General features: G+C 62.7%; 1 protein-coding gene across 4 annotated transcripts; it reads right to left on the bottom strand.

Moving 5' to 3' along the window:
* Positions 1-10,324: 10,324 nt before the first annotated feature.
* Positions 10,325-34,840, bottom strand: LOC136308912 (solute carrier organic anion transporter family member 4A1-like). 4 transcript variants are annotated; one of them, XM_066236797.1, is made up of 13 exons: positions 33,870-33,934; positions 28,928-29,070; positions 23,089-23,955; positions 22,220-22,310; positions 20,635-20,756; positions 20,124-20,235; positions 16,638-16,792; positions 15,181-15,376; positions 14,006-14,183; positions 13,733-13,902; positions 13,449-13,513; positions 12,927-13,075; positions 10,325-10,795 (listed from the first exon to the last, which is right to left on the bottom strand). In XM_066236797.1, exons 3-13 carry the CDS (start codon positions 23,906-23,908, stop codon positions 10,640-10,642), a joined length of 2,214 nt encoding a protein of 737 aa, XP_066092894.1. In that variant the 5' UTR covers positions 23,909-23,955; positions 28,928-29,070; positions 33,870-33,934; the 3' UTR covers positions 10,325-10,639. The 4 variants fall into 4 exon arrangements, with proteins under 4 accessions (XP_066092894.1, XP_066092893.1, XP_066092895.1 ...); XM_066236796.1 differs by lacking the exon at positions 28,928-29,070 and having other exon boundaries at positions 33,870-34,840; XM_066236798.1 differs by lacking the exons at positions 10,325-10,795; positions 28,928-29,070 and having other exon boundaries at positions 12,947-13,075; positions 13,733-13,762; positions 33,870-34,840.
* Positions 34,841-68,375: the final 33,535 nt, after the last annotated feature.

The following is a 68,375-nucleotide window of genomic DNA, read 5'->3' as shown; positions in this document are numbered from 1 at the left end:
TGTTTAACAGGCCGGCCTCTGGATGGGAGCTCCTCTCCTTCGTGAGTCTGCTCAGCGGGACGCCCCGCTCAGCCGGCCAGGAGCGGCTGGCGCTGGCCCTGAGGGGGCCTCTGTTGGTTTTGCTCGTCCAGACCCAAAGCGAAGGCACACCCCGTGCCCAAACCCCACCTGCCCCAGGCAGGCCTGTTTCTTCTGCTGGGTCATGGGGTCTCGCTCCTGAGGGTCCAGCCTCGTGGTCTGGGGAGGGCTGGCCTCACCTCTCCTGCCCCTGACACACGGAGCTGTCATTCCCACAGCCCAGGGTCAGGTCAGGGGGATGAATGTACCACCCAAGGTGGACACTCAGAGTCCTTCCTGCTGGTTGGGAAGGGTCCGTCCTGTCCTGGTTGCTAAGCTGGCTCCAGGCTGAGCCCTGATCACATCACTCGCCCCCTTGATCCAGCCGTACCTGACACGTGCCCACTCGCTCACACCACTTTTCCTCAAGCTGGTTTGGAGTGAGCTCCCATCAAGGCGGCACCCAAGCGCTGTGACCGGGGGCCCTTCAGACGTCACTGTGGGGGCTAGTGCCACTCGACTCCCAAGTCCTTTGTCCGTGAAGACGGAGGAAGGGCGGAACAGCGTGGAGAGGAAGCCCATGGCTCCGTTTTTCTATAAATGGCTGGAAAGCGATGCCGGTGTCATGTAAACAGGCTCCTGTCGGCTCTGAAAGTTCAAGGCTCTGGGGTGAAGACGTCAGCTCCTGAGATGCTCCCGTCTCCCGTCTGTACGAAGATAATCTGCTTCTTCCCATGACGGCCCATGACGAGGAGCTTCAGAACAGCACGCGGCTGATTTGCCGGCAGGCCGAGTGACTTAGACGGAAAAGCAACACATGTATTTATTTTTAAGAAAACGATTCTCAGGCCTCAGTGCCGCTTCTCTGGGAACACCGCAGACCCGGCAGCCTGCAAGGTCGGGGTCCCTGGGCAGTTCCTGCTCGGTTTCTTCCCTGTTTGGGACCCACGGGGCGGGGGCTGGCAGCTCTCCTGTGTCCTGGGAGAGGAGCTGACCCCAACATGTCAGTCCATCTTCAACTCACTGATGGATCGATGGTGAGTTTTTGACTTTTTCAAGTAATATTTGTGTGTGTGTGTGTAACAGAGATAGTGACAGAGAGAGACAGAGGGACAGATAGGGACAGACAGACAGAAAGGGAGAGAGATGAGAAGCATCAATTCTTTGTTGTTCATTGATTGCTTTCTTATTTGTGCCTTGACTCGGGGGTGGGGGGCTCCAGCTGAGCCAGTGACCCCTTGCTCAAGCCAGCGACCTTGGGCTTCAAGCCAGTGACCTTTGGGCTCAAGCCAGTGACCATGGGGTCATGTCTATGATCCTACACTCAAGCCAGCGACCCTGCGCTCAAGCTGGTGAGCCCGACCTCAAGCCGGCGACCTCGGGGTTTCGAACCCGGGTCCTCCGCATCCCAGTTCAATGCTCTATCCACTGCGTCACCGCCTGGTCAGGCTCAAATAACATTTAAAAATAATTTGGGGGGGGGATGGGGAGGCTGAGTGGACCTGCGAATGGAATCGGATGGTCTGTGGTGGGGTGCTGTGGGAACAGGTGAGGGGGTCAGGGGTCAGGGGTGAGGGTACCCGTCTCCGGCCGTCTGTGCATGCTGACGGTTCCTGCAACAACGTGAACAGAACAGAGAGTGTGTGTGTGTGTGGGGGGGATAGAAACGTGTTTATCGAAGCGCCTTCTCTCCCGTGAAGTCGCTGAATTGCAAACCAGCGGGGGTGTCCTTTCCATCGTCAGGAACTAAATTTCGGAATCAGTCATGGGGTGTCTGCCACAGGCCTAAGTGACATTCACTTCCTGCCGGTTTCTCTCACAGTGAAAAGAGGGGAGTCGCTGAACCCGAAGTTATGACACCCAGTAAGAGGAGCAGGGGACCCCTGAGCATCCTGGGTGGCCGGCTAGGGTGGAGGGAACACAGCTTACTTCCCTGGGTGGGGGGTTCTCGCTGCTTCCTGAAAAACCTCCCCTGAGTGGAGGAGGGGACGAGACGCAGGTGGCCTGCTACTGAGCGCTGGCTCTGCCCAGTGGACCCTAGAGCAGGGGTCTCCAAACTACGGCCCGCGGGCCACATGCGGCCCCCTGAGGCCATTTATCCGGCCCCCGCAGCACTTCCGGAAGGGGCACCTCTTTCATTGGTGGTCAGTGAGAGGAGCATAGTTCCCATTGAAATACTGGTCAGTTTGTTGATTTAAATTTGCTTGTTCTTTATTTTAAATATTGTATTTGTTCCTGTTTTGTTTTTTTACTTTAAAATAAGATATGTGCAGTGTGCATAGGGATTTGTTCATAGTTTTTTTTTTATAGTCCGGCCCTCCAACGGTCTGAGGGTCAGTGAACTGGCCCCCTGTGTAAAAAGTTTGGGGACCCCTGCTCTAGAGCATGGGCAGGCAGCACCCTCCGCTGAGCTCTGTCCCCCTGTGGACCTGCCACCCAGGGCCGCGGTGGGCGCTGCTGGACCCCGGAATGTCCGGGAGGCTGAGCTGTTGCTGTCTGTCTCCCTGGGGTCCCTCCAGACAGACGCGGGACAGGATGTGTCCCCCGTAGGCCCCGCACCGGGAGGAGGTCTGCACACAGTGCTGGGGGCGGATTGGCATGGCCGGGCAGGAGACAGCTGGTGAGACAGATGCTGGGTCTGAGACCACCAGGACGTCATCGGCAGGGACCCAGCCCCTCGGGGGGAGGGGAGAGTGTGGGGCAGGACCAACGACAAGAGGGAGGTCTGAGGCGTTTTGATGGGAAGTTAATTTTTTAAAGACCTTTTTGTGACGAATCCAGTTTTCCGAACTCCCACTCAATGGGCTTTCGTGCCGGTAGGGTGCTTTGAGTTATTCGAAGGAATTCACGGGCTTTTCAGAAAATGACAGGCTTCTCTCTCTGCCAGCCTGGAGCCCCCGGCCCCCAAGGCCCTGGAAGTCACCTCTCCCCTTCCATTTGGAACCCTGGGTCCCAGCTGCCGGTATTGTGTTGGGGGGTCCTTCCCGGTGGTGGCTCTGGCCCAGGGTGAGTGGTCACCTGCCAGGTTCTGGCTTCCCAGCGGCTCGCGGAGGGCTCTCTCTGCACGCAGGAGGATGAGGGTCCGACGTGGTGCAGGGAGGCGGGCGTGTCCTTCTGTGCAGGCACCCTCCCAGCGGCGTGTGGCCTCCGATGTGGCTGAGCCTCCCCAGGCCAGCCTTTGGGGGTACAGAGTCTGGCTGGAGAGGTGGAACACCCCCAGGGTCTCCGAGAGAGGGGGGGCGGGAAGGGCTCCTTTCTTCAGGGTGCCCGTGGCTCCTATGGGGCAGAGTAAGTACTCTATCGGGGAACAGTGGACAGTGCCACCGGGCCTCCACCGCCCAGTGTCCCCAGTGCCTTACACGGTCATCGTTGTGCCGTTTGTCTTGCCCCCGCCCCTGCTTCTTCCCCAGGTCTCTGCTCAGACTTCACTTCCTCCACCAGCCCTGCCCACTCTGTGGGCATCTCCACACACCCCTGTGTAGCTCGAGGACCCCCGGGGGTCTGGGGGCTTCCTTGTGTTATTCAGGGCTCTGTCCTAGGCGGCAGCACCCGGCCGGGCTTCTAGAAGATGCTCGGCATGCGTTTGTTGACTGACCACAGGCACGATGCGCCTTGCGTCTCGGGTGGCTGTCTGGCTTTCGGCGTCTTCAGGGCGCTCCGCAGCGTCGTGACGTTGAGCCAGAGGCTGGTTCAAAATTGGGAGGGGGACCCTTGCCACCTGCCTTTCTTCTGTGGCCCGAGATGCGCTGACACCTTCTCCCTTCCTCCTGCACCCAAATCTGCCCTTGCTAATTCAGGCTAAAGGGTCAATGACTGCCAAGACTTAATAGGATCCCCTTTTCTTTATGCCTTGTAGCAAAAGATTTAAAAGAGAGAGAGCCTGACCTGTGGTGGCGCAGTGGATAAAACGTCGACCTGGAAATGCTGAGGTCGCCGGTTCGAAGCCCTGGGCTTGCCTGGTCAAGGCACATATGGGAGTTGATGCTTCCAGCTCCTCCCCCCTTCTCTCTCTCTGTCTCTCCTCTCTGTCTCTCCCTCTCCTCTCTAAAATGAATAAATAAAAAAAAAATTAAAAAAAAAGAGAGAGAGAGAGAAACATCTGACTGAGGCGTGACGGCTGGCTGTCAGGGAGGTGTGCTGGGGGTGGAGCCCCCGGATGGAGCCCCCACCTCCGCCCCCTTCCAGCTGAACTGCCTTCATTCTAAAGCTGTGGAACATGACGTCCCTGTCACAACTGGGACATTAGCTGAGTAGGAAACGCTGAGTCTCCGCTGTTGTCCTTGGTAAACACAGGGGGGCGGCTGCCGGCTCCTCAGCTGCGTGGCTGCGTGGTGGGGGGTTAGGGTCCCTGGAGGGAGTGTTGCGTCCCTGTGGAGAGCGAGCTATTCAGGTGGAGCTTGTCATCCTGAGTGGGAAGCTCCTCCCGGGGCCAGATCCACACGGAGACACAGCTCAGCTCCCTGTGGGGCGCCCCGCTCCCCACACACAGCACACAGAGATCGCTCGGCCCAGACACGGGCACTGGGGGTACCACCCGGCCCCCAGAGCCTGGACGCCCACCCACCCGGGCACGGGGCGCCGTCCGCACACAGGACTGTTTGTGAGGCCCAGGCTGGGTCTCGGGCTTTCTGGGTTTTACTCTGTTTCTCCTTAAGACCACCCCACCCCACCCCCGCCCTGGGCGGGCATCCCTTTCTGTGCCAAGCGGGCCATCTGTGTTTAATGCCGTTGCTAAGACGAAGGCCGGTTACCCACAGCCCGACCTCGTGTGCCCTGGCCTGGCCATCTGCAGACCCTGTCACTGCGGGCCTCTCCCTGGACGTCCGGGGCTGCAGGACTCACGGTGTCACTGCCGTGCTGCCCGCGGAGACCTCCTGGGAAGAGAGGCACCTGCCTGTGTGGAGTTGCCACTCTCGTCCTGGCTGAGCAGACGCAGTCCTCAGCTGCGGAGCCGATTGGCACTGGGCCTTTTGGGTGAGGGGTGGGGGACTGGGGGCTAATTAGGCTGCTAATTAGTGACTTCCAGGTGCGTGATTGCCGGGCCCGCTGGGCTGCGCGCGGTTAATTGGGCTCCTGCTTTACTCTCATTGTTGCTCTCTGGAAATGGGTGACTCCAGGGAGGCACTGACATCGTGGATGGGGGAGGGGCCTGGGTGGCCTGTGTGCTCAGGACATTTGAAGGTTTTGGGGGACAAAACGGTGGACAGGAGCTTAAAGGTGATAATGACCGGCTGCCTGGGGTGCTCCTTTGGAAGGCAGGGGGCAGAAACCCGCCCACCCCCAGATTCTAAACCGGGGTGAGTGCAGCAAACTCTTCCTGAAGAGCAGGTTCTCACACGGTTCTGGGGGCAATGTGGGGTCCCCACACGGTTCTGGGGGCTATGTGGGGTCCCCACACGGTTCTGGGGGCTATGTGGGGCCCCAGAGCTCGGGAAACACCGGCACAGTGGGCGGACCTTCCGGAGAGACCCGAGAGTCCCCCAAGAGGCAGTGTATACACTCCCGGTGGGAGTACATGATGGTTGTTTTATGGGTCCACCTGCCAGACCATGGGGGGGCCCCAGATTAGGCGTTATTCTGGGGGTACCTGGGAGGCTGGCATTTGGGTCGGTGGGCTCAGTGAAGCAGATGGCCCTCCCCAGGGTGGTGGGTCTCGTGCACCTCGCTGACGGCCCCGGATAAGAAGCAGCGGAGAAAGGAAGATCGTCCCGTCTGTCCACCTGCGCTGGTTCCTCCGTCTTCTGCCCTCAGCTTGGGGCTCATAGTCCCGCTCCCCTGACCTGCAGCTGATAGACGGCAGATTGTGGGACTTCTCAGCCTCCATGATCACAGACCAGTTCATCACACTCTCCCCTACACACACACACACACACACACACACACACACACCCCTGGTTCCGTTTCTCTGGAGAACCCTGCCTGATCTGGGCTGGTTGTTCAGCTCTTCGTGCCTCAGTTTCCTGACTTGTCAAGCAAGGATGATGATGACTTTAGTGATTTCATAAACACGTATGCTGCATTGACTGTTGTCCAGAGGATGCCTCTAGTCTTCATAAACCCCCGTAAAATCGACACGGTGACATCTCCTCATTATGGAGGTGGGGAAACTGAGGCACAGACCGGTGTAAGCAAAACACCCAGGACCATGCACACAGCTGGACTCATGGGGTTGCCCCAACCCCACCCCAAGCCTGTGAGACACACTGTGCTGGCAGCCGCGGGGGCACAGGTCACCCTGCTGAGTTATTAGGTTATAGTAACAATGTAGCTGATGTTTCAGTAACAATGTATCCGCTTTTCTGTCCCCATGCTCATCACCGTTCCCACTGCCTGCTGGGAGTCCCCACGAGCAGGGCGAGCACCATGGGATGTCCAGCCTCGCCCCCCTCCGCCCCTCCTGCCCCCGCCCCCCACCCCACCGCCGCGTACAGCCGGAGCAGAGAGCCTGGCTCCTTTGGTGGTGGTTCCCTCAGTACCACTCAGAATAAACGATTGAGTTACGAATTCAACAGCCCAATGTAATTACCGGGGGAGCCAGCTGAGAATAAAATGCGCAATCCATATAACAGTCATTAAACGGTTCTCACATGTGCCTCTCTAATGTGCAGCTGATTAAAATAAACCCAGCGCCCCTTACTTATCATCGGGGGGCCCTCACTCACCACCGCTCATCCCCGTGCCCCGAGGAGGAGCCGGCACACTGAGGAAGCACCTCGAGTTCCGGCGGTCTCACTCATCAGCACAGACCCTCCGTGAGGGACCACTGGCCTCCAGCCTCAGACCGGTGAGGGGCCAGCCACCTCGGGGTCCTGGGACCACCAGGTGGTGGCAGGTGAGCCCCGCCGTGCCCAGGGTCGTCCTCGGGGCTGTGCCCAGGCGAATCCTCACCTGCACGGACACCCGTGACCACGTGGGGGGGCCTCAAATGTGATGCCCAGTGAGCACAGCCCGGTCCAACGGCCACAGGCTGTGTGGTTCCGTGTATAGGAACTCCCAGCGCAGGCACCGCCTGGCGCCAAGGGTGGACTCATGGTGGCCGCGGGCTGGGGGGCGTGGCAGCGTCTTTGTGCTGTCAGGAGCACGTTCTAGCTGACCGCAATACCAGCTGCACGGCTTGGTGAGTACGCTGATGCCCACTGACCTGCATACATCGTACGGTTTACGTTTCTCTAATTAGTGCCTCTCTTTAAAATGTGAGCTTTCAACAGTCTCCAGCCCGGCCAGGACCCCATTCAAGGACAAAGGCGGAGTGAGTGAATCTAGAAGTTTGGATTTCTGCCAGGTCCCACCCCATGAGAGGGACCGGGGCAGGGTGGTCCTGCATCAGGGAGAAGAGGTCAGGGAGCTGAGAGGGTCCCAGGTCCTACTTGGGGGTCCATCCCAGGTCTCTGCCACCCTCCGGCCAGGCCTGGGTTCCCTTTCGCCCAGCACGGGGCCTGGCCCAGAGCAGGCTTTCCAGTGTGGCCCTCAAGCCAGGGTCCTCTGAGCTTTGTTGCTCACTGCTCCACCCCACACCCTGCCCAGGTCCGGGCCAATGGAGGCGGCTGCGTGAGGATTTGGGGAAGGCTGGTGTCCAGCCCACGGTAGCAGAAGCGTCTCCCAGGGGAGTGGAAGGAGGAGAGACCCTGGGGCGGCTTGCCTTCGTGGGGGGAGGACACCAGCTGAGCATGGGGACTTGGGTCCGGCTGCTCTGGCCCATAGCCTTGTGGCCTCCAGGGAGCCTGACCCCTGAGACGTGTCTGTGCTGCCCCCCGGTGTCCAGTGGCTGCAACTGCAGATCCCCACTGCCCCCTCTGGGAGGGGAGGGAGCCGGGCTGCTAAGCTCAGAGCTCACACCCAGGGGTGTCCCGGGGTGGTGCCAGGGGGGGTGTCGGGGGGGTGTGTGTGCCAGGGGGGGTGTCGGGGTGTGTGTGTGTGTGCCAGGGGATCCCAGGTCCCAGCAGAGTCAGAAAACACCCAGCTCGCTCAGCCCTGTACTGGGAAGGCAGGGAGCGTTCCGGGAGAAGAGAGGTGCAATGAGATGGGAAGGAGTTTGCTCAGGGCACCAGCCGGGCCCCTGAGTGCCTGCGGCATCACTGCCACGACCTCGGGCACCGCCGACGCCTGGAGGCACCTCTGCTGGCAGCACCACAAGCCAGGTGTTTCTGCTTTGCTTCCTCCAAGAAACGGCGCTGAGAACTCTGGCGGCTACGTCCTGACCCGTCAGGAGATGGAGCCCACGGGGTCCATCCGGGAGCCACAGGTGAGGGGACCCAGGAAAGCTGGGTCCACGTGGGGCGTGTGGAGGGGTCACCCTCAAAGACTGACTCTGCCCGGGTCCCCGGAGGACAGAGGACAGAGGGCACGGCGAGGTCAGGGGTCCTTGGGACCCAGCATTCCTGGTGGTGGGGGGGGTGAATGTGAGGAACCAAGGGGCTGGTGTCTCACTAGGGGGGACCCCAGAGCGTCCTGGCGAAGTGAGAGACAGGAGGGGGGACAGGAGGGGGGACAGGAGGAGGGACAGGAGGAGGGACCGCGGGGGGAGGGTCAGCGGGAGCAGTGTGGGGGCAGCTCGACCACCTAGGCAGGTTGCTGGACCCAGGAGTCTTCCCAGAGCCGGAGGGGAGAAGTGATTACAGGGAAGTGTGGGGTAACACCAAGGGGAACAAGGATGTGCCCCCAGGGGCGAGGTGCAGAGGTGTCAGTGAGCAGGATGAGGAGGCACAGGGGTGAGGGGGGTGGTCCTGGAGGCTGGGGTGGGCTCAGTGGCACCCTGGAGCCTGGGGCAGCCCAGCCACAGGGTATGGGTGAGACCATGGGGAGCACAGGATGCTGGGATGTGAGGCCAGGACGGAGCTCTGGGGACCCCAACACTATGGACTTTCACCTGCTAAGCCCCAGTCCGAGGTGACCCCTGCCTGCATGGGGGTGGTGCAGCGAGGAGCAGAAAGCCACCTCCTGCATCCGTGCCTCTGAATGACGTGTTAACAGCATCATATGTATAGTGACCCAGATATAGACACAGTGGGCCTGTCAGCCAGCCGGTCACTGCCCAGCCTGGCCACCGCTCTGCCAGAATTGGACGTTTAGGGACAAAGTAACCCAGTGTTGGGGCTTATTGCATCTTGTTTTGAACCACACGTATGCACACGTGCACACATACACACACTCTTCCTGCGCCAGTGGCAGTGACAGGATGTGGGACCCCGGGCTAAGGATCCAGGTGGGTGCTGGACCCTGGAGGGCGGGGAGTCCTGCTCACAATGGGGGAGGGGCCCGGCAGGGGCGGGGGTGGGGGTGGGGGGCTCCTGGCCAAGAGAGGGCTCTCTGGGCAGCCCCCCGGCAGACTCACAGAAACCCACCCAAGGGGTGTGCAAACCACCAAACTCTGCAAATTCATAGAAAGAAAGCATACGGACAGGAACACACGTTTTAAATACTAAAATATATTTATACACACACGATTTTGACGGAGGACACCAGGGAACACACGTGCGTGGTAGCCCGACGCCCTCCCACACGCAGGTAAGAAACAGGTTCCAGAAATAAGTGTTTATGCAAAATATGGGTCTGTAACTATATGCTTTGTATATAACAGATACATGATGAGGCGCTCCCGACCCCGCTGCACTGTGTGGTGAGGACAGAGAACAGGGCAGGACCCCAGCGGTGAACAAGCAGCAGGCTCCCTCCTGGGTATTGCACCGGGAGGCGGCCTCCCACCCTCAGCCAGACACAGGAAGTGGGGGCGTGCCATGGGCGTGGTCAGAGGCACACCTGGCCGCCAGGGCCACGTGGGGCCGGCGCTTCCCCACTTCCCTCCACGGGGCCCCAGCAGCGTCTCCTTCAGAACAGCAGGTCCCGCGTGCACACCAAAGGTCCAGCCGTCACAACCCGTGAACTGGGGGCAGCCGCCAGCTTCACACGTCAGCCGCGGCTCAGCTCAGTCCGCGGGTGGTCCTGCGTGTTTTATAACACCTGCCTGAGTCCAGACGGCACCGTCGGGGTCCCTGGCTGGGTGGGTCAGTCGGTTAGAGAGTCATTCCGGTAGGCCAAGGTTGCAGGTTCAATCTCCGGTCAGGACAGGGACAGGAATCCACCAATGAAGGCATAAATAAGTGGAACAACAAATCAATGTTTCTCTCTCTCTGTCTCTCTCTCTTTCTCCCTCTCTCTCTAAAAATCAATAAATAAAAAAATATCTTTTAAATTAAAAATAAAAGACGGCACAGTCTGTTTTAAAAGCTCAGCTGTTCACGTGTCCAGGAGTTCCTGAGGCCTACATCAACGCTGTCCGCTGACCGGCTGTGTCCACTGGGGAAAGGCCACAGGATGTGAAATGGCCAGAAGAGGGAAGGGGTGGTGCTTCCTCCAGCCCCTCCCCAGACGCAGAGAAGGTCGTTGGGCACCTCCTCCACCACCTGCAGGCTGATCCCGACTGGGTCCCTCCAGGCTCCAACGCATGCAGCCCCCCAGCACCGAATGGGAGATTTCTGAAGGGTCCTCAGCGCTGGGTGAGCGGTGGGCGAGGGCCCGTCCCGTCCAGGGAGACGCTGGCTGGTGTTTGCCGGGCGGGTCCAGGGCCTGAGCGGGTGGGTGGGCCTCAGACGCTGCTCTGTCGCTGGAGGTCTGCGGGGTTGTCTGAGGGGTTGTCCGAGGCGGAGGACTGGCTGGGCAGAGAAGCTTCCAGGCCGTGGGGGGACGCCAGTGGGGGCTTGTACAGGAAGTACGCGGTGGCGAAGAAGAGGAGACCCAGGGCCTGGGGAGAAAGGAGTTGCTGTACCTCCCGCCCCGGGGCCACCCCTGCTCGTCCCCCGGCTCCTCTAAGGAACCCCCTTCCCGCACTCGTCCCCGGCTCCTCTGACGAACCCCCTTCCTGCACTGCCAGCCCTGGGGCCACCCCCGCTCGTCCCCCAGCTCCTCCGAGGAACCCCCTTCCTGCACTTATCCCCCGGGGCCACCCCGCTCGTCCCCCAGCTCCTCTGACGAACCCCCTTCCTGCACTGCCCGCCCCCCGGCATGGACAGCAACACCATCAGTGAAGGAATGAAAATGCCGTTTGGGGAAAAGCAGAGGCACCAGATAAGGGGAGGGGGGAGGCCGCATGGTGTTCCCCCAAAGATACAGCCAAGTCCTGACCCCCGGAACCTGTGGACGGGACCTTGATTTGTCCACAGGGTCTCCTTTAGATGTAATTGAGCAGCCTGAGATGAGGGCGTACAGGATGGGTGGGCCCCCCAGTCCAAAGACTGGTGTCCCTTACAAGAGAGGAGATGAGTTTGATACAAACACACAGAGGGGCCCCCCGTGGACATGGGGGCAGAGACGCAGCGATGGGTCTGCAAGCCAGGGGTTGCCGGCAGCCCCTGAGAGCTGGGGGGGCCCTCCCCCAGAGCCCCTCCCTCAGAGCCCCTCCCCCAAAGCCCCTCCCTCAGAGCCCCTCCCCAGAGCCCCTCCCTCAGAGCCCCTCCCCAAAGCCCCTCCCTCAGAGCCCCTCCCCCAGAGCCCCTCCCTCAGAGCCCCTTCCCCAGAGCCCTTCCCTCCCTCAGAGCCCCTCCCTCCCTCAGAGCCCCTCCCTCCCCCAGAGCCCCTCCCTCAGAGCCCCTCCCCCAGAGCCCCTCCCCCAGAGCCCCTCCCTCCCTCAGAGCCCCTCCCTCAGAGCCCCTCCCCCAGAGCCCCCGGAAGGAACTGACCCTGTGACACTCTGACCATGGATTCTGTTCCCCAGAACTGAGACAGTGGTTTCCCACTGTGGTAAGCAGCCCGGTTTGCGGGCCTTTGTCACGGGGAGGGGACCCCAGGGACCTAGCTCGGAGCTGGTCAGCAGAGTGCCCTGACCTCGCGGGACTGACGGGCAGCCTGGGGAAGGAAGGACTGAGCCCGTGCGCCCGCCTCTGTGCACACCTGCGAACCTTGAACTCGTAAACGCGGCTTCAGCGGAGATGCCCACGGTGCTTTGTGGGGAAGTGATTGCGTGCGTGGTGTTTAGGGGTACAGCTGCCTGCCCCCTGGACCACCCCCTTGCTAAAATCGGCACGTGCTTTGCCAGCCAATCTAACCACTGTGCTCAGGCTGGCTGTGCAGAGGTCACAGGGTCAGCACCCGGGCAGACAGGTGTTCCGGTGCCAGCTGGCTGCTCTGGGCAGGGGGACCATACAACACACACGGAAAGAGAAAGGCCGGGGCCAGCTCCCTGGAGGGGGTCTGTCTCTTTAAAACCAGTCTGGTGCTCTCCTCCAGAAATCCCAGCCCCACAAATCCCAGGTCACACGTGGCTACTTTCACACTCATCCGCAGGGAGATATAAACCGGGGTTATAGCTGAGGCCCTTCAGAAAAGACTGGCCCCACGATGCCGTTTTCTCTGCATGGGCCTGTGCCTCCTCCCCCAACAGGGGGACGTTCAAACACCACGGGGGGCGCTCACCCCCCCCCCCCAGGAGCCTGTGCTAAGAGCTACGGCAGGGAGTTTGTGCGGGTGGCGTGAGGCACAGGGCCAGGCTAAGAACTTAGGGAGGCGCATTGAAGTCATGCTGCTCATGAACCCGTCATTCGGGCCTGACCGTGCCCAGGGCTGCTGGTTTGATTCCTCCAAAGCCTCAGGGCACACCCCCGGGGAAGGTGGCACACCCCCGGGGGAAGGTGGTTTGTGGCACGGGCCTGGTCTTCCCCGGTCACCACACTGCGGGGAGGGGGTGTCCCAATGACAGCTCTAAACGGGGAAGAATGAGCTTCTGCCAATCCGGCTGCAGGAGGGACGTCCTCAGACGCTGGGTTTAACAGTCGGGAGGTGCCGGTGGAGTGCCCGGACCCCCTCACTCCTAGAAGATTCCGGGGCTCCCTGCCTCCCTCGGCCCCCCCGGGGAGCGGACGGGGACCCCACTGGCTCACCTTGTATACCAGCCCTGCAATGAGCATGTACCGGCTCATGGCCGCGTTCTGGTACAGGAAGCAGGAGCCCTGCTGGCCGCACTGGTCCTGCCAGAGCAGGCACGCCTTGTCAATCACCCAGCCAAAGGCGATGGGCCCCGGGATGCCCCCTGCGGAGAGAGGTCCACTCAGTGCCCCGCCACGGCCAGGCTCTCAGAGAGTGGACCTCGGCTGCCGGTGGACTCAGGGGGTGCAAAGGGGACCTGAATGTTTCTTCTCTGGGGACTGGGTTTCAGGTGGGACATTCCCCAGGACCTCCACGTGTGTCCATGTGTCGTGTCGTCCCCCCCCCACCCCTCCCGCAGAGCCTTTGTGTTCGTGAGGACAAGGCGTCCTAAGCAGAAGGTGACCCTGGGTCCCTCTAGTGGACGGTTCGGGAATGGCGCCCTGCCCCAGGGTGGGCGCAGCCCCCTAGCTGGGTGCCCCGTGAGCAGGGAGCCCCCTGCCAGGCTGTACACGTGGCATCCTCACACTGCGCAGTACCTAGAGTTCTAACCACGATCCACTGGATTCCCAGGGCAAAGGACCTCTGTTGGTCGCAGACACACCTGGAAAGGAAAGACCCGGCGTCAAGGCCCAGGGAAATGGGGCCTCGGCTGAGTCACACCCCCAAGCCCGAGGCCGGGCCCCAGGCCGCAGGCCGGCGGCCTCCCCAGGTCGGGGTGCGGGGGGCCCCTGGCAGGGACCCCCGCGGGCTCTGCAGAGCTCCACCCGAGCGCGCTGCAAGGGAAGGTTCCGGATTGACGTGAAACCCGGGCCGTGCTTACCGTAGCGTGGCCGTCAGCGCAGGAATGCTGCTGAGGAATGTAAAGATAATTACAACGAATATGAAAACCAGAAGGAGGGGCTTGCTCTGACAAGTTGAAGTGCATTTCCCTGCAGTAGCGTGGCCAAAACCAGAGGAAAAGTTCTGGACACACCTACAGTCTCGGTACACCTGAGGACCGCAACAACAGCGCCGGTTACAGGAGGAACGGACAGGGGCCCTCCCAGGGTCCAGGGCGCGGCCGGACGGGGGCGTGGGCCGCGGCCGCACTCACCTTCTGGCCGCCGGGGCCGGGCACGGCTGCTTCCGGGCACCCTGCGTGGCAGGGGGAGTAGTGCACGAGGCCGTCGGAGCCGCACACGGGGCTGTAGTGCTCGGGGCGGCAGGCGCAGGCGGCGTTGCAGGCGGCCGTCAGCCCCAAGAGGCCCTCCAGGTGGCCCTCGGGCACGAGGCTGCGAGGTAGGAGATGCAGGAGGTGGGGCGGAGGCCAGAGCCAGGAGGAGGGGCGTCCCACGGCCACAGGGACGCGGTCTCGACCCCACGGCCCACGTCTGCGGGTCTACAGCCCACTACGGGGTGCTCTGCCCACAGGTTAGCGCCTCCGACCTCGCCTGTTGATCACGGGGGAGCCTTGGAGACTCTCACACCAGAGCGAGCCCAGCCCCGAATCCATCCAGCCACGGGGCCATGCACGAGCCCAATGGCTTGCTTTTCACACAGGGGTGGATGCACGGTTCAGCGTGAGAAGTCACGAGTGTCAGGCGCGAAGGCCCCAGGACGCGGGCCTCCTCCGCGCATCCCGCACGCCCACACGGCTCGTTGATCCGCGCCCACATCGGGGACCACAGACGCCCTTGCCCTTTGTCACGCACACCGAGCGCCCTGCACGCGTGGCTCCGCCCTCCCTCCCGCTCTGTCCCCCGTCCCGCTCTGCCCCGCCCCCTCCCACTCTGCCCCCCCCCGTCCCGCTCTGCCCCCCGTCCCGCTCTGCCCCACCCCCCGTCCTGCCCCACCCCACGCTGCACCTCGGAGGTGACCCAGGCTCCAGCGTCCCCGCCCTTTGGTGGTGCTGAGCCCTCCGTGCAGGGAAGGTGGTTCCGCCAGTCCACTCTCCACCGTCTCGTGGGTCCTCCCGCCATGGCGCTGGGCAGAGCCTGCCCTCTCCGCAGGGGGGTCCCGGGGCAGGTCCCCTGTGTCTGTCTGAGATTTTCCCAAATCGCCGCCCGACAGCTGTGTTCCCTCATGTTCCCAAGACACAGCGACACCCAAGCCTCAGCCGTTTCCCGCGTCCACACGCAGAGACAGGCCGGGCCGCGGCCCCATCGTACAGGCCAGAAAGCTGAGGCTCAGAGCCAGGCGGGGACCCGGGGACCGCCGGTGACGATCGTCCCCTGGGGTGTTCGTGGCGACCTCGCTCCCACGAAGCCTGACAGGCGGGCGGGGCCTCACCTGCCGTTGTAGTGGGCCGTCACGCCCGCCACGGGCACATTGGGGCAGTGGGTGAAGAAGACCAGGGTGGCCAGCAGGCTGGTCAGGGAGCAGACCAGGCAGAACTTGATGATGCTCGAGCCACGCAGCTTCAGCTTGTTCACAAAGAAGCCGCCCAGGAAGGTGCCGCCACCGCCCGCTGGCACCACCAGGTACCCTGTGGGGGAGGGCGGGGCTCCGTCAGGGGCTCGGGGGACCCCTCTGCAGCTGGTTGTCCCCGCTGCACAGATGGGGAAACCGAGGCACAGAGCCAGCCCCGTCTGGGTGGCGGCACCGGGCTCACAGTGTGCCAGAGCTCACTGCCCGGAGCTCTCCGCTGCTGCCCTGCCCCTGGGGGAGGAGCAGAGGCCCACGGCACCCTGCCCGTTCCAGCTGTGGGGGGACATCTGAAGCCGGAAGCCTTGGCTATTTAATATGAACTTGAGATCAGTTGGGCATGGGCTCCCCAGGTGGGTCTGGGGGCCCCGAGGGCATGGCAACCGGACAGCCCGGGGACCCAGTGGGCCCACCACCCAAATCCAGCTGAGCAAACCCAGCTCTGGGTGTGGGCGCGGGGACCCCACAGGACATGGACGTTCTAAGAGGGGGACATCGGCTCAAGGAGAGGGGGCCGCTGGAGGAAGGGAGGAGGTTGTGGGTGGAGGTTTGGTCGGGAAGAGTGTCTGGGGCATTAGTCAGAGACGGGGGGGGGTGTCTCCCTGACGGCCCCCTTGGCGTGCTGGGAATGGAGCCCTGAGGGGTGCACACGGCCAGGTGGCCTGGGTGCTGCTCCGATGCGCCCCGCAGGGCTCACACGGCATTGACCTCCTGCCCTGGGATGACCCCTCCCCTGCCCGGCGCTGTCTCAGTGAGTCCAGCTGCCCTCACAGCACAGAACTTCCCCGTGAGGGTTCGGAAGAGGGTTCCCCCTTTCCCGGGAAGGCCGGCCTGTTCTGGCCACAGAATGCTGCAGCCGGGCAGGTCCAGGGGCTCCAGCCACATGGTCCTCTGAGACGCTGGGACCTGGGACGCCTGGCTCCGGGCGGGGGACAGGGGACGATGCAGGATTAGCTCCTAGCTGGCCAGGGAGAGGTGCAGGCAGGCTGGACTCCACACCGCCCCCCCCCAGCTGGACTAAGCTTCCACCAGGAGGGCAGCGTGGCTCCACGGGGCCCTCAGAGAGACCAGTCAGCACACCATGCATGCTGGTCAGTGCGCCCAAAACCCCTCAAGAAGAACGGATTTCCGTGAGCGACACCGCCTCGTCCAAAAGCCCCAGACACTCGCTCTGGGACCCCACCCCCACCCCCAGCGTGGGCTGGGCCACACGGGGAGCAGCGCTGTCTGGGCCTTCTAGAAGGTACTCTCAAAGGCCCCTTGATTGTCTGAGAACTACCGAAAAAGCTGAGGAACCCCCAAGATGCAGAGGCTTCTCTCACCAAACAAGGTGGCGGCGTCCGAGGCGCTCAGGCTGAACTGGGACTCGAGGAACTTGGGGCCGAATGTGGACATGCCAGCAATGAGCGTGGCCTCGGTGGCCCCGGCCAGGCAGAGCAGGAGGAACGTGGGGTTCCTCAGGAGGAGCCAGACGGAGCTGGGCAGGCGGAGAGGAGAGACAGAGGGTCAGAGCGGGCCAGAGCCAGGCTGTGCGGAAGCCACAGTTCCCGAGGCCGGGGCCCTTCCCCCGAGTGCATCGCCCAGTTCCATAAGGAACACAGTGGGTTCCCAACGAGCTGGGAGGCACTCCACGTTCATTCCAGAGAAACCGAGAGGGAGTGTGAGGCCGGGTGTGGCTGGCAGTGGATCGGCCCCAGGACTCTGACCCTGCGGCTTGTTGTAAAAGCCGCTGTCACCTCATTAGGCTTCGGTGTGAGGTGCGGGCAGGAGTGACCCCTGTCCCTGCTGAATCACCTCTGGGGGCAGCTGTCACCAAGCCCTGGACTGGATGGGCCCCCAGAAGTGGGGAACCAGGCACTGAGGGGTGGGGCCCCTTCTCAACCAGCAGCCCTTGGGAAGGGGGACAGGAAGCCCTGCTGATCTGGACCAGTGGGCCCCTTCCAGGATCTGCCCGGGTGGGTGTGACTGTTCCCCAGTTCTGCTTGGTGTGCGCTCAGAGGGCTGATGCCAGGGGCCCGAGGAAGGACGTTGGCGTTGGTTCCACTGGACCTGACCTGCTGACTCCCTGGTGGACTCGCATGGACCCCTTTTTAAGGACTGAGCAGACTCAGGGCCCCACACAGCCTGGGGAGGGGGCACTTGGCCTCAGACCCAGCAGTGGGGTCGAGGGAGGGGCCACAGCCAACTCTGCAGAATGGGTCTCAGGAGTGTCGGACGTGGCTGTGAGCCGGGGGTGCCGAGGTCACACCCTGAAACTTCCTGGTGGAGGCGTCCCCATGTCACAGTGTTGGGGCTCAGTGCCAGGCCAGGCTCGGTGCGACCCTGCTTCCGCGAGGGGCTGGGGCTGGCTGTGCACATGCCCCAGCACCCTGGTCACACGTGTAAGACGCTCAGGGACTGCGGTGCCGTGAGGGGCACTGAGCAGAGCCCTCCGGGATGGGACACACGGAAGTTACCACCCTGAGGGGCTTGACCCCTGCGGGCAGCCAGCGGCCCCAGGGCAGGTGGCTTCACTGCACCCTGGGTTTCTCACTCTCCTGGCCCCTTAGCCCAGCACAGCAGTGCTGGTCGATGGGACTGTGCCCCTGTCCCCAGAAGTGAGGGACCTGGGTTGGGGGTGGGACAGGCTCACGGTTGCATATGCACAACAAAGTGGATCCCGTGATACGTGAGTGACTAAGGTGTGACAGGCTGAATGGTTCTGAAACAGCTCATGTTCTCAGCGTCCCCGCCCTGGGCTCTCCCGGGCTGCCGGTGAGGGCGTGGCTGTCCTTGTGGGTCACCCGCCCTGAGACACCCCCCACCACGGTCACCCCGACACCAGCGGCGGACTGCCCAGCGCTTGTCAAAGCCACGTGGAACACTGTGACTCTCAAATGGTCATCATGCTGAGGACGCAGGCCAGCCCGGCTCGGGGTTCTGAGATGCAGGCCTGGGCGGGGTCGCCGTGATTATTAGCCTGGGCACCCCGATCTCCACAGCCAGCAGCCGGGAGGGGGGACCGACTAGTGAAGGACACCCCCCCTCGTCCTGTCAGACAGGAGTGACCCGCCTAGCTTCTCTGCAGAGCAACCCACACCAGACCTCCTCGTCCCCGTGGGTGGGAGCTCGGTTCCTGCAGAACGGGCTTTCTGACCGAGTGTGGGAAAGGCTGTGGACAAAACGCCGTCAGAGTGGGGTGGAGGCGTCCCCATGTCACAGTGTTGGGGCTCAGTGCCAGGCCAGGCTCGGTGCGAGTCCCCAGGGCTCGGGCGGGCTCCAGGCAGCGGGACCCCACCCCCAGACCTCCTCCACCAGGAAAGGTCCGGGTCCTGGGGGGTGTGTGTGTGTTGGGAGGGACCCCCGGGTGCGGCCGGTCCTCCCCCTTCTCCCGCCTTGTTCAGACCCGCCCACCCTGCGGGCCGCGGCTGGGCAGGAGAAACTTCCTCATTTCCCCCCTTCGTCCTGCAGGTCGCTCAGTTGCAATGCTCGTGCTGAATTGGGTCAGAGAACGTCACGACCAAAACGGAAGGTGCCCGGTCTACGATGTTTATCTGCTGCCTACCAGCGACCGGTTTGGGGAACCGGACCCGGACATGAGCTTCCGGCATTCAGCCCGCAGTCCCTGGCCCGCGCCCCACATGCTGGGGACCGCCAGGACATGGACGGGTCAGTGCCCAGTGCTGGGCGAAGGGGAACTGGCAGCCCCCGTCCCAGCGCGGAGCGGATGTTAGGAGACGTCGCCCCTGCCCCCCCCCGGCCAGCCTGGGTCCTGGGCCGGCTCCTCTGCACGGGGGACACACACACACACACCCTCCTGAGTGGGCGGCCCTTTCGGGGGTCTGACAGGAAGTGGGAAGGGGAGAACAAAGCACTCAATGGGGTGGAGACGGCTGGTCCTCCCGTCCTGTTTCCCTGGAGGCGCCCTGGGCCCTGCGGCTCCCCCCCCCCAGTTAAAGACGGGACCAGGTCCATTCCCGCCGCTAACGGCCCCCCCAGCCCCCTCTGGCCAGTTAGGGGATGACAAAGCAAGACCACGCTTCCTCCCCGACAGAGAGTGAGGGAGACTGTGGACAGGAGGCTGGCACCGCCAGGAGGAGGGGCAGGCGCCAGGTGGCGAGGGCAGGCACCAGGAGGAGGGGCAGGGGCCAGGAGGAGGGGCAGGCGCCAGGAGGAGGGGCAGGTGCCAGGCGGCGAGAGCAGGGGCCAGGAGGAGGGGCAGGCGCCAGGAGGAGGGGCAGGTGCCAGGCGGCAAGGGCAGGCGCCAGGAGGAGGGGCAGGTGCCAGGAGGAGGGGCAGGCGCCAGGAGGAGGGGCAGGTGCCAGGCGGCGAGAGCAGGGGCCAGGAGGAGGGGCAGGCACCAGGAGGAGGGGCAGGTGCCAGGCGGCGAGGGCAGGCGCCAGGAGGAGGGGCAGGCGCCAGGAGGAGGGGCAGGTGCCAGGAGGAGGGGCAGGCGCCAGGCGGCGAGGGCAGGGGCCCCCGGAGAGCCCGCGGCAGGAAGGGCGGCACCGGCCAGAGCTCGTGGCCACGCGCAGGAGACGCCTAATGAAATGGTTGAAGGACGCCGCAGAGGGAGGGGCTGGGGCCAGTCAGGGGGTGACCCTTGAGGAATGGTCTGAGAGGGTCCGGTGTGCCTCCCTGGGGACCAGGACCCATGAAGGTGGCTTGGGGGCCGTGTGCTCACCATGTGGATGTGGCCCCGGAGGGTCGCTCGGACACTCCTAGTTTCAGGCCAAGACTCAGGGTGTGGGATCCCCCCCCCAGGGTCTCCAGGACACACGGGCACAGGACAGGGACCCCCACCCCCGCCTCTGCCCCTAGCTCCTTACAGAGGCAGGTCTCCGATGGTTTTCCCGAAGTTGGGGCTGCTGGCCACCTTCTGGCTGCTGTCCTTCAACTGGCGCGTCTCAGAGGCTCTCATGACCACGTAGCGCTGGGAGCCTGGAAGGACAGAGAGGTCAGCGAGGGGGCGGAGCCCAAGGCTGGCCTGGAGGCCCCGCCCCTGCGGGTCTGGGGACATCTGTGGGACAGAGGGCGCGAGCATGCACTAGGGGGACAGTGCCAGCAGCACAGCCTGGGACCAGAGGGGAGAGAAAGGGTGTTCCTCACCCCTCACGGAAACAAACCCGGGGGGAGGGGAGGGGTCCACAGCTGGCCGGCCCCGCCCTGTGGGATGGCAGCCCCCCTCCCCCAGACATGAGTATCTGGACTCTCCTGTGCTCCTCAGCAGCCCTCAGAGCCAGGAGGGGCTTGCACCCGCGTGTGTGCGCCTGTGTGCGTGCGCCTGTGCATGTGTGCGCCCGTGTGTGTGTGCGCGCGCCTGTGTGTGGGGGCACCCACCTGGCAGCTGCCGCGGGTAGCCGAGGATAGGGACCGCGATGAGGAGGGCGGCGGCCCCGGCGCCCAGGAAGCCCACCCACCAGGCACCGACCCACAGCGGGCTCTCGGCGGTCAGCGTGGTCCTGCGGGAAGAAGCAGAGGGCTCAGCGTCCAGGGCACGTGAGCCGGGCGCCCCTCGGCTGGCCGGTCCACGCAGGCCAGGGGGAGGGTGTAGAGGGTGAGTGAGGGACACGGCCCCACCTACCTCCGGCACCGCACAGAACGTGCACATGTGACGCCTCAGGTTAGTCAACCCAAGACCACAGGTGGCGTTTGTACCAGGGCAGAGCACTAGACACTCTCGACCAGAGAGGCCCACCATCTGCAGAGAGAACCCAGGGGTAACCAGCCTTGCCCACCATGCGTCTCAGGAGCGAGCTAGGAAACCACCCAGGCGTGGGTGACAGACCACCTTGGAGGTTGGGGCCACCTCCAGAGCCCCACTTGGTCAGGAGGACACACCTCCTTCCTCTCCCCATTGTCTCTGTCTCTCCATCTCTCTCTCTGTCTCTGTCTCTCCATCTCTCTCTCTCTCTCTCTCTCTAATTTACAAACACTAGTATCACAAACAAAACACACAAGGAAATAAAGGCAGCGTATTAGGGACACACACGAGAAGCACAGGGTCGGTCCCTGCCCCGGTTCCTGGCACAGAGCTCCTAATGCTTTGCCACCTCCTGGGCGCCAGCAGCGTCTTTTGAACCCCCTCTTGGCGGATCCCTTTTCAGAGCTTTGGGGCAGGGGGAGAGGGGACAGGGGCAGGTCACCAGAAAGACCAACCATGAGGTCAGCGCGTTGGAACTTCCAGACCCAAGCCCAGCCTCGGGGGAGTCTGTTGACCCCGATGGTCAGTGAGTTGGCCGACCACACCTACGAAGGGCGGTGGACGTCCAGGGTCTTGGAGGGTGGCACCCGAGGACAGCACGGAGCTCCATCCCTTCCCACACCGCACCCCATGCCCTCTGCCGTCTGCCTGTTCCCCAGCGGTGTCCTCCGGCAGGTAATGGGCCTTCCTGAGGTCTCCACGCCACTCGAGCAAATTAGTGAGTTGAGGAAGGGGCTGTGGGAACCCTTGTGCTGTGCTCAAGTTGGATGGAGCTTGTGGGTAGGCAGCCGGGTGTTCTTGCTTGGGGTGGCCTCGTGGGATGGAGCCCTTCACCTGCCAGGGTCAGGACACGGCTGACTCTGGGACACCCAGCCAGTGTCTGGGGAATGGCTTGGTGTGGGAAAACCCCGCAGAAGAGAATCTCACGCCGGCAGCAGGAAAACCTACTCTCGGTTCCTTACAAAGGGCATCAGAGAAACTGCGGCCTGCTCTGGCGTGGTTCTGGGGAGCCATCTGGCCACACTGTCCTCCCCAATTCCCCTACACCTCCCCCCACCCCGGCCTGTTTTCAAAGTCACGCACAGACCAGCAGGTCGGCCACAGCGAGGCCAGGGGCTTGCACCATGTGCCACCTCACTCCCTGCCCCGTGGGCACCGAGTCCTCCTGCTTGGACAGCGTGGCGATTTCTGTGCCGGCAAGAGAGAGCCCAGGTCACTCACCGTTGGCCGATTTCCGTGTAAATGTTCAGCAGGGTGCCTCCAATCAGGTAGCCAGCCGCGGGTCCCAGGATGGCCGCAGTGTAAAAGATAGCTGCAAGGGAGGCGGAGCGGTTGGGCGGTGGACACACCCGGTCTCCGCGGGGCTCACCAGCGGGTGGCGCTCAGAAGCCACACGGGCCCACCTGGGAGAAGCCCCGCCCCACACCTGCTCTTCAGCCTCTGTCTGTCTGTCTGTCTGTCCCCCAGCCCAGGACTGGACCCTTTTATTTATTTATTTTTGTATTTTCCCAAAGTCAGAAGCGGGGAGGCAGTCAGATTCCCACATGTGCCCGACCGGGATCCACCCGGCACGCCCACCAGGGGGTGATGCTCTGCCCATCTGGGGCGTCGCTCTGTTGCAACCAGAGCCATTCTAGCGCCTGAGGCAGAGGCCACAGAGCCATCCCCAGCGCCCGGGCCATCTTTGGGAGGGGAAGAGAGAGACAGAGAGGAAGGAGAGGGGGAGGGGTGGAGAAGCAGATGGGCGCTTCTCCTGTATGCCCTGGCCGGGAATCGAATCCGGGACATCTGCACGCCAGGCTGACACTCTACCACTGAGCCAACCGGCCAGGGCCCAGGCCTGGACCCTTTTAAATCAGGGTTTTCATTTCTGCAGTGTCCACTGCATCTGAAACTGGCCAGGGTCAACTTTTTAAGGGGATTTAAAAAACTTTCTCTCAAAGCCAACGAGCCCCGGATGCCACCAGTGAGGACTCTTTCTCCCTCACCTAGCAGCACCCGGGGCCGCCGGTGACAACGTGTGGCCAGCGGGGAAGTGCACCAAAGGGGCCATCGTCACGCTGCCCCGCCCCCTCCCCGGCCTCACTCACCGATGTAGACGGGCGAGTAGCTGGACTTGACGTTCTCGTCCAGGTAGGTGACCCCCAGCGTGTAGAGCGGCGTGGCGCCCACACCGTGCAGGAACTGGCCCAGCATGAAGACCAGCTGGTAGCCGGACAGGCCGGAGGCGCCGCCCCCGCACGCCGCCGCCTCTGCCGCCGCCTGCGCGCTGCGGTTGGCCCGGCACAGCCCCCGGCCCTCGTCCACCGCCGCCTGGTAGGGGCCGGCGGCGAAGTGCGGCAGCGCGAACACCAGCGAGCCGGCCCCCATGACCAGCACGCCCCAGCCCAGCCAGCGGGGCTTGTGCCCGCGGCCCCCGAAGTAGCCGACGAAGGTGAGGCAGAGGCAGGCGGCCAGGTCGTAGGCGCTGGCGATGAGGCCGCTCTCGTAGCTGCGCAGGTCGTAGCGCCGCTCGATGGAGGTGATGACCGTGTTGACGAAGCCGTTCACCGTCATGCCCTGCAGGAAGGAGGCCGCGCACAGGAAGAGCAGGACGCCCCGCGGCGTGTTGAAGGCCTGCAGGCACGCGGGGGCGAAGGCCCGCCAGCCGCACTCGGAGCTCGGCGGCCCGGCCGGGGCGTAGTGCGCCGTGCGGGCCGCCCGGGCGCCGCGCTTCGGGGTCCTTGGCTGGCACAGCGGCTGGCTGCAGGCGTCCAGGGGGCTGTGGGCGGCCGGACACAGGGGGCCCAGGGAGGCCCGCCTGCTGGGGGGCGTGTGGCCACCCCCGTCCCCCGCGGCCACGGGCAGGCCGGGGAAGACCAGCTGCGGCATGGACGCGAAGGCCTTGTCCCCCATCACGTGCTGCGGCATGTCCGCCCAGGAGGGGTCAGCGGCGGTGTCCCCGCGGCCAGTTCGTCCTGCGGGAAACATTCCTGGTGAGCAGACGTCCCTCCACCCACGGGCGAGCGTGCCCCCGGGCGATCGCGTCCACGGCTCCGTCTGCCCTGCTGGTGCCTGGTCTGGTGGACTGACCCTTCCTGACCGGCTCCCTCCCCGAAGGCAGGGTCCCACCTGGACCCACACGGTCAGGGCAGCCTGTCTCCGGCCACAGCTGGGCTGGGGACCGGGGGTGGGAATGGGTCCCAATACACCAAGTTGGTGGGTTTGATCCCCGGTCAAGGCCCAAAGGAGAGTCAACCAATAAATGCACGGATCAATGGAACCACAAATCGGTGTTTTCTCTCTCTCAAAAATGAATAAATACAACAAACTTTTAAACACTTAAGAAAATTTAAAAACAGTCATCTAAGCCTCTCCCTAGGCCCCTGGCTAGCCTTCCGCAGGGCTGGGCACGGGGTGAGTGCCAATGGGCGTGGAACACGGTCAGCTCCGAAGAATCCCACTGCACCTCACGGTGACGTCACACATTCCCAAGCTATGCGTGGTTATCACCTGTGCACACCTGGCCACAGCCCAGCTCACAGGGAAGGGACGTGGGCCAGAGCGGTCAGCAGTGTGCCCGGGGCCACACAGCCGGCCAATGGCAAACAGCTCCCCCACACTGCTGGCTACAGAGCCCGTGTGCATGAATTCTCGCTGTCGTCTTATTGAAAGAACTGTGACCACCTGAGTGGCATTTACACAAAGGTCCAGCTGTTTACTTTGGAAACCGGTGCCCACAGGCCCTCAGTGGCTATAGCTGGGGGCTGTGAGCTGTGTGGGCAGTGGGCAGACAGCAAACGTTTTTACCAGTCATTCCCCGGGGCTGCTCCCGGGCCTGTGTTTTATTTATTTATTTATAGTGCCGCTGTCCCTGCACACGCTGAGACGCCAGGCTGAGGGAGGAGGCCTGGGTGGGGGCGGGGGGGGGGTCAGAGCTTCCCAGAGGAGCTGCAGGCAGCTGCCCGGGCTGGCGGAGGCTCAGGCCACACTGGTGCGCCCACGGAGGCGAGCACTCGGGCTGCGGGGGACAGTGTGGACAGTGACCAGCTCGAGCCTTTGGACCAGGAAGGTCCTGCCGCCCACCCGCCCTGCAACTCAGACGGCTGCTCAAACAGAAATACGGAGAAACATGGAAAAGGTGTGATGGCACCTGAAACTCCAAAGGCTCAGAAGTCACCTGGTGTCTTTTTCTTTTTAGTTAAAATATATATATATATTTTCTTATTGATTTTAGAGAGAAAGAGAGAGGAAAGAAAGGAAGGAAGAGAAGGGAGAGAGAGAGAGAGAGAGAGAGAGAGAAGCACCAACTCCTTGTTGCACTGAGTTGTGTGCTCACTGGTTGCTTCTCGTATGTGCCCTGACTGGGGATTGAACCTGTGACCTTGGCATGCAGGGTCGACACTCTATCCACTGAGCCACCCAGCCAGGGCATCTGTTTTCTTTTTTTTTTTCTTTTTCTTTTTTTGTGAAGCTGGAAACGGGGAGAGACAGTCAGACAGACTCCCGCATGCGCCCGACCGGGATCCACCTGGCACACCCACCAGGGGCGACGCTCTGCCCACCAGGGGGCGACGCTCTGCCCCTCTGGGGCGTCGCTCTGCCGCGACCAGAGCCACTCCAGTGCCTGGGGCAGAGGCCAAGGAGCCATCCCCAGCGCCCGGGCCATCTTTGCTCCAATGGAGCCTTGGCTGCGGGAGGGGAAGAGAGAGACAGAGAGGAAGGAGTGGGGGGGTGGAGAAACAAATGGGCGCTTCTCCTATGTGCCCTGGCCGGGAATCGAACCCGGGTCCCCCGCAGGCCAGGCCGACGCTCTACCGCTGAGCCAACCGGCCAGGGCCGGGGCATCTGTTTTCTTGATGCATGCACATACAAGCCACAAGGTGGCCCTGGGCCACATTCCCGGGTGGATTGGACCCCCAAGAGGAGGATCCCAGCCAAGCTAAGGGGCCAGCACTGCCCACGGAGGCCGCCCAGTGACCTGTGAAAACTAGAGGTCATTGTTGCACCCCTCCCCAGAAATGATTTGGGGGCAGTTATTTCTAGTAAGTGACCTGCAAACCGAGGACCAAGATCTGGTGCTGGCAAACACCTGCCCCCAGGTACGCTTGCCACACATGCCCGCGGGCTCTGGGCTTGGCTTGCTCAGGCAGCGGGAGGATCAGGGCTTCAGCCAGATCAAGGAGACTGGGCTGCCAGCTTTTGCCATGAGGGATGGCCATGGTGAAACAGAGAACTTCCCGTTTCCAGCAGTGGGCGGTCCCTACAGCCCCAAGCCCGAGGTCGGGTTTTACCTGAACTGAGAGGCGTGGATCTCTGCCAGGCAATGGTCAAGCCAGACTCTTACAGACCACACGCATATAATGATTTGAAAAATCATTTGTAGGCCCTGGCCAGTTGGCTCAGTGGTAGAGTGTTTGCCCAGTGTATGGATGTCCCAGGTTCCTGCTTCTCCACTCCTTTCACTCCCCCTTATCCCTCTCTCTCTCTCTCTCTCTGTCTCTCTCTCTCTTCCCCTCCTGCAGCTATGGCCCGACTGGAGCAAGTTGGCCCCAGGCACTGAAGATGGCTCCATGGCCTCTGCCTCAGGCACTAAGAAGAGCTTGGTTGCTGAGCAACGGAGCAACACTCCAGATAAGTAGAGCATTGCCCCCTATGGGCTTTCTAGATGTATCCCAGTCCGGGTGCATGCAGGAGTCTGTCTCTGCCTCCTCACTTCTCACTGAATTAGAGATTTTTTTTTTTGTATTTTTCTGAAGCTGGAAACGGGGAGAGACAGTCAGACAGACTCCCGCATGCGCCCGACCGGGATCCACCCGGCACGCCCACCAGGGGGCAACACTCTGCCCACCAGGGGGCGATGCTCTGCCCCTCCAGGGCGTCGCTCTGCCGCGACCAGAGCCACTCTAGTGCCTGGGGCAGAGGCCAAGGAGCCATCCCCAGCGCCCGGGCCATCTTTGCTCCAATGGAGCCTCGGCTGCGGGAGGGGAAGAGAGAGACAGAGAGGAAGGAGATGGGGAGGGTGGAGAAGCAGATGGGCGCTTTTCCTGTGTGCCCTGGCCGGGAATCGAACCCAGGACTTCTGCACGCCAGGCCGACGCTCTACCACTGAGCCAACCGGCCAGGGCCTACTTCTCACTGAATTAAAAAAAATAAAATAAAAAACAGAAAAAAAGAAAAGCGCATTGTAGATGTTAGCCAGGCAGCACAAGATGAGAACTCGATGCTCTGCCTGCCTCCCTCAGCCCTGGAGGCCTCCTCCCTGGCCCTCAGGACCCGGTTCCCACTACGCCAAGACCCACAGCCGCTGGGAGGTGGAGGGCGTCCCCCTCCCCATCCTATCAGCCCCCCGCCCCACCCGCAGCCCCGCCCCTAGCTCTGCTCCAGGGGTCCTGCTCCTGGCTGACTGCGGGGTTCTTTCTCTGGAGGGCTCTGGGCCTCATCGGCGCATCTGGGCTGGGAGGAAGGAGCTGTGCCTCCCAGTGACCCAGGCGCCGAGGGGCAAGGGAGGCTGCAACCCCCGACACGGACCCCGGACGTCTGGAATCCGTCAGCCGGACCCTGAGACAGGCCAGGGCTGTGACACCTGGAATCTCATGGCCGGCCGCAGGGTGGGTCCCACCTTCCTGGGAACCCCAGGGGAAGTTTCCCGGTCTGCAGATAGCCCCGTGGCTGGCTGAGCTCCCTCCTGTGATGGAGGTGGGTCCTTGGCTCCCACCTAACAGCCGGTCCCCACGCCCTGGACTCCGCGGCTGACCCAGGATGAGGGACAAGGTCTCCCCCAGCTGTTCCAGCTACGTGAACCCAGACCTGGTGTCTGCCTGGTGCTCCCAGCCCCCCTGCGGCCACGGGGCCCAGGCACTGCCCAACTCCTGGCAGTCCTCTCCCTGCTGCTCTGCGACCTTCATCCTCCTGGGAGGACTTCCAAGGTCGGAAGTCCTGTGGAATCCTTAACTGGCTTCCTGGCTTCCTGGCCTGGAGCAGCAGGGACACTGTCCCCCCTTGAGAGAGGGAGAGAGCAGCCCCTTTCTGCTGCTCCACAGGGAGCTCATGGGGTGGGGGAGACAGGATGGGGGGAGCCGGGGGGTTGTCCCCAGTCAGGTGGGAAGCAGGAGTCTCCCAGGCCAGGTCAGTGAGTGTGTGTGTGTGTGTGTGTGTGTGTTCTCAGGCACCAACGCCATCTCAGGGTGCTGCTGGCCCTGACCCAACAGCTGCCCCTGAGGCATGGGTGCCGCCCGCTGTGGAGAAATCCAGCCGTGTCCCCCTACCACAACCCCCCCCCCCCACCGCACTGTGAAAAGTCAGAGCCCAGAGAGCCCTGTCTGAGAATCGCAACCCCAGCTTCCATCGGGGGCTGGAAAGGTTTGGACTCCCTCGCCTGGCTCCTCCCATTCTTGCGTCTGCTTCCCCGTGGGGGGCTCTAGGCAAAGTGGAGCGGGCAGGGAGGACTTTGGGGGCATCACCCAGAGTGACATTTTAAGCCTCCGTGGTGCAGGGTTCCAGCCCAGCTGAGGCCCCCAGGGAGGCCTTTGCTTACAAGCACTCCCGGGGCGCCGTCCTGAGCCCTGCTGGGAACTTGGCACCGGGGAATCACAGGTTTCATTTCTTCTTTCTCTTTGCCAACATGCCGGCCAGGAAACCCCCCTGCACCCCTCCCTCCCAGGGCTGCAACTGAAGACTAAGGCCGCCAGCCACGCCCACAGCCCTGTGACGCGTCCCCCATGGCACTTGGGTCACTCCCTGGCACTCGTGGTCCTTGCTGCACGAAACGGACCCGCGGCTGCTGCTTTCTCTGCCACACCTGTCCCGGTGCCTCTTCCCGGGGGGGTGGGGGGGTGGGGAGGGCTTTCGCTTCTTGAGGATGAGGCTCACACCTATTTATAGCACAGACGTCCAGGTGGCAGGATCTGGGGCGGCGACGCTGTTGCCTGGTAACCCTGATTTGCATACCTGGTGGCCACAGGAGCTGCTTTGCCTAAGAGCCAACAATGAAGGCTTGTCCGGGACGAGCGGGAATGGCCTGTCCCTCAGGGAGTGTCCTGTGGTCTCAGCACGGACGTTCCTGTTTCCACCCTTGTCTCCGGCGTGCAAGTCTGCAGCGTGAGGAGCTTGGGGTGAGCTGGGGGCGGGGGGGGTGCTGAGGGAGCTTACTCCTCTTTCCAGCTAACTCATAACGTCTGATCAAAATAATAGTAATAGTAACAAGCCACCTGCTGCCACCCCAGGGCAGCGCAGAGGCAGCGAGGGGCCACAGAGGGGCCGCCCCAGAGCCAGGCAGGCGCTCTGCCTCGGGCCCCAGAGCCAGGCAGGCGCTGCGCCTCGGGCCCCAGAGCCAGGCAGGCGCTGCGCCTCGGGCCCCAGAGCCAGGCAGGCGCTCCGCCTCGGGCCGGGCCCCTCTGACCCTCAGGTTCCCTCCTGGAACAGGGGTGTGACCACGTGGGGAGGAGTCCCCGAGGGGAAGGTCCCAGCCTCTCTACTCTCAGTGGGTCCGAGCGCCACTGGAGGCTCATGAGAAATGCAGAGCTGCAGAAGGGTCTTCATGGGGTTTTGGGGTGGGGTGGGGGGCGCAGGCTCTGTCCACAGTGGTGAGCCTGCCCGGGCACAGGCTGGGCTTGGCCATTTCCAGGGGGGCCTCTTAAACCCACGGGTCCAAATATCAGGGCCCTGGAACCTGCCAAGAGTGAGATGTTCACAAGAACGCAATGGCTCAAGCGAGCCCAGGGTGAGGCTGGGGTGTCCACCCCAAGCCCTCTGTGTCTCAGGCCTAGGGGTGATACCTCAGATAACTGCAAGGTTTGTTGGATAAAACAGCCACTGGGAAGAGGCGGTCCCCACAGGCGAGGGGTGCTCATGCGGAGAACACCTATCGGGAGCCCTCCGGCCTGGGGGACTCCCTGGACACCCCTTAGCGGAGCCGGCCGAGCCACAGTCGGCAAGCCCCACCCTGCGCTTGGCCCTCGGGAGGCCTCACCTGGCTTCGCTGTGAGTGACTTTTGCAGATGGCGTGTGGTTTGTGGACACGTCCACCTGTCCCCAGAAGTGTGGTCGGAGAGGCTAACTCTGTGTAGTGTTGGCAGAAACAGGGCTGCGTTGTGGCCACGGAGGGCGAGCAAGGGGTGTCTGAGGACAGCAGGCTGAGGGCCAAGACACGGCCAGCCCAGGAGGGTGACACAGGCAGGCTGAGGGCAGAGACACGGCCAGCCCAGGAAGGTGTCACAGGCAGGCTGAGGGCCGAGACACGGCCAGCCCAGGAGGGTGTCACAGGCGGGCTGAGGGCCGAGACACGGCCAACCCAGGAGGGTGTCACAGGTGGGCTGAGGGCCGAGACACGGCCAGCCCAGGAGGGTGTCACAGGCGGGCTGAGGGCCGAGACACGGCCAACCCAGGAGGGTGACACAGGCGGGCTGAGGGCCGAGACACGGCCAGCCCAGGAGGGTGTCACAGGCAGGCTGAGGGCAGAGACACGGCCAGCCCAGGAGGGTGTCACAGGCGGGCTGAGGGCCGAGACATGGCCAGCCCAGGAGGGGAGACACAGGCGGGCTGAGGGCCGAGACACGGCCAGCCCAGGAGGGTGACACAGGTGGGCTGAGGGCCGAAACACGGCCAGCCCAGGAGGATGTCACAGGCGGGCTGAGGGCCGAGACACGGCCAGCCCAGGAGGGTGTCACAGGCGGGCTGAGGGCCGAAACACGGCCAGCCCAGGAGGGTGTCACAGGCGGGCTGAGGGCCGAAACACGGCCAGCCCAGGAGGATGTCACAGGCGGGCTGAGGGCCGAGACACGGCCAGCCCAGGAGGGGAGACACAGGCAGGCTGAGGGCAGAGACACGGCCAGCCCAGGAGGATGTCACAGGCAGGCTGAGGGCCGAGACACGGCCAGCCCAGGAGGGTGTCACAGGCGGGCTGAGGGCCGAGACACGGCCAACCCAGGAGGGTGTCACAGGCGGGCTGAGGGCCGAGACACGGCCAGCCCAGGAGGGTGACACAGGCAGGCTGAGGGCAGAGACACGGCCAGCCCAGGAGGGTGTCACAGGCGGGCTGAGGGCCGAGACACGGCCAGCCCAGGAGGGTGTCACAGGCAGGCTGAGGGCAGAGACACGGCCAGCCCAGGAGGGGAGACACAGGCAGGCTGAGGGCCGAGACATGGCCAGCCCAGGAGGGGAGACACAGGCAGGTGGGGTCCAGTGTTCGAACAGCCGGGCCGGTGTCTTCCACCTCTGCCAGTGGGGCCCGGTCAGCTGAGGCCGAGCTGGTGCCCATGCTCAGTGGAATCCCAGAGGGCCTGTCCAATTACCTGCCCACTGCAGCCCCCTCCCCACGCCAACCGCACCAGGCCCGGCGAGCTGCTGAATGTCCCAGAACAGGAGCGGCCTGGAGGATTATTGTTTGTCTCCTCCTAAAAGCAGACGACAGGCTCTCACCCCGCCGAGCACTGGGGACCACGTGATTCGCGGTCCGAGTCCACATCTCAGCTGGACGACACAGTGGACAATGACCAGGGCACGTCCTCCTCGGGTCCCGCACTGCACTGGCTGCCCCAGCTCAACTTCCCTCCTGTCCACTGGCACCTGGCGCTGGCCTGGCTCCCTGCCCATCACCCACATCACCCACCAGGAGGCGTCAGGGACCCAAACTGGCCGCGGGGGTGGCCACTTCCCCCAGAACATGAAGTCCACGAAGCCCTCGCGGGTGGCCACGCTGACCTGGGGCGTGGATTCCCCGACCCTCAGGAGACCCCTGGATGGGAAGGCACGGCAGAGAAGAGGCTAAGCCCACACGTTAACTGCGGCTGTTTGGAAATCAGGTATAGACCAAGACCCCACGCTGTGCCAGGTTCTGTCAGGGTGAGGGTCCACCAAGGCTGGGGGCAGCCAGGTGCTCTGACACGAGTCCGTCGGAATCAGGGGCTCTAACAGGGACAAGTCAACCCCAAAACCCCTACTCACACAGCCACCATCCTGCCCGGCCCCAGGCGTCTGTCCACCTCGCCGTGGCAAGGGGAGGGACTTGGTTGGGACCTGCCTGGCACCTGCTGCAGGACGCACACCCAGGGAACCACCGATTAGGTCACAGCCGCCGAGCCAGCCGCCTAGCAGGGATGCAGCCCCATGGAGAGTTTCCAGGTAGGGCTTTCAGCCCTGCCCAGCAGGAAACAGGACACATCGACAGGCAGGGACAGTCAGGAGCGTGGGTTCAACCGCGACGCCCCTCCTGCCTCCCTCCAGCAACGCAGGGAAAACCCTGGGTGTGCCGACCCACTCCTGAGGGGCAGTCTCCCTGTCTCCCGTGGCCAGAGACCCTGGTCCTGTTAGCGTGGGGGGGGCACCATTTGGAACAGGGCTCTGCATCAGGCTGGGCCCCCCTGACCCCAGGAACAAGAGCTATAAAATGCCTGGGGTCACACACATCTGGGTTCAAACCGCTCCACCCCAGACTAGCCATGTGACTACAGGTGGGTCACTTAACCACTCAGGGCCTCGGTTTACTCATCAGGAGAGTGGGTGCGACAGTGAGCGCAGTCGCGAGGAGGAGGGAGTGGACGCTCAGGGCGGCTAGCGCCGGCCGGCACATTCCAAGGGCTCAGGAAAGGGCTCACGAACCCAGCCAGCTAAGACCGGGAGCGTTCTGTTCCCCGAGGTCCGCTGGCCCCACCCTGCACAGAGAATGATTAGACCCGTCACCGGCCACCGGCGGGGCCTCCACGGCTCGCTGGGTACCGCCCGGCCCCTCCCCAGAGCCGGTTTCTGATCAGTCGGAGGAAATCCAGGCTCTTCAGCCGCCCGGGAGGAGTTGGGGGCTGGAGCTGGTTAAACCCCGTGGAAAATTACTGCGGTTCCTACAGGTTCCGTTGCCATACCGGACGGAGGGCCGCACGAGGGAGCCGAGGCGCTCGGGGTGGAGGGGCCTGGCGGTCTGGGGTCCACTCGCGCCCCTCTCCTCGACCCCCTGCGGCGCTGACCCCACCGCCCCAGCGGATTTTCCCCAGCACGGTTCCGCCAGGTCGAGGCGCCCTCCGCGAGACCAGGTCCCGGCGGCAGCTTGGGTTTCCAGGCCCGGGGCTCAGGGTGTCCACGCGGTGTCTCGTCTCCACCCTCTGCCGCCCTCCTCTTGCTCTCGGGGGGCGTCTGGGTCCCCCAGCCCAGCGGCGCGGGGCGGGACGCGGGGCCCGGCGGGGCGGGGCGGAGACCAGCCCCCTGCACCTGCCCCTCGCCCAGCCGCCGAGACGCCTCCGCCCGCGCTCCCATCCACGAGGGCGGCTGGCGCGAACAGAGCCCGACCGCCCCCGAGAAACTTCTGAGCCTGACGGTTTCCTCCTGACTCAGCGGCGGCGGCATCCGCGCAGGTGGGGGGCCCGCCGCAACCCGTCCGCTGCTTGAGCCGCGTGTGTCCCCGGCGGGAGCCGCGTGTGTCCCCGGCGGGAGCCGCGTGTGTCCCCGGCGGACGCGCGGGGCCTGCTCCCGGGCGCGCGCCCCGCCACCTGCCCTGCCCCCAGCCCTGGCCGCTGCCCCCGCGCCGTCTGCGCCCCGACCACCCACCGCGCGTCCCCTGGCGCGCCGCCCGCCTTCCCGCCAGAAGAGCTGGAGGAGAGGAGGGGTGCCTTTCGCTTCCGATTCCCCGAGGCAGCCGGGCTGAAAGGGCTGGTCCACGTTCGGACGGAGGATCAACTCGGTCCCGTCCTCCCGCCCGTGGAGAGTCTCGGGGCGCACTGCGGGGCCCAGGCCTCCGCCACGGCCGCGCGCGCGCCGCCTCGACCCCGCTGGCCCCCGCCCAGCCGCTCGGGCACTGCGCGCTCCTGACGTCAGCAGGTCCGGACCCCGAGCCCCTGGCAGCGCCCCCGCGGCAGCGCCCCGACCCCGCGCGGACCGCGCTCCCGGCGCGCCCCGCAGCACTCACCTTCCCGCGTCCCCGCCGCCGCGCTGCGCACCACGCTCTGGAGGCCGCTCGCCGCCCACTCCGGCTTCATTCATCCGCTCCCGGGCCCGCCCCCGCCGAGGAGGCGGCCGCCGGGCTCCCCGGCTCTGGCCAATGGCTGCGCCGTGCGGGTTGGGCCGGCCCACCGCGCCCCCGGGACCGCCCCCTGAAGTGACAGCTGCGGAGCTCGCGCCCGCGGGCCGGGGGAGGGCGGGGAGGGCCGGGGGGCGGAGCTGGAGCGGAGAGCCGGGGGCTCGAGGATGGAGGGGCGGCGGGCGGCGCGCAGGGCTGGGGCTGGAACTGGGGCCGGGAAGGCGACGCCTCCACCCCCAGGTGGACACCAGGTGGACACCACCTCGGAGACCAGCGCCCCCAGAGCCGACGCGGGGCCCTGTGTCTGGGCTGACGAATTTCTCCCCAACCCCAGAGACGCAGCATCCCCCGATGGCCACGCCGAGCGGTGAAGGCCGCTCTCCAGTACGCGTGGAGACGACTCAGCTTCCAACTGTCTCGGATTTTGGAACCTGGGCGCGTTGGGAGAGGCCGTGGGAGGCGGTTACCCGGCGGCCACTTCGAAGGTCACTCACTGCCTGTTTGCCTTGGTCTGGCCCTCAAGTCCAGGCTGGGCCACCCACTCCTCGCATGAGCTCCCTGGAGGCCCTGGCAATGGAGGCTGGCGGCGCCTGCGGGGTAGAGCCCCCGGGGGTGCCTTGTGAGGCTAACACCCTCGCCTGGGGAATCCAGTGTTTCCTGCCTGTTATTTTGGGGTAAAACGATCCTCTTTTTGAAGTCAGTAATGATGTCAGGCCAAGAAGGGTACCCAATACATCGCTGTCAACACGAGGTCCTTTTTGAATTCCTACCAACATTCCTGCCCTGTGACCCCAAACACATTGCTTCATCGCCCTGAGCCTCCTGTAAAATGGGCCGGTGAAAACATTAAATGTTACGAAACGGGATGAGATCAGCCCATATAGTCCGTGGCTCGTAGGGGGTGCCGAGCGAACCTATCCGCTGATCACAATAACATTCCGCAAGTTTTGTTTGTTTGGTTTGCTTCCGTAAGAAAGAATTTATTTTGAAAGACGTCTACAAAACCCAGCCGCAGGTGTGTGTTTGAGTCCTGAGGTAATCTGGGTAAGGGGGAAGTGATCAGAGTGGGACCTTCAGGCTGGTGAGGGCGCACGCTCAGAGCTTCAGCCGCGGACACAGAGGAGACCCAGCAGCTTCTTGTGGGCTGGGGGCTGGGAGCCGGCCGTGCCGGGGGGGGGGGGGGGGGGGGGGGGGGGGGGGGGGGGGGCTATGGGAGTTACGTAGGAACTGCTCTCACTTCGGAGAGGAGGGCTTGCGTCCACTCACTCTGGTCTTGGGAGTCCCTGGGGATGTCCGCAGGGCTCCGGGCTGTCTCTGTGCCTCCATTCCTGGGAGCTGGGTCAGGGTTCAGCCTCTCCTGCCTGAAATATCGGCTTCTGTTCCTGGAACGGGCCCTTTCGAGAGAAAAAGACACCATTGTTGTCCCGGCTGGAAAAGGTCCTTCCGAGAGGTTGAGTACCTGCTCGGGGGGACCTGGAAGAAGAAGAGGTGGCCAGGAGTGGACGGGGCGTTGTGCAGCTCCCCCACCAGGAAAGGGAGGCGGGTGGCTCTGCAGGCCTGGCCTCCACTGTGGAGCCTGCTGGAAGCAGCGTTTCCCGGTAGAGCCGGCTGGAGAGGCCTCGGATAGGTAGTGAGCTCCCCGTCAGAGGAGGCACGGGAGCAGACCCAGCCCATTTTTTGATGGGGAAGCTGTAAGAGCGTGTCAGACGTCAGGAGCAGGATATCGAGCTCCGTGTTTCCAAATGTCGTTCTGGATCTGATGCCTGGAAACCTCGAGTGACACGAACAGTTCTGTGTGCTTTTACGGGACGGGTAAGTGGACTTTTAAAGAAGGCAAATCCGTCTCATTTTCCTAGGGAGGCTACCATAAAAATAGATAAGAAGGAACAGAAAGCGTACTAAGTTCCAGCCAAGAACAGCTACCTTCTGGGAACAGGGCGTCCCAGCCCGGCTCCTTCCCGTTGGCTGGCCTGCCAGGTGCTAAGTGAGGGCGCGTTGTCAGGAGCGGGGCCTTCCTTCTGCTGGGATCAGCACTGTGGAGTGGGAGGAAGGAGAGAAGCAGCCCTCCCTCTCTCCCTCACTACCCTCAGCACCTGCGTGCCATGGTGGCCCTCGTCAGCCTCAGGGACACCGGCCCAGGGTCCCCAAGGAGCCAGGCTCATAGCCCCACCAAAGCCGTTGTCACATGGACTGCCTCCACCCGCCCCTGTCCCAGCGACTCTCCGGCAGTGAGCAGGTGCAAGATACAGGCGCTGGGCCCTCCAAGGCTAATCTGGTGCCCAGACACCTCGAGAGGCTCCGGGAGCACCACTGTGCCCTGAGACCCCACCCTGTGCCACCTGCCTTCGGGGGGGGGGCAGGGCTGAGCCTTGGGGTGTCCAAGGGCAGAAGGGATCAGGTCTGAGCTTCGGGCGCTCGGGCACCATGGGCCAGACCGGAGCCTGCGCTCTAGGCTTCCTCTTAGGGCGGAGGCGTCGGGAGGGGCGGGGAGGAGGCCCCAGAGTCACCCACCGAGCACAGCAGGTCTGAGATCAAGGGCAGCTCGCTTAAGCGCCCTGGAACATTCTGAACTTGGTAAGTTCTATCCCGGCGGGGTTTCATCTGGAGAGAAAATAATTAGATGGGAAAGAGAGAGAGAAAGAGCCCACACACAGGTCCCTCTGGCTCCCCGAGGCCCCGTGGGGACATCCGGCTGCCTGTCTGGTATCTCGGGCCCCCCCCCCCGGGGGTGGGGGTGGGGGCTCAGAACAGGCGCTTCCCATTTCACGGTCATTGCTCCCTGATATCACCTTTGGAGGCACCCCAAGAAACCGAAGGGTGCGGGCTGTACGGACACGCCTTGCTCTGCAGACTCCGTTGGCTTCGTGGACCTCTTGCCTCGGGGAGAGTGTCTTCTCCTCAGGTCAGGAGAGAGAGAGAGAGAGAGAGAGAGAGAAAGAGAGAGAGAAATTTTCTCCAGAGGCTGGGACAGGTTTCTGGCTCTCCCCGATACTCGACTTCCCAGCCTGGGGGTCTGGCCAGGAAACCGGGAAACCACCAGGCATGGTCTCCAAAAAGGACCTTGGCCGGCTGGCCATGCTGTGTGTGAGGAACGCTTAGAAATCCCATGTTGATGCGGCGTTTCTGGGGGCCCTTCCTATTCTGGTGCCTCTGCATATGTATTAGTTGAGTCATGGGGAACAGCCAGTGCACTTCCTTTGTTGACTCCCCATGATGGACTTTTCAACCTCATGACGATGCCCAGGGACGCCAAGTCTTGGAAATGATGACGACATATCGGGCCCCACGTTGAGGCTGTGACCTCAGCGGAGGTTCTGGAGAAAGAAAAAAAAAAATTGCTGGTGGTTAAGGAGAGTTGGGCTTGATCAAGGTAGAGCACAGCTCTGTGTCCTCGGGTGGCAGAGCGTGGGTGTGCGTGGGCTGTTGCAGTCTATTAGATGCTACGCTCAGGGGAGGGATGATTATCTCGGTGCAGTTCAGGTGTGGGTGACGGTGGGGTCCATGGTTTACCAAAGAAGAGAAGAGCCTGAGGTCAGAGTGGTCCCAGGAAGAGACTCACCTGGGAGTTCAAACTTCCTGGAAGGCGGGGCTTCACCGGGGAGTCAGATTGTCAAGTGAGGGGACAACACGGACGACTGGAAAGTGTTGTCCCCTTCGGTCGTCCACAGACGGTTAAAAAAGTGTTTCTGTCCTGAAAGTCACAACCCTACCCGAGGAGGGGAGAGCTCGTTTAGAGCAGGGTGTGGCCAGAGAGCAGGGTGTGGCCAAGAGCTCTGGAGCACTCCATGGCCACTGGCTGACTGTCGCCCAGGGCCTCAGTTTCCCCTTCTCGCAGCGCCGAGCACCATGGTGGGTGCACACAGGTGCCTGAGCCACCGGGGTGAGCTGTCATCGTCACCAACAGCCTTTCCCGCTCCCTCCCACACTTATTTGCTAGCCTCTCGTGTGAGTGGATGCGGTGGCCTCGCCGGGCTGGCACCCTGACCAGCTCTGTCCAAAGGCCCGGGGACAGGTCTGGATACCAGCAACCAGTGAATGGTGAGGAGCCCGTTCCGGGCCACAGCCGTCCCAGCCGTCCCTGCCGTCCCTCACGCCGTCTCCCGCGGCAACGGGGCTTTGGGGAGAGAGGGCTTCAGTTCTCTCTCTGGCTTTTTCAGTCTCTGTCGCCTTGAAACGCAGCAACTGGGGAACCCGCCCCACCGCACGGACCTGAGCATTCTCCCGCATGCTGTCACGGGGACACCTTCCTGGGGGTCACGGGCGCACGGATGAATCTCGAGGGGATAACCGCGCTGACCAGGGCCCGGGAGAACAGCGAGGCTCTGAGGGCTCACCTGCCAGGATGGCTCCAGCTCCGGCATCTGGGCGGGCAGCGCCTATCGGTATCTGTCTTCTGTAGAAGCCACCAACGAGCAGGTGGCTTTGCTCAGAGCCTGGTGTTGGGGATGAGGTTGGGGCAGAAGACAGTCTGGACTTCCCTGCTTGACCAGACAGCTCTGAGCCCCGAGGAGCACCCTAAGTCCCAGGAGAGGCAGATGTGACCGAGTGGGGAGGGGCCCTTCTGTGCCCGCAGCTTTGTGGCACCAAGGAGCTGTGCCCGTCTCTGGGGGCTCACGGAGCCCGGCCTCAGCCAGACCCGGCATTTCCCTACGAGGGTCGTTTGGACATCCCTGTGGACCCACTGGCTGCCCCTCTGCCTGACACCTACAAGGAGCCGAATACCTGTTCTAGCTGGACAGGGCGCCCGGTACTGTCCAGGCCTGCCCAGCGGGTGGAGGTGGGGTCACAAGGTCCATTGGGCAGAGACCTCACATTCCAGAAGGACCTCACAGTAGGTGAGTCATTACCTCAGCCTCAGACACGGGACCCAGGCGGCCGCGGGACCTCCCAGCCAGGCGTCCAGACGGGCCCCGTCAAGCCTTCCGCCCGGCTCCCGCGCCCGGCCCACCCACCTGGAGTTGCCTTGCGAGAGTCCGCTGGGCACGAACATTCATGTCATCCACAGTTACTGGCGGCCCGGTTTAGCCTTACCCGGCGTCCCACTGTGTTGGGAAGCTCGGCAAACTGTCCTCGAGGCCCTGCCTCTGGCATCCTCGCCCCGGGGCTGCCCCCTCCCCGGGAGCCACGAGCCGCAGCTGCTGCTCACGACAATGTGCTCCCTGGAAGGGGCAGTCACAAGCTGCAGGAGGCGGGGTCTCTGCTTCTCCCGCGGAGCAGCGTGGTCTGCCCTGCACTTAGGCTCTGCGTCCCCACGGGCCCCTCTGACCCCGACTCTCCCTGGCTTAGTGTCCTCGGCTGTGTCTCTCTCTGGCTGTGGCTAGAGAACCCCCTCTGCCTGACTCTCTGCCCCCTGCCCCGGCCCACCCTGCCACCCCTGCCAGGACCCGCCTTGTATCGTAAACACTCTGCCCCAGTGCCTTTGCACCCGCCGTGCTCTTCCCCTGGAGAATTTCATCCTTTGCTGACTATGCATAACTCTCAACCCTGCCAAATTTCTGGGCTCTGTAGCTCTTCACTGTTCCAGGGGTATAGGGCTCCCCTTCACGCCTGGAAGGCTGCTTGTTTTCTGGAGATCCTTCCAGCAAGCTGGCCACCTACCGTCCAACAGGGTAGGGAGGAGAGGAAGCATGTTCTCGAGGCATGATCGCCCGGGGAGATGTCCTGGACATCCACAGCCTGCCTCCAGTGTGCCCTCTGTTTGGAATGGCTCTGTCATGGACCCAGAACTGCTACTTTTGACAGCTCCTTCCTCCCAACCATGCTCACCGAGTCACCAGGACACGGGGCTGGCTGAGCAAGCTGGTCTGTGGCTTGAGCCCTTGGTCCACCTTCCTCCCCTACCCATGACCGTCCCAACCTTTGAAGGGTAGCCTCAGCAGCCGCCCTGGACAACCCTATTCCACCCGGCTGATGGCTAATGGGTTGCGGGAGCCTGAGACCCCCTCCCCTGGGAACAGAGATGACAAATTCCCAACAGAGAAACAGACCCCCCCCCCCAGGCCTCTAAGTCAGAGACGGCTGAGACTGGGCGGTGGCCGGCTTCCACCCGGCACACCCGGCAGTTCTCAGGAAGTGCTGGGAGGCTGGCCACTGGCCAAGGTATGTGGTCTTTTTTTTTTTTTATGACAGAGAGAGAGAGAGACAGATAGGGACAGACAGGCAGGAAGGCAGAGAGATGAGGAACATTGATTCTTCGTTGTGGCACCTTAATTGTTCATTGATTGCTTTCTCATATGGGCCTCGACCAGGGGGCTACAGCTGAGCCAGTGACCCCTTGTTCAAGCCAGTGACCTGGGGCTCAAGGGTGAGCTCAAACCAATGACCTCGGGGTTTTGAACCTGGGTCCTCTGCATCCCGGTCCAATGCTCTCTCCGCTGTGCCCCTGCCTGGTCAGGTTGTGTGTGTGTGTTCTGTGTGTTGTGTGTGTGTGTTGTATGTGTGTTGTGTGTGTATGTGTGCTGTGTGTATGTGTGTGTGTTGTGTGTGTGTGTGTGTTGTGTGTGTGTGTGTGATGTGTGTGTTGTGTGTTGTGTGTGTGGTGTGTGTTCTGTGTGTGTGTGATGTGTGTGTGTTGTGTGTGTTGTGTGTGTTCTGTGTGTGTGGTGTGTGTTGTGTGTGTATGTGTGTGTGTTGTGTGTGTGATGTGTGTGTGGTGTGTGTTCTGTGTGTGTGTGGTGTGTGTTCTGTGTGTGTTGTGTGTGTTGTGTGTGTGTTGTGTGTGATGTGTGTGTGTTGTGTGTGTTGTGTGTGTGTGTGTTGTGTGTGTTGTGTGTGTGTTGTGTGTGTGGTGTGTGTGTTGTGTGTGTTGTGTGTGTGTTGTGTGTGTGGTGTGTGTGTTGTGTGTGTGGTGTGTGTTCTGTGTGTGTTGTGTGTGGTGTGTGTTCTGTGTGTGTTGTGTGTTGTGTGTGTTGTGTGTGTGTTGTGTGTGGTGTGTGTTGTGTGTGTGGTGTGTGTTGTGTGTGTGTGTGTGTGGTCTTGACGTGAGAAGTGGCTCTGAGGCGGCTGAAACAGACACCGGGCAGCTCACTGCCATGTGGCCGTCCCTTGGAGTCAGTGCGCCGGGCACTGAGGCAGGGGGGCCACAAGCCCTGGGTGCGCCCTGTCTCCTCCCAGCGGCCACCGAGTGTGGAGGGCCAGAGGGGTCTGTTGGCGTGCACAGGGACAGCAGGAGCTGCAGGGCGAAGCCTCCAGTGAGGTCCTCGGGCCCAGAGCGTCCTTGTGGGAACAGCTGAGACCTGCGACTTTGCCTGAGGGTCTGTGTTATCTCCAAGAAACCCTGCCTGGGGGCAGGCAAGAGAGCCCGGGCCACGAAAGAGGGGTTCCCAGGACCACAGGCGGCGTGGGCCGGCTTGCTCTGACCCAGGAAAGAGGGGTTCCCAGGACCACAGGCGGTGAGCCCCGGCTTGCTCTGACCCAGGAAAGAGGGGTTCCCAGGACCACAGGTGGTGAGCCCCGGCTTGCTCTAGCCCAGGAAAGAGGGGTTCCCAGGACCACAGGCGGTGTGGGCCGGCTTGCTCTGACCCAGGAAAGAGGGGTTCCCAGGACCATAGGCGGCGTGGGCCGGCTTGCTCTGGCCCAGGAAAGAGGGGTTCCCAGGACCACAGGCGGCGTGGGCCGGCTTGCTCTGACCCAGGAAAGAGGGGTTCCCAGGACCACAGGCGGTGTGGGCCGGCTTGCTCTGGCCCAGGAAAGAGGGGTTCCCAGGACCACAGGCGGTGAGCCCCGGCTTGCTCTGGCCCAGGAAAGAGGGGTTCCCAGGACCACAGGCGGCGTGGGCCGGCTTGCTCTGGCCCAGGAAAGAGGGGTTCCCAGGACCACAGGCGGCGTGGGCCGGCTTGCTCTGACCCAGGAAAGAGGGGTTCCCAGGACCACAGGCGGTGTGGGCCGGCTTGCTCTGGCCCAGGAAAGAGGGGTTCCCAGGACCACAGGCGGTGTGGGTCGGCTTGCTCTGGCCCAGGACATGCTGGCCCCCCGGGCCGGGCAGCCCCAGATGAGTTCTCGGAGAAGGTGAAGGACAACGTCAGAGCTCACTCAGCCGCGAGGAAACCTTTTCATACTCTGACCCCACAGTCCGTGGCTGGCGTCGGGTGGGCGGGGCTGCTGGACGCCCCCCCCCCTTTGGCAAAACCTCCGTTTCCATCGCGGGGAAGAGATACGACCTTCTGGGTCACGGAGAGGCCTGAATGTTCCGAGTCCCGGGAGCGAGGGGATTAGGGGAGCCGGCGCAATTTCCGGAGCCCAGAGCGCTGGTGCTGTCTCAGGAAGTGGGGCGGCTCATGGCTCTTTGTGGGGGGGGCCCAGGGGGCCCGTGTGTGTGTGTGTGTGTGTGTGTGTGTGTGTGTGTGTGTGCGCGCGCACGCGCGTGCGTGCAGGCCCAGCCTGGCCAGGCCTCCCTGAGACACACCCTGCCTCCTTGCCCGTCCTGTCCCCTGGCCCCTGGCCCCTGGCCCCTGGCACATTTCTTTGTCTCATGCAGTCCACGGGCGGGGGTGGAGTGGGGTGCAGGGCCAGGTCTCAGAGCATGCCTTGGCACCCCCAGAAGCCAAGTGCCCCAGCCTAGAACACTGGAGTCAGTCGGAGGAAGAGACTGTCCCTGTGACCAGCCGAGCCCAGGACGACGAGCCCAGGACGACGAGCCCAGGACGAGGGCCACTGTAAGATGGGCCCCTGTCCCGAGGCAGGGGCTATTTATTTCTCCACTTGCTCCAGCTCCCTGGAGGGGGGGGGCTTGCACCCAACAGTTAGTGCCACAATCACCTCCCACACACGGCTGGTACGTCCGAACATGGCCACCCACGGGCGGGTGGGCGCCGGGCAGCACCCACATGGCTCTCAGTCAGCATGTCCCCCCCCCCCCGGGGAAGAGCTGCGTTCCCCCCTCCCCCACCGGCCCACGTGCCCGGGCTCAGAGCTGTCACGCGTCCCCATCCAACGTGTCCCTCAGGCTCTGTGCCCGGTGTGACCGTGCCCCCCGTCCTCCCCCTGTGCCCCCTCCTCGTCCAGGTCTCCCCAGCTCCAACCACAGCTCCATCCAGCCTCCAGTTACCCACCCCCATCCTCAGCAGGAAGCTCCTCCCCCTCCCGACTCCCAGGCCAGGGTCCCCCCCCCTCCCCACCTACCACACCCCCCCTGGGAGGCCCTGGCAGCTTCTGGATGGGTTAGGGGTGCGACCCTCGGGGACAGGGGCTGCCCCAGGCCAGCATGGCAACCCCACAGAGCAATCCAGAGTGGTTTTAGGGAGAGACCCAAGCAGACAGACGGATGGATGGACGGATGGGGAGCTGAGCTCTCAGACGAGAGGCCAGTCAGGGTGACCGCCCACCTGCCCGCCAGGCGTCCTGGGCCCCGCTGTTCACGGAGAAGTTCCCTCCTTTCCGATGATCCCAGTGAGCCCTTTCCCCCGGAAGCCCACCCACCCAGGTGGGATCCTGGTTTGTCCCAGCGACGGGGGGGCCAGCTCCGGTCAGGCCAGGCAGGGCTGAGAGGCTGGGAACCTCTCTAGAACACATCCCTTCACCCCCAAACCCATCCCCCACCCTCTGGGCTTCTTAAAAACCCCTGGGCAGTCGCCACAGACGGGGATGTAGACGGTATGGCCAGCTGTGGGAACCGGCCGGGGGGCCATTCAAACACTAGACACAGAATCACCTCATCATCCGGCTCCCCCACTTCTGGGTATCCGACCCCCCTCCCCAAATCAAAAGCAGAGACTTGAAAAGGTGTTCACACAGCCAGGCTCAGGACAGCCGTGACAGTGTGTCCCTGCAGTCAGTCAGGGGAGAGAGACTGGCTGCTCACCAGTCCTTTCAGAGCTTCCATTGCCCCGAGCCCAGCCCGGCCCGGCCCTGAGCCACTGGTCATTAGATGTTGAGTTAAGCAGGGGGGGTGGCCCCCTCCTCGCTCAGCCAAGGGGGACGCCCGCCTGCCGTTCAGAACCTCCCTGAGCAAGAGCGCCCCAGGCTGACTCCCGGAGCCCAGCGGCATGACCCGGTCTGTGGACACACACCTCCTGTGTGTCCAGTCCCCCCTGTCCCCGCTTTGATGGACGGGTGGGGGCGGGGCACACACACACACGGAGGTCAGGGAAGAAGGGGTGGGGCAGGAGGGGTGGAGAGAAGGCAGCACCTCCCAGAGCTGCTCTGGTGGCTGAACCCGGGACCCGTGTGCTCGTGCCCCGAGCAGATGTGGGCGAGGGAGACGGGGTCGTCTGTGGGCGAGGGAGACGATGTGGGTGAGGGAGATGGGGTTGTCTGTGGGCGAGGGAGACGGGGTCGTCTGTGGGCGAGGGAGACGGGGTCGTCTGTGTGCGAGGGAGACGGGGTCGTCTGTGTGCGAGGGAGACGGGGTCGTCTGTGTGCGAGAGAGACGGGATCGTCTGTGGGCGAGGGAGACGGGGTCGTCTGTGTGCGAGGGAGACGGGGTCGTCTGTGGGCGAGGGAGACGGGGTCGTCTGTGTGCGAGGGAGACGGGGCCGTCTGTGGGCGAGGGAGACGGGGCCGTCTGTGGGCGAGGGGGCGGGGTCGTCTGTGGGCGAGGGAGACGGGGCCGTCTGTGTGCGAGGGAGACGGGGTCGTCTGTGGGCGAGGGAGATGGGGTCGTCTGTGGGCGAGGGAGACGGGGCCGTCTGTGGGCGAGGGAGACGGGGCCGTCTGTGGGCGAGGGGGCGGGGTCGTCTGTGGGCGAGGGAGACGGGGTCGTCTGTGTGCGAGGGAGACGGGGCCGTCTGTGGGCGAGGGAGACGGGGCCGTCTGTGGGCGAGGGGGCGGGGTCGTCTGTGTGCGAGGGAGACGGGGCCGTCTGTGGGCGAGGGGGCGGGGTCGTCTGTGTGCGAGGGAGACGGGGCCGTCTGTGGGCGAGGGAGACGGGGCCGTCTGTGGGCGAGGGAGACGGGGCCGTCTGTGTGCGAGGGAGACGGGGTCGTCTGTGTGCGAGGGAGACGGGGCCGTCTGTGGGCGAGGGGGCGGGGTCGTCTGTGTGCGAGGGAGATGGGATCGTCTGTGTGCGAGGGAGATGGGGCCGTCTGTGGGCGAGGGAGACGGGGTCGTCTGTGGGCGAGGGGGCAGGGTCGTCTGTGGGCGAGGGAGACGATGTGGGCGAGGGAGACGGTGTCATCTGTGGGTGAGGGGGAGGGGAGGAAACAGGCCCGGGTGGGAGTCAAAGTGTCTGAGTGGGAGCAGCTCCCAGACGCCCGCTGGACACCCAGAGGGGACAGTGAGCAGCCACTGGACATGCCCTCTGGGTCTCAAGGACACTGAGAAATGGGATGTCATCTCTTCTAATCAGGTGGCCTTTATCTGGGACCAGGTCTGGGCGGCCTTCTGGGTGGGGGTTGAAGGGGAGGGTGGCGGGGACACGGAGGGGAGACCACCTTCCCTGTGACCCTGGCCGCTGCCCACAGAACCCAGGAAGCCCGAAACAAGCCGGCTGACCTCTCCCCGGGGAGGTGAAGTTAGAGGCCAGCGAGAGCCCGCAGCCAGGAGGACGCCCTGCGTCCCACCGACCCCGGGAAGCCTGGAGGACAGCATGCCCCCCCCGAGACAGACGGTGGGGGGTGGGGGCCCAGCAGGAGGAGAGTGTGACCCGCCACACAGCAGGCTGGACTCTGGGGGGAGCCCGGACGGCCCTGGCTGGTGGGTCATTTAGGACAATACCGACAGGCCAAAGGGTGCGGGTCCCAGTCCTGACTCTCCCGCAGGCGTCCTGAGCCGCTTGGGGTGAATGACACAGCCTCAGTTTCCCCACTTGTGAAGCAGCAGAACTGAACTCCTGTGAGAACCCCGGGGACGTCAGCCTCCGTGGCCCTGAGAGGTCTGGGACAAGGAGGGACGTCGCCAGGCCACGTGGAGGAGGGAAGGGCCACCCTGCTGGTCATGACCTCACCCTGCCACTCCTGTCCTCCACGTGAGCAGCCCCCCCACGGCCCGGGCGGACGGACGGACGGAAGGGCCACCCTGCTGGTCATGGCCTCACCCTGCCACTCCTGTCCTCCACGTGAGCAGCCCCCACTCGGCCCGGGCGGACGGATGGACGGAAGGGCCACCCTGCTGGTCATGGCCTCACCCTGCCACTCCTGTCCTCCACGTGAGCAGCCCCCCCACGGCTCGGACGGACGGACGGACGGAAGGGCCACCCTGCTGGTCATGGCCTCACCCTGCCGCTCCTGTCCTCCACGTGAGCAGCCCCCACTCAGCCCGGGCGGACGGATGGACGGACGGAAGGGCGGGGCTCAGCTGCTCCCTCGCACACAGACCCACCTTCCCACCTTCCCTTCCTGACTTCCTGCTTCCCGGCCAGCGTCCCCAGCTGGACCGCCCCTGGCTGCACACGCCTGCCCGCCTGCCCGGCTAGGGGCCAGGGCTGGGCTGGGCTGGCCTCCTCCATCCCTGTCCCCTCCTCCGCAGGACCCAACCCCCCAGCCCGGCCGACCAGGAAATTGCATCCCCAGGCTATTATTGTGCTGGATGCCCTGGTGGGGGTGGGGTGGGCAGCCCAGGACCTGCTCTTCCTGTGGTCTTTTGCCGTGTTTCTGTTTGGGGCAGCACTAAGTTAAACCCAAGGAGAGAAACTGGGGATGTCACTGCCCAAGGCAGAGCTGATTTACCCTGCCGGTGGCAGTTCACCACCGCCTCACGGGGGACGAGGGACAGGGACAGGCTTGCTCTCACTCCCTTCCCGGGATCAGCCTGCTCTGCGCCACGGAGGCCACATGGTCAGGTCAGGTCTCGTCCCCTCGCTGAAGCACCGAGCCCCTGTCCCTCCTCACAGGCACACTCATTGCCACCACCGCCGGGGCTGCAGTGGAAGCCGAGCTGATGAAATGTGGGTTTGCATTTCAATTTTTCTCTGCCCCCATTTCTGGGGAGGAAGGCAAAGACTGGGGCTGGCCGGGGTGGAGAGGGGGAGGTGTGGTGGTTCCGGAAGGCACGCCTGGGCGCTGGGGGCCCGTGTGCACGCCCCGGGCTCTCTCCAGACTGACTTGTAACTTTCCGTGGCTGGCAGGGACGCGGTGGGGGCTGGTGTTCCTTGCAGACCTCCCCCCCCCACACCCAGGGAGGCAGGAGCTCCCGGTCTGGACCGCAGGCCTGCCACGGCGTCGTGCGCGGAGTCTGGTGGAACCAGCAGCCGTGCGGTTTGGGTGGGCGTTTCTCTTTTTTGACAGTGACATATTTAGATAATAATAAAGCATTTCCCTTAAAAATATCCAAAGACAGAATGGCCTGGAAGCTGCTTAGAAGAGAGGGCTCGGTGTTACGTCCAGGCCGAGCCCAGTCCCGAGGTGTAGCGGTCACACAGACGGGTTGCGATGCCGTGACGAGCAGGCCCCGGTTCCAGCCGGCCATGCACGGGGCCTGACATTGTCCACCGCTGGTCAGGGGGAGGAGTGGGCCCCAGGGAGACGATGGGTCCCTTTCTGTCACTTCCCAACTGGACCCTCCTGCCCGCAGGGCAGGGGAGGTGAGCCTTGCCAGGTGTCCTGAGGAGGGTGGAGAAGGACACAGGGTCAGTGTCACCCTTGACCCTGTGTTGGGGTCTGGCTCACGGCTCCTTTCCGGGGAAGCTGGACAGAGAGCCAGGCCTCACGGCCACTCTCCACGCTCACAGGGAGACCTCGGAGCTGACGGGCAGGACCTGCACCTTCTGACCCCTCTGCGTCCCCAGCCTTCCTGCCACCTGGGAGCCGGGAGGAGTCACCTTGGTGGCCCTGTCTCCCACCTCGGCCAGGGCGGCACCCCTGCCCCCACGAGCCTCCTGCCACGGAATGTTCTGTGTGCACCACCGCTACTGTGAAGGCACGTGGTCTGGGGGGGAGGCAGACCGCTCCATTCCCCTGACTGGGCCCAGAGGGACCAGCGCCGGCAGCCCCCCCTCCATGCCCCCCTGCCCCCCCCCCCCGCCTGCTCTGCCCACTTCCCTCGCTCCCCTCGAGCTGCTGAGTCACATCCCGCTCCTGCACCTGTGGCCCTGACACCCCGGGCCGGGCAGAGCTGTTTCTGGTTGAGCTGTTTGTGGCTCAATGTCCTTCCTGCCCGGAGAGGAAAGATTCGACTCTGGAAAATCACCGAGCCAGAAAACAGGGGAGGTTGCGCCCCGGGCCGCGTGAGAGAGAAGTTTCCTGGGCTGGCTGGTCTCAGCCAGCGGGGAGAAGACAGACACGTAGGCTCCTCCGGGTTGCTAACTTTCACTAGACCCACGTTCCTGCTGTGCCGACGGCGGCCTCACCAGGAGGGCTGTGTCCCAAGATCGTCCTCGTGACAGGTGCAGACTCAGGGACGCAGGACTCCTCCCAGAAAGCACGGGGGACCTGGCAACTGCCCGAGGTGACCGAGACAGGCTCGGGGGCCCAACACCCACGCTGGCCCTTTCGGAAAATGTCACTGCCCCGGCGGGGGGGGGGGGGGGCTGTGAGTCCAGGGAGGGGCAGGTCCAGAACTCATGGAGCTCTCCGGACCGTACAGGTGACAGATGGCGTTCCTGTCTATAAGCACCACTGATCTGAATATCTGTCTCACCCCTGCCCCTGTCTGTGGCTGGCTGGGGTATTCGTCACGCCTGTGCACGCGGTTAAACTGGCTTTCTCCCGAGCTCTCCAAGGAGAAGGCACACAGCTCAGCGCAGGACGGGCCACGGACACCTGCCCGATGGACCCGGAGAGCCTGGCGGGGCTTCTCGCGTGGGCAGGCAAGGCCGGGCTCGAGACTGAAAGGGACAGGCTCTTGACACGGTCCTGGGTGCACGTGGCCCTCACGGTCCTTGGTCTATCGGATCAAGGAGGTCGATCCTGAGAGCGCAAGTTCAGACACCGGCCCTGGTCCTCTACCCACCTGGCAGGGCCGTGCCTGGACCGGTGTGGGCGGGGCTGCCTGGTGAGGGCGGGGCTGCCTGGTGAGGGCGGGGCTGCCTGGTGTGCGCGGGGCTGCCTGGTATGGGCGGGGCTGTCTGGTGTGGGCGGGGCTGTCTGGTGGGGGGGTGCCTCCCGCTGCTCCGCAGTGCCCTGGAGCCGTCCCCTTGGAAGCCCCTTTTCCTCGGGTGACTGAACGGGCCCCCGCCATCTGCATGGCACCGACCTGTCCGGGCACAGGCAGCGCTCTGGGCCTCTGTTTATCTGTGATGTGGGGGAACCAGCAAGGCTGTCACGATGGGTGAGTAATGACACAGTGCCACCAGGTGCCCAGGGCAGTGTGAGCCGGCGATCAAGGACCGGCTCTGGAGTCACCGTCCCATCAGATGCTCATATTTAAGGAAGACAGATTAGACTTGTATCAGTTTCCTGCTTGAAGTCTTCCACAGCTGCCCCTGATCTCAATACTTAGGGTGCCCAGGGGCTGATGGTAGCCCGTGCAAAGGCCCTGCGCAGCAAAGAAACTGGGAATAAGAGGAGGCTGGCACCCGGTGGGGGTGGGGCGGGGATGGTGCCAGCGTTGGGCACGTGGCGTCCCCTGGCTGCCACCCTGGGGTGGGGCTGGGTGGCTGAGTGGGAGGGGGGTTTTCACGCGGCACCCACAGACCACTTCAATGAGACTGATGTGAAACGGAAAACTCAGCTTGGTGGTGGGAAACCATTAAGTATTCTGGAACAACGGAGGTAAATGAGTGTCCTTGTTTGCCTACACATTTCATGAAATGTAAGGACCATCGACAATTTCTGATTAAAAAAAAGAAAAGTCACAGGCCCTGGCTGGTTGGCTCAGTGGTAGAGCGTTGGCCTGGTGTGCAGAAGTCCCGGGTTCGATTCCTGGCCAGGGCACACAGGAGAAGCGCCCATCTGCTTCTCCACCCCTCCCTTTCTCCTTCCTCTCTGTCTCTCTCTTCCCCTCCCGCAGCCAAGGCTCCATTGGAGCAAAGATGGCCCGGGCGCTGGGGATGGCTCCTTGGCCTCTGCCCCAGGCGCTAGAGTGGCTCTGGTCGTGACAGAGCGATGTCCCGGAGGGGCAGAGCATCGCCCCCTGGTGGGCAGAGCGTCACCCCCTGGTGGGCATGCTGGGTGGATCTCGGTGGGGCACACGCGGGAGTCTGTCTAACTGTCTCTCCCCGTTTCCAGCTTCAGAAAAATACAAAAAAAAAAAAAAAAAAAAGATAAAAAAAGAAAAGTCACGTCTGAATTGAGAAGTGCCATAACCATAACACACAGCAGATTTTAAAGTCTCCATTAAAAAAAAAAAAAGGAAATATCTCATTAATAATCCCTGGTTCCGATTCTCCGTGGAAATGATCATTTTTGGTAATACTGGATTAATTGAAAGGACACGAAAATTTACCCCCCACCCCCTTACCCCTTGTAAAATCACAGGGACGTCTACATCAGGGGTCCCCAAACTTTTTAGACAGGGGGCCAGTTCACTGTCCCTCAGACCATTGGAGGGCCGGACTATAAAAAAAACTATGAACAAATCCCTATGTACACTGCACAGATCTTATTTTAAAGTAAAAAAACAAAAAGAGAACAAATACAATATTTAAAATAAAGAACAAGTAAATTTAAATCAACAAACTGACCAGTATTTCAATGGGAACTATGCTCCTCTCACTGACCACCAATGAAAGAGGTGCCCCTTCCGGAAGTGCAGCGGGGGGCCGGATAAATGGCCTCAGGGGGCTGCATGTGGCCCGCGGGCCGTAGTTTGGGGACCCCTGGTCTACATAATGCTTTTATTCGATGGCACTAGTCCAGAGACCCCCGAACTTGAGCAAAACCTGAAGGCTTGAAGGGACCACCTGGTGGAAACTTTGAAAAGGGGGGTTCATGTCTTTGATGGGGTGACCGTGAGCACCTCTGCCCCAGGGAACGCGTGTATGTGTGTGCGTGTGTGTGTGTGCGTGTGAGTGTGTGCCTGTGTGTGCCTCCGTGTGTGTGGGTGTGGGTGTGTGTGTGCCTGTGTGTGTGTGTGCCTCCGTGTGTGTGTGAGTGTGTGTGTGTGCCTGTGTGTGTGTGTGCCTCCGTGTGTGTGTGCCTCCGTGTGTGTGTGCCTCCGTGTGTGTGTGTGAGTGTGTGTGTGTGTGCCTCCGTGTGTGTGTGCCTCCGTGTGTGTGTGAGTGTGTGTGTGTGCCTGTGTGTGTGTGTGCCTGTGTGTGTGTGTGCCTCCGTGTGTGTGTGCCTGTGGGGTTGGGCGAGAGGCCGGCTCGCACAATGGGGCAGCCGCCCTGCAGCCTGCTGAGTGGGGTATTTCCCTGGTGGGGACGTTTCCACAGGACCCGGAGCCCCTTGTTGGATGGGGGGTGCGAAACCGGCTTCGCTGATTCCTAACCGCTCTTGGCCTTTGCTACCCTCACGTCAGGGCCACTTCCTGGGAACCCGTGACCCTAGCTGGCATTACTCAGAGCCCGCGCCCCCGTGCTCAGGAAATGGCAGGTCACGTGGACGTCACTGAGTTTCACGGTGACCTGTCATCACCGGGCGGAGTGGAAATGTTTGACAAGCCATAACTCTTTCTTTGGGAAATTCTCGTTCTTGAGAGCAGCAGCAGACGTGGGGACGGGGCAGAGGGGGGCCTGGGGGTGTGGGGGGCACTCTGCCCTCCACTTGTCCACCTGCAAAGTGGGTCCAGCAGCCCCCCACCGCCCCCCAGCTCCCAGGGTGGCTGAGGATGATGCAGGCGGAGCCCCAGGTGCCTGAGTCGCAGAGGTTCCAGTGGGGGAGGAGATGCAGGTCTGCCTTGCCCCCCCCCCCCCGGGAGCTTTGAACCTGCTTGGAGGCCGGAAAGGAAGTCTGTTGGGCAGGAACCTGTTTCCTGCCCCCTCCCCCTGCGGCTGCCGTAGAAAAGCATGGCCCCTTCACCGTGGCAGGACTCGCAGGAGCCGCAGTGAGCAGACGGGGACACAGGCGGGGGGAGGCGCGTCCCCCCTGGTGGGACACAGCTGTCCTACGTCCTGGGCCGGCTAGGAGCCACCCCGCCCTGGGAGAGCCCGCGCGGGTGCCCAGCGGCCTGTCTGGTGGCTGCTGAGGGGGACAGCGTGGGACACGAGATGAAAAAGAAAGAACCATGTCTCCCTCCCAGACCCGAAGGGGCCTGGCCAGTGGCCGTGCTGGCTCACGGGTCCCACAGACAGCGGCACGGACCAGGGCCGCTGCCAGCGCCTGGCGGGATGGGGAGTCACCCCTGCTCCCCACACACTATCAGAAATATGAGACTCCTGCGTGCAAGACACTGTGTGTTCCTGCGGGAGTCCCCGGCATGGGGCTGGGGGTGGAGGAGAGTCCGGGTGGCCTCCGACAAGCCCGGGCTGCGTCCTGCCCACACAGGGTCCTGGGTTCCGGTTCCTTCCACATCACGGTGTCTCACGGGGCAGCCAGACCACCGGAGTCTCACGGGGCAGCCAGACCACCGGAGTGCCAGGAGGGCTGCGTTGTGAGTGCCGCACCCGGGGCCCGGGGGTCCCTGGGCTGCTGGCTCCTAAAACACAGGGGAAGGCAGAAACCGTGGCTGGGAGCCGGTCATGCAGGCCTGAGCCTCCCCGGGTTTAGAGGGCCGTGAGGCCCCCGTGGGGTGCGGAGCTGTGGGGCTGGGTCTGCCAACCGGAACCCTCGGTGTGAGGGCGAAGGCCATGCCTGGTCCCCAGCACTGACAGCACACTCCCTGCTGTCACTCCTTCTGCAGCCTGTCCCCCAGCTCCAGGGTCCCCAGCGCTGACACCACGCTCCCTGCTGTCACTCCTTCTGCAGCCTGTCCCCCAGCTCCAGGATATCTCACCAGTCCTGGCCGAGGTCCCCTGCTCTTCCCGGCCTCAGTGTGCCATCTGGACAATGAGGGAGTTGGATTCTATATAAAGTCCCATCGTCCTTTTATTAAAGTTTCCTCTTCTGTCACTAGAATGCTGAGAGCCCAGTGAGCGTGGTCCCTCCCTCCTGGCCCCCCGGGACCTGGTCCCCGAGACCCTGCGGGCAGTGCCTTGCTGGGCCAGGAGAGGGCGGCCACGCCCCAGGCAGGGAGGAGACGGATGTGGCCGCCGAGGTGCACGCCCTTGGGCAGGGCCAGCTGCCTTCCCAGACTGTCCTGCAGCCAGAGCCACAGCCGCAGCGGGCATCTCTGGGGAGTGCAGGAGGTCCCGAACTCACTGTGCCCCCCCCACAGTCCTGACAGCCCCCTGAGCAGGGGTAGGGTGGGGGTGAGCAGCAGGTGGACAGGTGGGACCAGGGGTCTCAGGACACTTGGGCACAGGGAGGCGTGGCCTCTGCGTCCATCTGCTGTTTGTAGTGAAACCTCACTGTCTTCTGGGGGGGGGGCTCTCAATTCTCGTCCTCTTTCCCTACTCTTGGCCCAAGTCAGTGGGATCTCTGTGGAGACTTTGCCTCTCTCCCCACAACCTGCTCCTCAAGAGACTTTTGTGTCAAACGAGGCGATGACACATCTCGGGGCTGAGCAAGGGGACGGTGCCCAGGAAGGCGAGGAAATTGGCTGGCTTCCCACGGCTGGGGACGCCCGACGCCCACCAAGAATGGACGGCAAGCCGGGCAGTGCCTCGACCTGGGCCACCCCCCTCCCTGTCCCCACCCCCATCCTCCCGCCCTTCCCTGACCCTGAAAATGCCCGTCGGGATGTGTGACCGAGAAGGAAGCTTACCCTTTGAGGAAGGAGCTGGCGACATGAGGACCAGAGCTGCCTCTCTGTGCTCTCGGCTCTGAGGCACGCTGGCCACCCCGGGGGCCTCGGAGCCTGTTGAGAAAGGCTCACCCGGCCTTGGCAGCCACGGGACAGTGGGGCGTGTTTGCTGGTGACTGCAGGGGTGAAGAGACAGGCAGGGGTGAAATGTCAGGGCACCTGGCCAGGGCCCGGGGACCCAGAGAGCAAAGGTCCAGAGCAGAAACCCAGGGGTGTCCGGCCTGTTGCTGGTCGGGCACTGCGCTGAGCTCAGGAACCTCGAACTGTGTGGTGAGCCCAGTTTTCCCTGCCGACGGGCGAGTCAGTCGGCACCGCTGGGAGCTCGGTGTGGACGGTGGCTTTGCCCCATAAACCCGGGAAGGCTGGGGGGTCCGAGCCGGATTCCTGCCCGGGCGGGGGCTGTGTGTCCAGGCGCGGTGCCTCTCTCTGCTGGACAGCCACCGTCTCAGGCGCAGCGAGAAAAGGAAAACGCAAAACCCACCCGGCGGCTGCCTGCTCTCCAGCCTGTCTGCGCGGCCTCTCAGGAGGTGGGGGGCCCGTCCCTGACGCGGCCAGCGGACTCAGCTCTCGAACAAGCCGACTTGAGCCGAGTCTTCCGTCACGGCTTCTCCGTGGCAGGAGGGGGGAGGTCCAGGGAACAGCCTCCCTGCATCCACGCCTGGCTGCTCGCAGACGCTGGGGGCAAGGAGCTACCTGGAGGCGGCCACTTGAGGAAGCCCCAGTGCTCAGGTGTGTGTGTGTGTGTGTGTGTGGAGGGGGGATACTCACCTGCAGCACGGACCTCTCTCCTCCTCACCTGGGAGTGGGTGGAGGTCTGCTGGCCCTTCAGCCTCTGTGCCTTTGTTCCGGAAGAACCCAGGTAACTAGAACTCAGGTAAGTGGGAGAACCCCACAGGATAAGGTCTACCGGAAAGTTCTGTCCGTCTCTATCACAACAAGTTTCGACACGTAAGCACGTGTTTATTTGGCGCACGTGTGCCTTTCTATTTTTTTTTAATTTATTTATTCATTTTAGAGAGGAGAGGGAGAGACAGAGAGAGAGAGAGAGAGAGGAAAGACAGAGAGAGAAGGGGGGAGGAGCTGGAGGCATCAACTCCCATATGTGCCTTGACCGGGCAAGCCCAGGGTTTCGAACCAGCGACCTCAGCATTTCCAGGTCGACGCTTTATCCACTGCGCCACCACAGGTCAGGCTGTGCCTCTCTATTTTTATCACTTAATGTATACATACTGATGTAGCAAATTAACTAAAACAAAGTTGATTCACATTAGTCTCATGTGTGAAGCCATAATGTAACCATGGCTACTGATAAAGTTCATTTGCGCCACTGTATTGTATACGAATTTCAACAAGGAAGAAATGCTACAGAAGCATGTAGAAATTTATTGAAAGCGTTTAGTAAAGGTACAGTTTCTGCTAGGACATTCAGAAGATGGTTTGAAAAATTCGAAACAGGTGATTTCGACCTTTCTGATAAGCCACGTTCGGGGCGACCATCTTTGATCGATGACGATGTTGTTAAGACCATGTTGGAGCAAGATCCTTTCCTGACAACATCGGAGATTGCAGAAAGGCTTAATTCAGCTCAGCAAAGCATTTCGGACCCTATGCGGAAGATAGGATTGGTGTGGAAATATATTATTTAATAAAGTTTATTGACGGTAAGGAAAATTTGTATTTTGTTTTAATTCCAAAAACAGACAGAACTTTCCGGTAGACCTTATATATACACAATCTTTATTCATGGGTAAAAGGCAGGTGCAGGCAGGCTGTGCTTACCTCTCCATCATTTGCCTTACATTTAAACATTTTTTTCTTTTTTAAAATTTTTCTGAAGCTGGAAATGGGGAGAGACAGTCAGACAGACTCCCGCATGCGCCCGACCGGGATCCACCCGGCACGCCCACCAGGGGCAACGCTCTGCCCCTCCAGGGCATCGCTCTGTTGCAACCAGAGCCACTCTAGCGCCTGGGGCAGAGGCCAAGGAGCCATCCCCAGCGCCCGGGCCATCTTTGCTCCAATGGAGCCTTGGCTGTGGGAGGGGAAGAGAGAGACAGAGGGGGAGGGGTGGAGAAGCAGATGGGCGCTTCTCCTGGGTGCCCTGGCTGGGAATCGAACCCTGCACGCCAGGCCGACGCTCTACCACTGAGCCAACCGGCCAGGGCCAAACATTTTTTTCTTTTAATTGCAGGGGAAAGTAGCGTGGCAGCCCCCGCCTTCCGCCCCCCTCCCCCCCCCCCCCGCCCGCTGGTCCCTCCTGCTTTTACTGTAACCGACTTGCTGGGTCGGGAGCCAGCGCAGGGGAAGGTGCCCACCTTCCCATTGGTGTTTGCTGATCTGGTTCAAGTGTGTGCCTCCTCGCTTATGTGGTTCAGCTGAGGATGGTTTGTCGGGCAGAATCCATGGGCACAGAAGGATGATGAGTCAGCACAGGAGCCAGGAAACTGACCAGCTCACCTGGTCACTTCTGATTCGCCACAGAGAAGTTTAGGAAGTTCCCCTTGGTCACCTGTGAACATCTGCAGGGACGGCACCCATCCACGTGCCCTGGACTATTTGTTTTTGAAATTATTCTTGTCTTTCTCATCAAGCAGTGGTGTTCCCGATATCCATTGCCTTTGTTACTCTCTTTTATTCCACTTGACCGTGTATCACTAGTCCCAGCCCATGTCATTGATACTCTGTAGCATTTTCAGTGGCCACATAAGGTTCCACCTTAACTTCTTTAACTTAGGTCAATTGTTTTCAGCTTTGGCTACATACTAACTAGTCTTGCATGCGACCACTTTTCCTGCAGAAACTTATTTCCTTAGGACACATTTCTGTGCATTTTGTTGGGATCTCAGCACATTGTACAACCCACCGCCCCATGGCCCCAAACCTCCAAAAAAAACCCAAAAAACCCAACCCCCCCCCTCCAAAGAAAAGACCATTCAATTTATACTTCTACTGGTTGTGTTTTTCCTCTGTTCTTCGGCCAGAATAGGTTTTACAATTTCAACCTTTATTTGCCGGTGGAACAGAAGATAAATGGAACGTGTCATGTGTTTCTTTGTCACGAGCTGAGTGGCAGAAGGGCAGTTTGTGAAACGCCTGTTCCGGTCTTTCGCCCATTTTTTCTACGCACGTCCTTGTCCTTTAAAAGCGCCTTGCGTTTAGGATTTATTGATGTATGGTTTTGTTTATTTATTTAGTAATTAATTGATTGATTTTAGAGAGACAGAGAGAGAGGAAAAGGGGAGAGAGAGAGAGAGAGAGAGAGAGAGAGAGAGAAGCATTCATTTGCTGTTCTACTTTCGTTGTGCATTCTTTAGTTGCTTCCCATACACGCCCTGACCGGGGATCAAACCCACAACCTTGAGATCTCCGGATGACGCTCTAGCCGACTGAGCTACCCGACCAGGGCCCAGTCTGAGGTGCTAAGCGAGTAGAAGCTGATACGGCCCAGACATCTTCATCAAACCCCAAATGCTCACGTGTCCCTCCCAGGCGGCCAACTTGGGAGAACTGTTTTCCTTCTGCTGGTCATCTTTTCACCCACTGGACAGTGACCCCTGAGAGTGGGCTCAGTCTCAGAGCCACTGCTGACCCCAGCGGCCCACTGGGAAGGAGTGTGGTGAAAAGCACAGATGTGGCGTCCCCGTCCCCTGACCTGGGGGCTGTGGGCGGGGCCTCTCAGAGCGGGCTGTCCGAGCGTGGCCCTTGCACGTGGGCGGGGCCGCTCAGAGTGGGCTGTCCGAGCGTGGCCCTTGCACGTGGGCGGGGCCGCTCAGAGTGGGCTGTCCGAGCGTGGCCCTTGCACGTGGGCGGGGCCTCTCAGAGCGGGCTGTCTGAGCGTGGCCCTTGCACGTGGGCGGGGCCGCTCAGAGCGGGCTGTCCGAGCGTGGCCCTTGCACGTGGGCGGGGCCGCTCAGAGCGGGCTGTCCGAGCGTGGCCCTTGCACGTGGGCGGGGCCTCTCAGAGCGGGCTGTCCGAGCGTGGCCCTTGCACGTGGGCGGGGCCTCTCAGAGCGGGCTGTCCGAGCGTGGCCCTTGCACGTGGGCGGGGCCGCTCAGAGCGGGCTGTCCGAGCGTGGCCCTTGCACGTGGGCGGGGCCTCTCAGTGGGCTGTCCGAGCGTGGCCCTTGCACGTGGGCGGGGCCTCTCAGAGCGGGCTGTCCGAGCGTGGCCCTTGCACGTGGGCGGGGCCGCCAGGGGCGGAGGAGACGCCGCCGCTCAGCACGACGGGCGACATAGAAAAGAACTGACTTGTAGCATTTCATAAATGAAGACTATTTTCGTTCCGAGGGTTGAAAATTGATTAAAGTCTGAGCCGTCATGCGTCGTATGGATCTGGAAGGCTCGCCCGCCCCCCCTCCAAGCTCTCTCTCTCTTTCTGCCAGAAGTCAGCAGTTTTCCGGGAAAGCAATCCTTTTATGTTCAGCGTCCTGGGGCGATTACTGTAAAGCCCCGGCTGTGGGGCCTGGCCAGGCCGGGGACAGAGGGAGGGTGCCCTGGGACTGGCGTCTGTACCACTCCCTGAGCCTAAAAGTTTTTGGCCAACGGGGATGCCTGGTTCTTTTCTGAGACTTCTGGGAGCAGGCACGAGGGGCGGCATCCTTCCAGGTACCGGAGCTGGCCCCGGGCACAACCCACCTGCTTCTCCACGGGAACGGTGGTGGTGATGGTGGGGGGGCTGGCTCAGCAGCTCTGGTCGGCACTCCTTTGATAGTTTGTTTTGTGCTGGGTCTTGACATTGACTTACCTGGGAGGGAGGGGGCCTTGCTTTTTATATTGAACGTGTCCCTCCCCCACGGAACGATGGACCAGCAATGGCTCCGCCTGACAGCCATCCCTGTAAACAGAGCCAGCTGACCCAAGCTGGGATCGGGCTGGGGCGCAGCTCGGAGGACAATCCGCTCATGACGACGACCCGGTCAAGGGGTTTCCAGGGTGGGCTGTGGTCACTGCAGCATGCTCGGGGTCAGCAATTCATGCCCAGGGGGGAGTTTCGAGGTTTGACGCTGCTGTGAATATCATCTATCCCCCCTCCACACCCAGGCTCCAGATTATCAAAGAAAGTGAGGGCTGGCGGTCAGGTGGGCAAGTGTCCTTTCCTGGGAAGGGGTGAGCTCTGCAGGGGGGGGAGGGTGAAGTCTCCCCATGCCGGGAAGCCCCGCCCAGAGCCTAGGAGCAAGATGCTGCGTGTGTGTGTGCGCGTGCGTGAGCGCGTGTGTGTGGTGCACCCTGCCAGGCCCCGGGGGACGTGTGCCCAGCACGCCACATCCCTCCAGGCTCCGTGTTGGGGCCCTGCCAGCCAGCTGAGTAAAACTGCTAATGAATAACACCAGTTAAAAAATGAGCCTGCTCTCGGCTTCCAGAGTGCTTTGCTGGCCCCCAGCCCAGCGCTTCCCAGCGCAGGGTCATCGTGGGGGTCCTCGGAGAGCAGGAACAGCCCGCCTCGCCCCCCACCTCCGCCTCGCTTCAGCTGGAGTGCGGGCCACTTAGCTGCTGCCGCCGCTGCCGGGGGAGAGGGGGCTTCATGCCGCATTCTCCAACACACTCGTCTCCACAGGAACCTCATCAGCTCCAGGCCTCTCTGTCTCTCTCTCTGTGTCTCTCTCTCTGTGTCTCTCTCTGTGTCTCTCTCTCTGTCTCTCTCTGTGTCTCTCTCTCTGTCTCTCTCTGTGTCTCTCTCTCTGTCTCTCTCTCTCTGACTCGCTCTCTGTCTCTCTGACTCTCTCTTTGTCTCTCTGTGTCTCTCTCTGTCTCTCTCTCTGTCTCTCTGACTCTCTCTGTCTCTCTGTCTCTCTGTGTCTCTCTCTGTGTCTCTCTGTCTCTCTCTCTGTCTCTCTGACTCTCTCTGTCTCTCTGACTCTCTGTGTCTCTCTCTGTGTCTCTCTCTGTCTCTCTCTGTCTCTCTGACTCTCTCTCTGTCTCTCTATGTCTCTCTCTGTTTCTTTGTATCTCTGACTCTCTCTCTGTCTGTCTGTCTCTCTCTCTCTATCTGTCTCTCTCCCCTCTCTCTCCGTCTCTCATTCTTTCTCAACTCCAGCAGGGTCTTACCCTCATTTTCCTGAAAGCCAAACAAGTTAATGATCATTTTTAAGTAAAGGAGGCCCCTGTAAGTGCTTTCTCTTCCTCACTGAGAAAAGGACAGCCAGGAGGCAGCAGGCTCTCCCACAGGGTGGGAAGGTCCGCATCACCCCGGGGCGGGGGGCGGGGGGCGGGGGATGGGGGCCCAGCCCCATCACTGACCAAGCCATAGAGTGACCTCAGACCTTCTGACAAATCACAGGTAATACGACTCATCACGGCCACCGGGGTCTCTGGGTGGCTCGTTCATATTCAGCTTGATGCTCCCACGGGAGACAGGGAGGCAGCTGACCAGCCACCTGCCGGTGAGGCTGCCCTGAGCCGGCCCACGGTCCTGAGGAGATGGGGACCTCCTGCAGGGGACCCTTCTCTCACTGCCCGACATCCTGGGCACTGCGGGCCCGGCAGTGAGCGACAGGCTGGCTCTCAGACACGTTGAGGTGCAGCAGGGCCTGAGGCAGGGGGCACGGGGTCCCGATGGGGTCCCTGGTGGGGGCCCGATGGGAGCTGCAGGTGGCCAGGGCTGAGCAGTGGTCCTGGTAGCCCCACCTGCCCGTTCAGGGCCCCACCCTCGCCACCTCTCTGCCGTGCTGACCGCACGCTGAGCTCTCACCGTCTCCGGGCACAGCGGGGACTCCTGTCCCTCCTGCTGCTGCACCGAGTCCACTTTAGACAAGAGGCCCCATTCCCGCGGGTGCTGGGCCCACACAGAGAGCCCGGGGGCAGGGTCTCTGAACACGCCCAGTCTGGACGCACCCGTGGGAGAGTCCCTCCCTGACTGGAAACGAGGGGGCTACAGCTGAACCCCCTCTTCTCCAGCCCCCCCTAGCCCCTGCTCCCCCCGCCCCGGAGGGAAGCTGGACTCCTGTCTGATGACCCCATTCTCCCCAAACCGAGAGGCACGGGACCCAGAAGGACTTGGTGTGGCCGGGGCTTCTGCCCCCTCTGGCCCTCCCTGCCCCTCCCAGCTCCTGTGGTGACGTCCCTCGATGCGCCCTGCTCCCAGCCCTGCACCGGGCAGAACCAGGGGTGGGAGGCGCCGCATGAACTGGTGGCCTGGTGGAGACAGACGAGCCAGGGACGGAGACGGGAGCACGTCTCGGCTCGGCTCAGAGCCCACCCCAGGGCCACACATCCGGGAGAGGCGTCCACCCACGGCCATTATGCGGCCACAGCCCATACGTCTCGCCCCCTTCCTGCCGGGTACCGATGGGCCAGGGGTGTGCGAGATGCTTCCTCTTCCCATCTCCGCCCTCCCCCCCACACACTGAGTCACCGCTGTGCGGCCAGACCTGCCCACTGCCAGCTCTGAGCTCATCGCTTCTGCTGTCAATCACTCACACACACCCCCAGAGCCACGCTGGGGGGCTGACAAGGATTTTGCCGTCCTAGGCAGCTGGAGTAGCTCAGAAAATGCTGGGCCAGGCCAGGCATGGGTTCCAGCCCCTCGGTCCCTAATCCCATGTGGGGTAGGGGCAGTGCCTCTTTGTGATGGGGGGGGAGCGTGATGTGGCCCTGAGGCCCCCAGCTAAGACTTGAAGTCCAGCTCTGTCCCTCCTGTCCCCACACTGTGGGCAGGTGGACAGCCGGTGTCGCAGATAAAGAGCTACGTACGGAGTCCTCCCCATCTCCTCGAGCTAAGGGCACTGTCCAGGTGCCCACGCTCACCTCCAGGTCCCCCAAGCTCCCTCCAGCAAGTTCGGCCATCACGAAGCCCTTGCGAGGAACAAGGGAGGCGAACGTCTCATACTCAGCCCCTAGGCCCTGACTGGCCACGGTCCATCGCTCCACAATTATGAACCAAATCTGGCCAAAATGCAGCCAGCAGCTGCCTCGGGGAGGCGGGCAGACGGGGGCGGGGGTGCAGTGTGGAGTGATTTCCACAGAATTTCTGGGTTTCCCTTGTGGTTCCGCCCACAGGACAAGCCCCAGTCCCAAACCAGCACGGCCACACAGAGGCTCACACTCCACTAGAAACCACCTGTTTCCACCAGAAGAACCAGGAAAGGGGCCCCGGCAAGCAAGGTGGGGGGTAGGGGGTGGTCCAGGGCAGGAGACAGCTAACAAGAGGCGCTCCTGGTTCTGGGTGTGGCTCTGCAGAAGGCTCAGGACCACCCGGGGCAGGGGCATGGTGGGACAGACCCCCACCAGCTGCAGTGACAAGAAGGCAGAGAGATGGACCTGTGGGACACCAGCGTCAACATCTCCGGAGGAGGGAGACAGGATGGAGCCTCCACACGGCCTCACAGCGTGCAGGACGCAACACGAGACACCGGGAGGCCGAGCGGTCCTCAGGAGGCGACGGCGGTGGGGGCCCAGGTGCTGTCAGCAGGAGTTCTAACCCCACCAGGGTAGCCACACCCAGCTTGGCGGGGGAGGGGGGGGTGAGAAGGGGTCCCCACCGAGACACAGGCGCTGCAGCAGACAAACAGGTGAGGCCGTCAGAACTGAAAACAAGAGGCCGGAGAGAAGTTTATGGAGGGACTCGGCAGTGGAGTGGACACAGGAGAGGAGGGTCCATGACCCTGAAGAGAATGAGGAAACGTCCAACTTGAAGAACGGAGAGAAAAAGAAAAAGAAAACTGAGCCTCGGCTCAGGGGCCGCTGGGGGCAACGTCCGAGGGCCCAGAACGCAGCTGGAGATCTAGAAAGAGAGAAGTGATTTGAAGGAACAACGGCAGAAAACATCCCGGATGTGGGAGAAACACAAATCTAAACATTCACGGGGCTCCGAGGACCCCAAAGAGAATAAACGCAAAAAAAACCCCAAAAACAAACAAAAAAAACCACTTAGAAACTTAATAACCAAATTACTGAAAACCAAAGAAAATGTCCTGAAAGCAACGAGGACGACAGATGGAATGACCGAGACCTCTGGTCAGAGACGGCGGAGGCCGGAGGCAGCCGTTAACAGCAGCAGGGAGAGATCTCTGAGCCCGAAGTCGGTTTCCACCAGCCATCTTTCAGGAATGCAGTAAAATCAAGGTATTCTCGGAGGAGCTGAGGCAACATCATGAGAGACCCCCACCCCCCGCCCCTGGAAAGGAAATGGCATCAGCAAGAAGACCATCTCAATAAACGTAAAAAATATTGGTTCTGGGCCCTGGCCGGTTGGCTCAGTGGTAGAGCATCAGCCTGGCGTGTAGAAGTCCCGGGTTCGATTCCCGGCCAGGGCACACAGGAGAAGCGCCCATCTGCTTCTCTACCCCCCCTCCTTCCTCTCTGTCTCTCTCTTCCCCTCCCGCAGCTGAGGCTCCATTTGAGCAAAGATGGCCCGGGCGCTGGGGATGGTTACTTGGCCTCTGCCCCAGGCGCTAGAGTGGCTCTGGTCACGGCAGAGCGACGCCCCGGAGGGGCGGAGCATCGCCCCCTGGTGGGCAGAGTGTTGCCCCCTGGTGGGCGTGCCAGGTGGATCCTGGTTGGGCGCATGCGGGAGTCTGTCTGACTGTCTCTCCCGGTTTCTAGCTTCAGAAAAATACAAAAAAAAAAAAAAAAAAAAAAAAAATATATATATATATATATATATATATATATATGTTCTGTCAGCTTAAAGTACTTTAAAACATACACAACAAACAAACAAAAAGTGACCCTAGATCCTGTGTAGCCTCACTGGTAGATGGGGCGATGAGTCAGCTATGGGACAAAGGTCACTGGGGTGCGGCGAGGGAGTGGACTGAGATGGCCGCACGCTTCCGGACTGCTAGGCCTCCCTCCCCTGATGCCCGTCCGGCCCAGGGTGGCCGGCCCACACCGGGGCTCTCAGCGGAGGCTGGGACCGCTGCTGGGCACAGCTGAGAGCTGGCGTGGGCACAGCTTGTTCAGGGTGACACCATGTTGTGCCTGCCGCCCGCCCGGGCTTTCATCCTTTGCCAAGCCTCTGAGTCACCAGGCTCCGTGCAGACACCGTTGTGTCCCGGGCCTGGGCACGGGCTGGTGGCGAGCGCTCCCTCTCTGGGAACATCAGGGTGATGGATGACCCAGGCCGTGGTTCCAGAGGGGGGCAGGGCCAGAAAGGGCAGCCGGACACGCCGGCTCGGGCCAGGAGCCCACCCTGGACACAGTCGCCCACCTCAGTGTCTCTCCTGCCTCTCCTGACAGTAACTGTTAATTTCCGGGGCTCGAGGGGAGGCAGGCGGGTTCCTCCCAGCGTGGGCACCATCGTCCGTAGTGTAGAGGATTCTCAAAGCTCTAATAAACCCCAATCAAAGCTGGTCTCTGTTCCTGACACCAGAGAGGGGATTCTAAGTCGAGTGATGAGGAACACCCCCCTCTGCATAGCGGGGGGGCCCCCTGCCCTGGGCACGCGCCTCGTCCCCCTGAGGGTGGGGGTCAGGAACTTCCCAGGGCTGCGAGGGCAGTGGGGGTTTGAGCCCAGTCGTGGGGAGGCTGGAGCCTCATCCTGTCTCAGGTGGGGAGGGGCCGTGCTCACGGAGGGGGGGGCTCTCTGCCATTCTCCATCTACACCACCGACAGGACAGTGGTCCTGACAAGGAGGCTGCTGCCGGGGGGGGGTGGTCCATGCCAGGCCCATGAAAGCTCCAGTCAGCTGCCAGGGGTCTGACCATGCTCCTGCTGGGCCGGGCGGGGCCTCCTCAGGAAAAGGGCTGGAGCCGGAGGAAGTGCTGTCTCCACTGGCCAGCTGCCCTGACGGACACACCAGGCCTGTCCACGCCCCGCACCCAGGGCCAGGCCCCCCAGCACCCCCTCCCCTCTGTGCAGCCACAGCAGGAAGAGTGGTTCTGGGTGGCTGGCTCAGGGGTGTTACAGATATGTGAGGGGCTCAGGATGCCCCTTGGCTCAGCCAGGGGCCGGTCAGAAGAATGAGGCAAGGACCCCCTCCCCACCGTGTGACTGGCCAGGCAGCATCTTAGTTCTCACTGGGGGGGGGGGGGTATGAGCACTGGGTCCCTGGAGGCCCCGGGGACCTGGCACGCAGCCGCTGCGCCTTCTCTGTGCTGAAGCCCAGGGCCAGCCACTCCACTCTGCTCCGTCCACCCTGCCGGGGCCGGGGGCCAGCCAGAGGCCTCAGTTTCCCCGACTCTAAAACAGTCACAACCGTCTCCAGGAGTGTGGTGATGACACCCCCCACGGAGCAGACACACCCCCCTCCCACCCGCGCCCTGCTTGCCCTTCGCTGGAGCGGCCGGCGGGGAGTCCGGCCTGCAGCCAGGCCTGCCCACTTCCTGTCTGGGTCGGCCTGCTGAATTATTCACTGGGCACGGCCCGGCACGGGGCAGGCCTGGCAGGCCGCGGCAGGGGGAGCGTTCTCCTGGACCGGGTCCCGTCCCTCGGCCTCTCTCTTAGTCATCGTTGGCTCCCGCTCGGAGCCTCTGTTCCTGCCGTTAATGGGACCTCAGTGCGGGCCGCCTCCCCCACAGCTGTGGCCAGGCCGCGCCTCCCTTCTCGGTAGCCGGTGCTGGCCTGAGTGTCCCCCGTCCCCCTCGGCACGCGGGCTCCGGGAGTCGGGGCCACATCCACGGTGGTGCCAGGCACCGCACGGACCCCCGAACTCCACCGTCCTCCAGGCGGGGACCCGGTGGAGAGCGGACTCCGAGGCTCCCAGGGTGGGACTGCTGACAGCGTGCCCTCGTTTTCCAAACTGTTTCCCAGGGGTACAGGGGGGCGATGGCAGGTGCGCGTTTAGGGGGTGTGTGCGTGTACATATGCATGTGTGTGCATGTATGTGTGTGTGTGAGTGCATGCGTGTGAAGGAGTGACAGCAGGAAGAGCTTAGGGCCAGGGTGGGGCCCGGGGTGGGGCCCTGGACAGGTGACACCCTGGACAACCCCCACAGCTCCTGGGCGGTGGGGACAGGTGCCATGGGGGGGGGGTCTGAGTCTTGGCCGTGTCCACACTTGACCAGCCACCCCAGGCCCTGGATCACATATAGCAGATGCTCCGTCGGGAGGCGCCCGGCCACTGGCTGGTCCTCCCACTGGTTGGGCACGCTCGGGACCCCAGCAGCTCTGACCCCAGTGGTCTCAGGTGGCCATCGGAGGGCGCGGGCTCTCTGTGGTGAGAGATGAGACCACCTACACCATGGTCCCCCCTTTCCAGTGGGGGTGTGTGGATGCTGACCACACCCCCCGGGGGCCCCAGGTGCTGGCTGGTGCTGACACTGAACTCCAGTCACGTGAATCCCGCCACCCACGGACCCGGCCTCCGTCTCCTCACCTGGGAGGCGGGAGTGGTCGGCCTGTCCTGGGATACCGTGAGGACTGTGGGGAGAGCTGAGAACAGAGCAACGATACCTAGCAGACAGCCTGCCCCGCCAGACCAGGAGGGGTCCCCCCAGCCGCCACCCACACGCCCCGCCAGACTAGGAGGGGTCCCCCCAGCCGCCACCCACACGCCCCGCCAGACCAGGAGGGGTCCCCCCAGCCGCCACCCACACGCCCCGCCAGACCAGGAGGGGTCCCCCCAGCCGCCTCCCACACGCCCCGCCAGACCAGGAGGGGTCCCCCCAGCCGCCTCCCAAACGCCTCCTCGGGTGCAGCAGACCTAGCCGCCCACCTGCAGCCCCTCCGCTCAAAAGGCCACCTGGGGTGGAGCCACACAGCTGGACCTCAGACCCCCGCTCTGCCTCTGACCGGCTGCCTGGCCCCGGGAGGCTGCTCTCTCTGACTTCTCACGTCTGCCTGCGGGTTGGGGAGGCCAACCCCACACAGTGGGGACACAGCGAGGATGAAGGGAGGGGACCGTTGGCACACCCCTCTCCCCCAGCAGAGCCAGAGAACCCCAAGCCGGGAAAGCCAACGTGCAGACAGCCAGCCGCGGAGGGCCAAGCGGAGCTAGCCAGCAGCCACCACGGCAGCGTGGACCAAGGGCTTCAGGAGACCAGGGGGGCACTGTGCGGTCTGGAAGGCTTCATGGAGGAGGTGACCTTGAGCTCGACCTTGGGGAGCAAGGCAATGATTCTGCTCAGAGGAGAAGAGGATGTGGGGGCGGGGAGGGCATTCAGGGCAGCAGGGAGGGCCAGACACCTAAACACAGAGCACCCTTGTTCCTGGTCCCCCCACACCCACCGGCTCAGAAGACACCATCCTGGGCCCCTGGGCCCTCGCCAAGCCTGCCACACTGACCTCTGAGGACCCCCTTCTCTCCAGTTTCTGGCGATAGGGACTCAGACCCACTGGGACACTAAGGCATGCCAGGAGAGGACGCAAATGTCAGCTTGGGTGGGGGGCTGAGGAACAGCCCGGTGGCGGAGTGGTGGGCTCACAGACGTGGGTGCCACATCTCGCGGGCAGCCGCTCTCCCCTACCCAGCAGCCTGGGAAACCCCACCCTGCGCACAGCAGCTGAGCATCCCCGTGAGTGGCCCCAGAAGATAGATTTGGCTTGGTCATTCTTCGCGGGAAACCTGACTCCAAGGCCCTGGCAAATTTGTAGGGAATTGGTTATTCACACCCAAAACGACAGTAAATCTTGCCTCCGCCCGAGTCGTTGCCCGAGAAGCTGTTACCTACGGCGGGCGGCCGTAGCTCTTTCTGTCTGGCAGTCCAGCGGCTTAAAATGCCGCCTTAGGAGTGATTTACGCGGACTGGACTGAGCCTCCTCGCTCCTGCCCCCCGGCAAAGGGCTCACGGAGAGCCGGGACCCCAGCGTCGGACCAGCCCCGCGGGCTCGGCGGCTGCTGTCCTCGGTGCTGAAGGCGAGCCTGCCTGGGGGAGGAGCTGGTGGCATCCCCACGGCCGTTGGGAGGTCACCGCAGACAGTTCTGACATCTCTAGCCGTGAGTGGACAGCGTGTGGGCATCCTGAGAATGGGGCAGTGCATGCTTCCGGGGTTGGCCCCCACGAGGGGCAGGACTGGTGATCGATCGATACCCAGTGTCCCCCCACTCGGGGGGCAGCTCCAAGTATGTTTCACAGGGTGTCCCAGGGTCCTCACTGGAACTGAGCCCAGCTGCCCTAAGTGTCATCTCTCACTAATTTGCCCTTACTACCTTTTCCTCCCTGCAGGGTCTCAGCGCCAGCTCTTCCTCAGACCTGCCGACACCACCTCCCACCAACCACGTGCCTGAAACCTCTGTCCCCTCTGTCCACGGGTTTGGGACCCCAAACGGTGCTCCCATGTATGGCCACCTCGATGCCCAGGCCACGCTTTGGGTCATGTCACACTGAGGCCACAGTCCCCACAGTGTTGCCGGCATTGCCGGGGGCGGGGGCAGCCCTGGTTGTCAAAGTCTGGTGGAAGAAGCAGTTCTTTCCGGAGTGTGTCCCCTGGATACTCAGTGTCCCCCCCTCCCAGATGCACCAGGAGCTGTGTGGCCAGAGCCTCAGCACGTCACTTCCCAGAGATGCCCTGAGGCTGGGGTGCGTGTGGCCGTGTGACTCTAGTGGCAGATGTTTCCCAGATGAACTCCCCGGGAACTCTGACTTCTGCTCACACCCGTCCCTCTCTCACTCAGAGCCTGTGCCTCCCAGCTGCCCTCGGCTCATGGAAGGACCTTAGTGTCTGAGTAGTCAGAAGCCACCCAGTCCGATTCCCACACTTGCTCCGGGAACATGCAGTTCACGCATCTGTGCAATCCTGGGAACTCAACGGTTGTGTCACCCCAGTGAGGGTCCCAGACCTCCCCCTTATCCTGTAACCTGGTTTGTGTTGGCAGCAGGGTGACATGTGTGCTGCTGTCACACCCAGGGCAGGGCAGCATTGGAGGTACACCAGCCTGGGTCAACTTTCCACCCAGAGCTGGACCGTGCCTGCATGTGGTCCAA

The sequence above is a fragment of the Saccopteryx bilineata genome, chromosome 6 (assembly GCF_036850765.1).
Source record: "Saccopteryx bilineata isolate mSacBil1 chromosome 6, mSacBil1_pri_phased_curated, whole genome shotgun sequence".
Taxonomy (NCBI): domain Eukaryota; kingdom Metazoa; phylum Chordata; class Mammalia; order Chiroptera; family Emballonuridae; genus Saccopteryx; species Saccopteryx bilineata.
Note: the sequence above shows the minus strand (reverse complement) of the source record. Positions and strands in the feature narration are given on the sequence as shown.

What these genes read in the sequence shown, in the direction of transcription:
- LOC136308912 (XM_066236796.1), bottom strand. Translation starts at nt 33,939, where the DNA reads ATGAAGCCGGAGTGGGCGGCGAGCGGCCTCCAGAGCGTGGTGCGCAGC. An exon ending in ACGGCCCACTACAACGGCAG is followed by an intron (nt 14,184 to 15,180) that starts GTGAGGCCCCGC and finishes CCTACCTCGCAG; the next exon opens with CCTCGTGCCCGAGGGCCACC. An exon ending in CCGGCCCCGGCGGCCAGAAG is followed by an intron (nt 13,903 to 14,005) that starts GTGAGTGCGGCC and finishes TGCGGTCCTCAG; the next exon opens with GTGTACCGAGACTGTAGGTG.